A 72089-nucleotide genomic window follows, 5' to 3' on the forward strand; every position below is an offset into this window, starting at 1 on the left:
AACATTATGGATTGCTATAATATTCTCATACATTGTTTTTTTTTTCTTTTTATGATTTTTTTTTTCAAAATGGTCTTTGTAGATTTTATTTTTTATATATTAAGTTAGTTCAGAATTTAGCTTTGTAGTTTTTTTTTTTTAAAAAATAATATGGATTGCCGTATAGTGTTTCTCCTACATAATTTTTGTTTTGCTGCAGTATTTCCCCACATATTTTTTAAAAAAATTATCTTTATCGAATTTATTTTTTTTCAATATTGAGTTGGCTGATAATCTAACTTTAACTTTCCTCACATGTTTTTTTTTTTTTTTTTTTTATTTGTTTTTTCTTTTTTTCCAAAATTGTCATTTTTTACATTTTTTTTTTGTTTTTTAGACTTATTTTTGTTGATTTTATTTTTTTACTATTGAGCTGGTTGAAAATTTAGTTTTTTGGTTTTTTTCTTTAAAACACTGTAGCTTTCCCAACGTGTTTTTTTTTCTTTGTTTCCTTTTTTTTTCATTTTTTTTACCCAAAATTGACTTTTTTTTATATATAAAAAATATAGTCTTTGTCAGTTTTTTTATATATTGAGTTGGTTGAGAACTTAGCTTTGTAGCTTTTTTCAAAAAATAAAAAAAAAACACTATGGATTGCTACAGTGTTTTCCTTACATAGTTTTTGTTTTGGCTGCAGTGTTTCCCTCACATGTTTTTTTTTAAATTATCTTTGTCGAATTTATTTTTTCAATATTAAGTTGGTTGGAGAATTTAGCCTTAACTTTGACTTTCCCCATGTTGTTTTTTTCATTTTTTTTAAATTTTTCTTGAAATTGTCTTTGTTTTTTTATATTTTCTCTTTTCTTTTCATAATTATTTTTGTTGATTTTATTTTTTTTACTATTGAGTTGATTGAGAATTTAGTTTTTTAATTTTTTTCTTTAAAACACTAGATTACTATAGTGTTTCTCTACATGGTTTTTTTATTAAATAATTTTTTTTTTTCAGATTTATCTTTGTCAATTTTATCTTTTTCAAATTAAGCTGATTGAGAATTTAGCTTTTTAGTTATTTAAAACACTTTAGATTGCTACAGTGTTTTCCCACATGATTTTTGTCTTGTTACAGTGTTTCTCCACATGTTTTTTTTTATCGATATTTTTTTTCCAAATTTATTTTTGTCAAATTTATTTTTTCCATACTGAGCCAGTTGACAATTTAGCTTTTTTTCCCTTAAAAACATCGTTGATTACTACAATGTTTTCCCATATGATTTTTTTTGTTATGTTTTTTTTTTAATTTTTCTTTATTGTTTTTATTGTTTTAAATATTGAGTTGGTTAAAAATTACAACTGTAGATTTTTCCATGAAACACTATAGATTGTTATAGTGTTTCCCTGCATGTTTTTTTTCCTTTCGTTTTTTTATATTTGTCAAAATTATCTTTGTTGTTTTTTTTTTTAATTTTGAGAATTATAATTGTATATTTCCTCACAAAACATTTTAGATTGCTACAGTGTTTTCTTAAACGATTTTAATATTGAGCTGGTTGAAAATTTAGCTTTAACTTTCCCCACATGTTTTTTTTTCCATTTTTTTATTATTTGCTTTTTGCTTTTTTTTTTCCTTCCAAAATTGTCTTCTTTTTTCATTTTTTTTTTGTTTTTTTTCATAATTGTTTTGTCAATTTTATTTTTTAATATTGAGCTGGTTGAGAATATAGCTTTGTAGTTTTTTCCTTTAAAATATTGTGGATGATAACAGTTTTTTTTATATGATTTTTTCACAAATCCATGATAATGCCCCAAGCTCGCGGCATCGCGCGTGCATGTCAGCTTTTACTAATATATTTAGTTATTAATATTATATTATATTATATTATATTATATAACTGTTTTTTTTTCTTTTTAATTTTTTAATGAATTTTTTTTGTTTGATTTAGTTTGTTAATGTTAATTTTTTTTTATTTAGTTATCAGATTTTCATGATACGAATCTCGGGTTTGATGAGTTAACCTGATTTAACGAGTTATTTTTTTCATTTAGTTTAGTTGTTAAAGTTAATTTTCTTTCTATTTAATTATTAGACTTTCATAATTTCATAACACGTATCTTGAGCTTGACGGGTTAACTTGGTTTAATGGGTTAACCCAGTTAATTCTGGGTAAACCCGTTATTTTTTTTTTCTATTTAGTTATTAAACTTTCATGACGTGAATCCCAGGTTTTACGGGATAACCTGATTTAAAGGGTTAACCCAATTAATTCAATTTTTTTTCTTTTTCTTCATTAGTTTTTCCTTCATGTTGATTTTTTTTCTTTGTTTTTTTAATTAATCTATTTAATTATCATACTTTTATGACATGACCTTATAGCTAGACCCACATCCAATATTCTTGGGTCCGGTGTTGCAGTTAGTCTCACTTAAACTTGGGTCATGCAAGTTTAATGTTATTATTAATATTATAAATATTACTTTTAGATCAGGCGTTGCAACCAAACTCAAGATTCTTGGGTATAGCTTTGCAGAAAAACCCAAGATTTTTAAATTTTTATTTTTTTAATATTTTTTATGCAAAAAAAAAAAAAATAACACACGGCATCGCGCGAGTCATGTATTTAGTAGAATATTCTAAAAGGCGCGGGGAAGGCATTGTAGCTGTCCCACGCCTTTTATGCATAAAGAGTTTCACTGTGCACAGGGAAACTCTTAACTGTTATTTTTTTTTTGTTTTTTAAATTTTTTTCGTGAGTAGTACAAAGGTTCCATTCATTATTATTATTATTATTATTATTATTATTATTATATTATTATTATAACATATCCTAAAAAGTACTATAGCTGTCTTTTTTTTAGTTTTTATTTTTTTTATTTTTCTTCTAATGATTTTTTTTTTTTAATTTAGTTTGTTAATGTTAAATTTTTTTATTTAGTTATCAAAGTTTCATGACATGGATCCCGAGTTTGATGAGTTAACCTGGTTTGACGAGTTAACCCGGAATTGTTTTTATTTTTAATTAATTTTTTTCGTTTAGTTTAGTTTGTTAATGTTAAATTTCTTTTTATTTAATTATCAGATTTTCATGACACGTATGCCGGACTTGACGTGTTAACTTGGTTTGACGAGTTTAACCTGTTAAATTTTTTTTCTATTTAGTTAACAAACTTTCATGAGGCAGATCCAAGGTTTGACGGGTTAACTTGGTTTGAAAGGTTAACTAAGTTAATTCAGATTTTTTTTCTTTTTTTTCATTAGTTTTTTTCTTTTTGTTGGTTTTTTTTAATTACTATATTTTTATGACACGATCTTATAGCCAAACCCACATCCAGTGCTCTTGGGTCCGGTGTTGCAACCAGACTCACTTAAACTTAAATCATGTAAGTTAATATTATTATTAATATTATAAATATTACTCTTGGGTCAAGTGTTGCAGCAAAACTCAAGACTCTTGGATATAACTTTGCAGAAAAAAACCTAACACTTTTAAATCTTATTTTTTTAAAATATTTTTATGTTTAAAAAAATTAACCTGCAACATCGCGCGGGTCATGTAACTAGGGGTGTTCACGGTCCGGTTCGGTCCGGTTTTAACATAAAAATTCAACCGAACCGGAAAATACCATTTCTTGTTAATATAAACCGAACCGAACCGAAAACCGATTCAAACCGAACCGGTTTTGTTCGGTTCGGGTCGGTTTTTTAGCCTTAGAAACCAGAAAAACCGAAACTAATTAAGTAAAAAAAAACTTGGCCGAATCATATTCAAAAAATCCTTGTTGAAAACTTTGAATCCAAGCTCTTCGGTTGAGATCAATTGAATCAAAATCACTGGATCTATCTTTAAGCCTTGTGCACAGAGGAGAGGAGAGAGGGAGGGGCAGGCCAGGCCACTGGAAAAGGGGAATGGGGGAAAGAGAGCGGGGAGGGAGGGATGGGGTTGCTGGAAAGGAAGGGGGAAGGGGGAAGGTGAGCAACTCGAAAGGTTTTGGGAGGGAGAGAGAGTGGGGAGGGAGGGGTTGCTGGAAGGGGGAAAAGGGAAGGGGGAGGGTGAGTGAGGTGGAAAGGTTTTGGGGAAAAGGGAAGGGGAGGGTGAGTGGGCTGGAAAAGTTACGGGGAAAAGGGAAGGAGAGGGTGAGTGGGGTGGGAAAAGTTTTGGGGAAAAGGGAAGGTTTTGGGAAAATTTATTTTTGTTTTAGATTTAATTAAACCGGTTCGGTTTGGTCCGGTTTAATCGGTTTAAGCTTTTTAAAACCGGAAACCGAACCGGACCGGGTGGTTTTTTTAAAATTTTTAATCGGTTTTATTCGGTTTTTTTTCTCGGTTCGGTTTTTTTCGGTTAATTTTTTCTCGGTTTTCTCGGTTTAATCGGTTGGTCGGTTTTTTTTGAACACCCCTACATGTAACTAGTTAAGTAATACTCTAAAAGGCGTGGAGAAAGCACTGTAGCTTTCCCCCACCTTTTAACTTTCTCCATTATTAATATATTATTATTATTATTATTATTATTATATTATATTATAACATATCCTGAAAAGTATTGTAGCTGTCTTTTTTGTTATATTTTTTTTCTTTTAATGAATTTTTTTTGTTTAATTTAGTTTGTTAATGTTAAATTTTTTTTTATTTAGTTATCAGTTTTTCATGACACAATTTTCGGGTTTGACGGATTAATCTAGTTTGACGAAGTTAACTCAGATTTTTTTTCTTTTTAATTTTGTTTTGTTTTTTTAGTTTGTTAATGTTAAATTTCTTTTCTATTTAATTATCAGACTTTCATGACACGTATTTCCAGGCTTGATGGGTTAACCCAGTTAATTCTGGGTAAACTCGTCAATTTTTTTTTTCTATTTAGTTATCAAAATTTCATGACACAGATCCCAAGTTTGACGGGTTAACCTGGTTTGAAGGGTTAACCCGGTTAATTCAGATTTTTTTTCTTCATTAGTTTTTTTCTTTATATTGGTTTTTTTCTTTGTTTTTTTTCTTTTTTAATTAATCTATTTAGTTATCACACTTTTATAACACGACTTTATAGCCAGATCCACATCCAATGCTCTTGGGTTCGGTATTGCAACCAGACTCACTTAAACTTAAATTATGTAAGTATAATATTATTATTAATATTATAAATATTACTCTTGGGTCAAGCGTTGCAGCTAGACCCAAGGCTTTTGGGTATATCTTTGTAGAAAGACCTAACACTTTTAGATCTTAGCTTTTTTGATATTTTTTATACACGAAAAAAAAATTAACCCGTGAATATGTTTTTGGTTTTTTTTCTTTTTTCTTTTTAAGCCTTTTACTGTAGACTGCACAGTTACAGTCCACAATGAAAAATCTTATGCCTTTAGTTTATTTTTTTTCTATAGTTTCTTAATATTAATTTTTTTCTTTATTAGTTTAGCCCAATTGATTCAGATTTTTTTTTCTTTTCTTCATTAGTTTTTGTCTTCCTATAGGTTTTTTTCTCGTTGCTTTTTTCCTTTTTAATTAATATATTTTTTTAAAAAATTAGTTCATTAATATTAAATCTTTTTTTCTATTTAGTTATCACACTTTCATGACACGGATCCCAGGTTTGACGGGTTAACCCAGTTGATTCAGATTTTTTTTTCCGCATTAGTTTTTTTCTTTTCGATTTCATCTTTTAAATATTGCATGCAGTCAACAGTAAAAAGGCTGATGCCTTGAGTTTTTTTTTTTTTTGATGCCTTTCACTGTGGACTGCACAGTGCAATCCACGACGAAAAGGTTGATGCCTTCTTTTTTTTCTTTTAATTAATTTTTTTTATTTAGTTTGTTGATATTAGATGTTTTTCTATTTAGTTATCAAACTTTCATGACATGGATTCTGGGTTTGACTGGTTAACCTGATTTGACGGGTTAATCCAATTAATTATGGGTAACCCATCAATTTTTTTTTTCTATTTAGTTATCAAACTTTTACGACGCAAATCAAAGGTTTGACGGATTAACCTGCTTTGAACCCAGTTCATTCAGATTTTTGTTCTTTTTCTTCATTAGTTTTTTAAAGAAAAACTTATGGATTACTACAATGTTTCTATACATGGCTTTTTTTATGATTTTTTTTCCCAAAATAGTCTTTGTCGATTTTGCTTCATAGTTTTTTTTTTTTTTTTTTTTTTTTTTTCCTGTAAAACACTGTGAATTGTTATAATATTTCCCCACATTGTTTTTGTTTTACTACAGTGTTTCCCCACATGTTTTTTTTAAAAAAATTATCTTTGTCGATTTTTTTTTAATATTGAGTTGGTTGAGAATTCAGCTATAATTTTCCCCACATGTTTTTTCCTATTTTTTTTCATTTTTTTTTATTGCTTTTTTTTTTTTTTCCAAAATTGTCGTCTTCTCTTTTTTTGGGTTTTTTTTATTTTATTTTTTAAATATCGAACTGGTTGAGAATTTAGCTTTGTAGTTTTTTTCTTTAAAATATTATAGATTGCTATAGTGTTTCTCCACATGTTTTTTTTTTCTCTTTTTTTTTTATGGTTTTTTTTTGTTTTTTTTTTCCAGAATAGTCTTTGTTGATTCTATTTTTTTTTTTTTCATATGGAGCTGGTTAAGAATTTAGCTTCGTGGTTTTTTTTCTTAAAAACACTATGGATTGCTATAGTGTCCCCCAACATGATTTTTTTTTTTTATGATTTTTTTTTCAAAATTGTCTTTATCGATTTTATTATTTTTAAATATTGAGTTGGTTGAGAATTATAATTGTAGATTTTCTCATGCAACACTATAGATCCCTGCATGTTTTTTCCCCTTTCAATTTTTTTATGATTTTTTTAAAATTTTCTTTGTTTAATTTTTTAAATATTAATCTGGTTGAGAATTTAGCCTTGTAGCTTTTTCCTTGAAAACATTGTGGATTGCAACAGTTTTTCCACATATAATTTTTCAAGACTATTGGGTCTGGTATTGCAGGTAAACCCACTTAAACTTAGGTCATGCAAGTTTAATGTTATTATTAATATTATAAATATTACTCTTAGATCATGCGTTACAGTCAAACCCAAGATTTTTAGGTATAACTTCGCAGAAAGACCTAATACTTTTAGATTTGAGCTTTTTTTTTAATATTTTTTATGCAAAACAAATTGACCAGCGACATCGTAGAGATCATGTAACTAGTATATTTCTATAATTGATGGTTTAGATAGGACAATCATGATAAGGCTAACAGTTTCTCTATACAATCTTTTATTGTGTATTATTTTTTACTTATTTTTGCCATAGATTCTTAATTTTATTTTATTTTTTTATCGATTTCTTCATCAATGCATTAGAAACTTCATGATAATAGCATGCGAGAAGTGTTATTTTGTTGTATGAAATAATATTTTTTATTTAAAAATATATTAATTTTTTTTTAAGTTTTTAAAATTTATTTTTGATATTAACATATTATAATAATCTAAAAAAATTGAAATAATTAATTTTTTTAAAAATAAATCTTTTTTAAAACATTTTTACTTCACAAATAAAACAAAACCATGGAGAAGCCAATTGGAATATGATATTGAAACAAAAAGTAGAATAAAGAGGACGAGTAACAGAAAGGAAGGAGACTGGTCGGCCAGCAAGATCGCCTCTTTTGTTCGAAAGCCGAAACAAGCCAAAACAAGACGGGTACATGTCAACAGACCGATCTTACGTGAGCCATGACGATTAAAGAAAAAAACAGAGATCCTTTTTTCTTATTTCTTTCCTGTATATCGATATTCATAGAAATTGAATTCGTATCATAATCATGAAATAATAGAATATTTAATTATTTTTCGTAATCGAAAATGATTGGTAGAAGTATTTATTGGTATTTCTACAAGAAGGACGACACAGGACTCTGTTCCATCCCATGCATGCCTAGCAACATCACAATTCCTCCCTCCTTTTCCTATCTTGCAACACTACTAATATATCCAAGTATTTGTTAGTGGAAGCTCTACAGGTTATATTTTGAATTTACTTTTATTTTAACCACGAAAAATTAATTTTAAAGTCTGTTAAATTAATCGAAATTCATATAAGTGGGCTAAATATTCATATTAATAATAATAAAATAAAGTATTTAACAACACTACAGCGTCACTCTCTCTCTGAAATTCTGGTTCCACTCCGTGTCCTAAACACTTAACACAGAGGGAGAGACCTCAAAAACTCTGAAATGGAACATTAATAAATCTTGGCTTGTAAAATTTGAGGTTTGGTGCAATTTTCAGGTTAGTCTTCTTATTCTTTTAAATGTTATCCAGGTGTGCCCTACTGCTGTTTGAATGAATGCAAACCTGAACTCTTTTATTTCTTATGAAACTCAAGATTGGCTGACAAGCTTGTTTTCTTTAATTTAATTATGATAATAAGGTTCGATTTTTTATAATATCTATAGCAAGATTTGCTTGTTAAATATTTTTGAGGATCTCACATCGTCTGTTGGTCATTAAGAAATACTATTTTGTCGTGTATTAAAGGTAGACCTTTTGTTTTGCCCAAAAAGAATAGGTAATGAACTGATGATGAAGTTTTTATCTTTTCGTAGGATTACTTCTCTACCTTTTGTTTCTCCTTTCTTGCTTTTTATTATCACATTTTCTTTAATCTTCTTTAGTTCTTTGTGAGTGATGGTACTTATCATTGTGGGTGTGTGTGAAAAATGCTTTCTTCTTCTTCATTAAAAAATCACTGATAATTGACAACAAGATATTGTTAAGTGGTTTTAAAGATTTGATTAATTGATGATTTTTCTTGTAACACGGAGCATTGTTTTCTTACATTGTATACCAAAGCAGGAGTTGAAAAGTAAGCAGGAAAGGAAAGATAATGGAAGACCTGTGGACGTTGTTTTGTGGGGAATCTGTCGATTCGGATACAAGTGGAAAGCCATCTGGTTCTAGCTTGGTATTTCAACCAACTTCATGTATCAATCACGCGCTGATCATTTGCTTCGATGTTTTGCTTCTAATCGTGCTCTTGTTCACTTTCATGCGAATATCTTCAGCATCTTCAAAAATATATAAAATAACACCTCGATTTAGAGGCTATTCGAGTCTGCAGATAGTTTCTGTTATACTCAATGGTGGTATCGGATTTGTGTACTTGTGCTTGGGCATATGGATTTTGGAAGAGAAGTTGAGGAAAAACCAGACTGCCTTGCCATTGAGAAGTTGTCTAGTGGTGCTGTTTCAGGGATTTACATGGCTTTTGGTGGGTTTGACCATAAGCCTTCGAGGGAAGCATCTTCAAAGAACGCCATTGCGGCTATTGTCCATTCTTGCTTCCTTGCTTGCTGGTATTGTCTGTGCTTTGTCCATATACAGCGCCATTTTAGGTGAAGGAATGTTGGTTAAGATAGCTTTGGATGTCATCTCCTTTCCAGGAGCAATATTGTTATTGTTATGTGTTTACAAGGTTATAAACACGAGGGGAATGAAAAAGGGACCTGTATGCTCCATTGAATGGTGAGGCGATGTGTAAGTAAAATCGATTCCGCTACCAAGTTACTCCATTTGCCAAAGCAGGATTCTTCAATAAAATGTCATTTTGTGGTTGAATCCACTGATGCGAAAGGGTAAGGAGAAAACTCTAGAGGATGAGGATATACCAAAGTTGCGAAGCAGAAACGAGCAGAAAGCTGTTATATGGAGTTTTGGAGCAACTGAACAAACAAAAAGAAGCTGAATCATCTCAGCCATCTCTCTCTGTGGACAATTGTATTTTGCCACTGGAAAGACATTTGTAATTTCAGGATTCTTTGCCATGCTAAAGATACTTACTTTGTCAGCTGGGCCTCTGCTTCTGAATGCCTTCATTTTGGTTGCTGAAGGAAAAGCAGGTTTTAAATATGAAGGTTATGTACTGGTTCTGACGCTCTTCTTTTCAAAGAGCTTAGAGTCCTTATCACAAAAGCAATGGTATTTTAGGAGCAGGCTTGTTGGTTTGAAAGTCAGGTCCTTGCTCACGGCTGCAATATATAAGAAGCAACAGAGGCTATCCAATGTTGGTAGGTTGATGCACTCGGGTGGTGAGGTCATGAACTATGTTACTGTGGATGCTTACAGGATAGGCGAGTTTCCCTTCTGGTTTCATCAGACATGGACAACAAGCTTTCAGCTTTGTCTCTCTCTTGTAATTCTTTTCCGTGCAGTGGGGCTAGCAACACTTGCTGCCTTAGTGGTTATAATAATTACTGTGGCTATGCAACACTCCACTTGCAAAGTTACAGCATAAGTTCAGTCTAAGCTTATGTGGCACAAGATGCGAGATTGAAGGCTTGTAATGAGGCTCTGGTTAACATGAAGGTACTGAAATTATATGCTTGGGAAAACGCATTTTAAGAATGCCATAGAAAATTTGAAAATGTAGAGTATAAATGGTTGTCAGCAGTGCAAACGCACAAAGCATATAATGGTTTTCTCTTTCTGGTCTTCTCCTGTTTTGGTCTCTGCTGCTACCTTTGGAGCATGCTATTTCCTGAAAATTCCTCTGCATGCTAATAATGTTTTTCACTTTTTTGGCGACTTTGGGTCTTGTTCAAGACCCAATTAGATCAATCCCTGATGTTATTGGAGTGGTTATTCAAGCACAGGTAGCTTTTTGCACGTATTGTGAAGTTTCTTGAAGCGTCAGAGTTTGCAGAATGGAAATGTTCTGCACAAGCGCAACATGGGAGTGTGGACAATGCTGTTTTAATCAAGTCAGCTAATTTTTCATGGGAAGAGAATTCTTCAAAGCCTACATTGAGAAATGTGAGTTTTGGAATTCGGCCTGGTGAAAAGGTGGCCATATGTGGAGAGGTTGGCTCTGGCAAGTCAACCCTTTAGCAGCAATTCTTGGAGAAGTTCCACATACACCAGGGGAACTGTGAGTGTATCCTTTTAGAACTTCCAGTTTAATCTTCTTGCCATGCTCTTCCAGTCCTTAACTTTTTGGAGTTTCTTAAGAACAAATGTGCCTTAATGCAAATTTTATTTCCTATTTCATAAGTGAGCCTTTTTTTGGTCTTTATGACCTGCAGATTCAGGTTTGTGGTAGGATTGCCTATGTTTCGCAAACAGCTTGGATCCAGACGGGATCGATAAAAGAGAACATTGTATTCGGTTCGGAAATGGATAGGCAACGATACCATGACAACACTTGAGCGATGCTCTTTGGTAAAGGACCCTTGAGTTGCTTCCTTATGGTGATCTTACTGAAATAGGTGAAAGAGGAGTCAATTTGAGTGTGGTCAAAAGCAGCGAATTCAACTTGCCGGGCTCTCTATCAGAATGCAGATATGTATCTCTTGATGATCCATTCAGCGCTGTGGATGCACACACAGCTACAAGTTTATTCATTGTAATCAAATTTTCCTGATAGAAACCTCTGTCTCCACTCTTAGTTGCTAGCCTTCCCTCAATTCTGACTTGATTCTTTACAGGAATATATCATGGGAGCACTTTCAAGGAAAACAGTCTTGCTTGTGACTCATCAAGTTGATTTCCTGCCAGCATTTGACTCTGTTATGGTTAGCATCCTTTGATTCAATCACTTTTAGGAAATACTTAGTTACTTGCTACAATTCTATGGCTGATTAAACTTCATTTTCACGTTAAAGCAATTTTTCCATAAAATTTGTTTGTTAAAGCTTTCACAAAAGAAGTACCTTGAGACAGCTTATCTTTGTAAACTGGTGATGTCAGATGGAGAAATCCTACAAGCCGCTCCTTATCATCAGTTATTGTCGTCAAGCCAAGAATTTCTGGACCTTGTCAATGCACACAAAGAAACAGCTGGTTCTGAAAGGCATACCGAGGCTGATGCTCCGCAGAGACAGGGATCATCTGTTAGGGAGATCCAGAAGAGTTATGTAGACGGTCAGATTAAAACCTCTCAAGGAGATCAACTGATTAAGCAAAGGAAGTGGGAGACACAGGGTTTAAGCCTTATGTGCAGTATCTAAATCAAAACAAAGGATACTTGTACTTCTCCATCGCTGCTTTCAGTCACCTGTTGTTTGTCATTGGTCAGATAACACAGAACTCTTGGATGGCAGCTAATGTTGATGATCCTCATGTTAGCACATTGCATTTAATTGCGGTCTATCTGTGTATTGAAGTTACCTCAACACTTTTCTTGCTATGTAGATCAATCTCTATAGTTGTTTTGGGTCTTCAATCATCCAAGTCATTATTTTCCCAGCTACTAAATTCTCTTTTTCGTGCACCCATGTCTTTCCATGACTCCACACCTCTTGGAAGAATACTGAGTCGGGTAAGCATCTCACCCAGAAAATGTTGTTTCCTTCATGAGGAATGATGTGTAACTGTTGATCTGGACCTGTGTTTATTTTATGTCTCATAGGTCACGTCAGATTTGAGCATTGTCGATCTTGATGTTCCTTTCGGTTTGATCTTCACCGTTGGTGCAACCACAAAATGCTTATATAACCTGGGAGTGCTGGCTGTTGTCACCTGCAAGTCCTGTTTGTCTCCATACCAATGATTTATTTGGCTATTCGCTTACAGGTAATTATGTTATCCTCTTACATGAGTGGTTTGGAATTGTGAGAAGCTTTGGCAATGGCCCAATCTAAATAATCAGGAAAGCAGACTTGGCTTCAAGGAATAATAAGAAAAAAAAGGCTAAAAACAATTCTTAATTTCTTTACAATGAGCTGTTCAATTCACCCAAACTGCCTGGGTTGTTCTTCTGGAAACCACAGGATAGCGTCTCCTCTACATTAAAAAAAAAAATTCCTTACAAATTGTGACCATGTAATAAGTTTAATGTAATGAAACTAACTAATCATTTTTTATAGAATAATTTTGATGTTAATGTCTTCCATTGCCACATGTAGGAATGTAGACCGTTAGGCTTAAAAAAAAAGGCTAAAAGTTTTCTTGCAGTGAGCTTCAAATTGACCAAACTGCCTGGAGTTTGTAATCTTCTGAAACTGGTTATCATCCCAACTTTTTTTAGAACAACTCCTTACTACTTTGAAGAAATCAATGCAATGGAACGCAAGTAATCATCGTACAATTTAACACATTGAACTTTCAATTGTGTAATGTTTATATATAGGTAACCAGTTTAACAAATCAAGCATGTTATAGTGTACAAATTCACGAGAAATCTAATGTTTTCAAAGCTGAGAACAAATCTAAACTTACAGTAGTATTGCATACTTCTACAAGAAGGAGCCTCCATTAGTCTAACAAAGTTAACTGCTCAAATATAATGCATAAATTGATTATATGGCTGGACAAGTGGCAGTATGCTGTTATGATCTCCCTTTTTTATGAGACCATACTACCATTGAAGATGATTTTACGTTATAAAGTGGATTAAGGATTATCTCATTCTTATCTGCAGGCAAATTACTTTGCCTCTGCTAAGAATTATTGCGGACAATGCACCACCAAGTCTTTAGTGTCAAATCATCTGGCTGAATCTGCTAGCAGGATCCATGGACAATAAGGCCTTTGAGAGGAAGAACGTTCTTCAAAAAAACCATCCCTTATTAACCTCATTGACATAAATTGCTAGTCCTTTTCTTCCACAGTTAACTTGCTGCAAATGAGTGGTTTCATCAACGCTTGAAATATTTAGTGCAACTGTTCTTGCCTCTGCAGCACTCTGCATGCGTTTACTTACCTCCTGTAACTTTTAACTCTGCGTGAGCATTATATGTTTACTTTCTTCAACTTTTTTGTAACAAACATAACTATTACGATAGCTTCCCAACCCCCCACTTCTCCCCCCTACTACTTGTAAATACTTCCCATGACTGTAGATTTTAAAATTGGAAATGCACTTCTTTAATGACTTTCATTAAATATGTCCTGTGTTTTCACGATTCAAAGCCAGTGCACATTAGCAAAATACTATATTCTGTTTGAAAGCTTAATCCAATACTATGCACATACCAATGAAACCCCTAAGTGAATTAAAGCATAACCCGACCTCCATCGAATGGCCGAAAAGGTAAAGTGTGATCATTAAAATTCATGTGTTTGCAGGTTAGTTCTTACTCGTATGATTTATATAAGTATTTAATGAGACAATTGGTGAAGGCTAGCAGACTGAAAAAAAAAGTTTAGTATCAAACAGATTAGATACAGGCCTGACGCACCACTATCCTTCTTCCGATGGAATCAGTTGCATTTGAAGAACACCAAAAGATTGCAATTGTTGGACGAACCGGCTGTGGAAGACTACACTTATAGTGCTCTATTTCGACTGGTGGAACCACTGAGAAAGATCATCGTAGATGGAATTACATCTCAAGATTGGACTGTCATATCTGGGTCACGACTCGAATTAATACCTCAGATCCTACTCTCTTTAACGGACTTGTGAGATACACCATTTGACCCCTTATCCCAGCACACTGACCAGGAGATATTGGAGGTAACTTTTCCAGTCATTAGACAATTTTATAATATCTAGTAATCATTTCTATAAACCAGGAACTGTTGTTTCTACCTGCTCATGCTTACATCTAAACTTGAAAGTTGTTCCATATTTTCAATTCTCGGAAAGTGTCAGCTTCAAGAGGCTGTAATCAGGAGAAAGAGCAGGTCTAGTATTCTTTAGTATGCTTTTCTTCCCCTACATGGAAAATAATGTGATGCTTTCGATTTAATAGTCAGAGAAATGATTAACAAACCTGCAACACAGTTGTGGAAGATGATCGAATTGGAGCATGGCAGAGACCAATTATTTTGTTGGGCCGTGCCCTTTGAGGAGATAGGAGTACTCTTGGTTCTTGATGAAGCAACCCCATTCAATTGATAATGCAACTGACTTGGTTTTGCAAAAGAACTATTCGGACTTAATATTTCAATTGCTACACTTTGTAATTCACAGTAGTCTCACAGGATACCAACAGTGATGGATTGCACAATGTACTTTCCATTACGCGATGGTAATTTCATTTCCTTTAATTCTTATCTAAAAAATGCACTTATCTGTATCCTTTTAGCCCACATCGTGACTTTGCGGATTTGCACTGATTTGTCGCCACTCCAAGATAATCTCATGTAGCTGATCATTCATCCATGCCATCCAACCATCTTAGCAGAGGCTTATTGTTCTGGAGTACCCCAAAAATACCAGAGCTACAAGGCGATCCACTGCCAAAACCTTGGTTTTCATTTGAAAAAGAGAGAGGAGACGAAAAATACACAGCCTAACACTGAGAACGAGAGACGACTGTAGCTGCAACTTCATGTAGATAAATCTCAGAAGAAATTCCAAGATGTATCACTGAAAAGCTGTTTTTTTCTATTTCAGGAAAAACTAGTTGAGCATCGACGAGCCGGAGAAGTTAATGAAAGGGAAGTTCACTTTTGGACAACTTGTGAAGGATACTGTCTCATTTACCCACGCTGCAAATCACATTGAAGCTGAATATTATTTATCGTGTATCCGAATCTTCTCATCTCACCCTAGCTTTAGCAGCAAAGAAAAGCATGCCAGACCAGTAGGAAGTATGATGTAAGATATTTGCCAACAAAACTATAGGTCTAGGGAGGAGAAATGAGAAAGGAATATCAGTTCCTATCCTTAGTTTTGCACCTGTATTCAAACATCAAGCTTGCTAATATCTACTGGGAAATTGAGTGCAGTCAGCCATTTTTCACAAGTGTCATGTGCTTAGTTTTTCTTAATCTTAGTTGGTGAAAATTGGGAAAATAATTATCAACAAATTTAATCCATCCTTTACGTCATCCTCAGGTTGTATTTCACCAGCAATCCGGTTTAAAACTGCTTTGATCTTTCTTAAATTTTTATTAATATAATCTCTTAAAAAAAAAACAATTAAAAGACATTTTAGATTAATCTTGTTCTATCAAGATTGAATATGCTCGACTTTACACCAGGATGATGTGCATGTAAATCAGTGGATGCAAATTATTTTAATAGTTATAACTTCTTTTTTTAGCAATCGCTCTTTTAAGCGATATGCTGCAGATATATGCACACTAACTCATCTTCTTTTTATTTATTCAATAGTAGCCGTATTTTTTATTAATTTTCGATTCAATTGAGACAAAATCCCTTCCAATAAATTTAAAATTACATTTGTATATTATTTTGATGTATTTAAAAATAAATTCATAAATTTTCATAGCTATTGCCTCAAAATTTTAAAATACTGAAAATTAAGAACATGGTTAATCTCCTTAACTATCATATCAACCTTTGCCCCATGGAATTATGAACTTAGCAACATATCATAATATAGTAGCAAGTTACTAGTTAATAATATAAACCAAATATAAGAAAATTGTAAAATGAGATGTGAATATTAAGCTGTACATAAAAAAAAAATGGCAAACCTCAAATATACCTATTAGGTAATATAATTTACGTTAAATTATTTTTTATAACAATTTTATTTTTGAAGTATTTTAATTTTCAATTAAAAACTTTTAGAGAGAATAAGAGAATCTTTATAAGCAAGAAAATATTAAATCAATTTTCTCAGTATGTTTTGTATATTATTGTTAAAGTATTTGCATGCAAAATGTTAAAATAAATTCCAAATTGTCCTAAAACATAACTTAAAAAGTAGAATAAATTATCCACTCATATGGATTGGTGAGGTAAAGGGAATTTTTTTTTACTGAAATTGTCGTTTAGGTCGTATAGTATTACAACAATACTGCAGTCTGGGGAGGAGAAATGTGGAGGGGAACTGGAGTTCCTAACATCAGTTCCGCAAATTCTTCTCGCAATTCAACGAAATTGGCCACTTTTGCAAGAGCATCAGGTTGCAGGCCTGCCCCACTCCACTTGATTTCCCTGTATCATATCCACACTCCTGCAGCTAAACTCATTAGTGGATAATACTGGGAAATCACACTGTCAAAATCATCAGGATAACTATCATCTGGAGTTGAATCCGGAGCTCTACGAAGAATACAAAAGTGGTGCTACTGAAAACTTAACTATAAGCTTTTTGCTTCCTTCCCTCCTCTTTTGCCGCTGCTTTTGTCCTGAAAAATGATGCAGAAGCTGTAGATTCTGATAGCGTAATAACATGTTCCTCTGTTTTCCAACGATGAATGGTGAAGCAAAAAGAGAGCAAGCTTGATCAAGACCAGAGACCAAAGACGGATGCATTTATCAATCATCAAAGCCCATTGAGAAGGAATTGGACAACTTAGGATACATCAAAAGAATTCTATTTTTATTTTTATTTTAAAAGGAGAGCGTATGCTCAGAATGAGGATATAGAATGAACACCATGCAAGTCCTATGAGATATTCCCATGAATAAACAGTGAGGACCATTCAAAAGATAAAATGATCACTTTCATTTCTTTATGGTCCTCCAAGAGTGCATTTCTATATCTTCTCTGCTCAATGCGTAACTGAATCTCCTCTCCACATCCTTTTCAAGATTCCCTGGTCCATTCTTCAAGTACCTGCATCAAAGATACAGTCTGTTTAGCCAAGCAATAAATCTAAAAGGATGAATAGTGTAACTGAGTATAAAGACTTATTTCCTCCCTTTACATCAAATTAGCATTTCAGAATCCATCTCCAATGGTAAAATCTAACTACCCTGGATAAACAATGGTATCTTAATTTGTGCAATTTGATAAATTGATCATTAGTCCTAGCAGGTTGAGAATTCAAAATTTGAATACAAGGAGAATAGGAAGAGAACTCTCAGGCAAGCTGCAAAACCAACTAAACCTTTTTTCCCACTTAAAGTTATCCAGCTTTCTCCACCATTCCTTTCCTTTATTGAATCCCAACCAAGATTCAATGAGCACAGTTCATCATTGCATTGGTCTACTCTTGAATAGTGCCATCACCTTGATATTTTAGAAGATTGATGGTAAGAAACTTCAATTGTACATAGTTCAAAGAAAGTCTGCACAAACCATTACAATAGTAAAAAAAATACATATATAAAATATGGAAGCTGCTGTTTAAAATGAGAAATCATCTTCTTAAAGAACAGAACATGGTATGAAAACCATAGCTTATGTCCCAAATTTCAGAAGGGCACTACTAGCCCAAACTGAATCAATCTTAACCAATTGATCTGCAGCTACTGCGCCTATGAGCTAGTCTCAAATTTCTTGCACCAATGACATTAGACCCATGATATTTGCTGGACAGGGCTAACCTTCTGTTCACTTTCCTATTGTCATTGATCACACGACCTCCAACTTCCCACATATTGGTACCAATTTCCTTTACGCAATCACTAATCCATCTTGACTTCTGATCATGCTTAAATCCTTTTATTTACATGATCTATTAGCATGAAACCGTTTTTCTATATGATCATGAAGAAGAAGCTTGTGATGGTCCATAAACTTCTCTGCATTGTGTAGGTATAGCCATGCAATCATCTATCTAACTCCATCTCCAGTAGCACTGTACCTTTCAATTCCCTCACACACTATTTATCCAAAGCAACACAAACTCATCACGTTTATGTATCCCTGTCATCAATTATTCCCTAGCTACTTCCACTGAAAAATGAATAGATACTCTTACAATTGCTAATTCTGAAACTATAATTTATACATAGCTGCAGCATTTCTGATCTTATCAAACCAACTACAATTTATTAATTCAAATCATCCATAAACTACTAATATTTTGATAATATTGCTCCACACCATATTATTCTTCTTCCCCAAATGCAAACCTCATATGAGCACAAACCTCTTGACACACTTGCTAGATTACTTCTCTAGTGCACAACATGACTAATTGAGGAAATATGGATGTGCTCTATTTTTAGATAAAATGGAAAGATATTAACACTGATTCTTCAGCCTTTTGCTGGTCTATTCATCGAACCTCACTAAATCCCTAGATTCAAACTAGTTGGGATCAGCTAGATCCTTTTTATCAATTCTTTCTGAGCAGCAGAGTCCCCATCACTAACAAGAATAATCTCACTTCCATCATTATACAAATATTTTCAATCGGGATTGTGTAGCCAAAGATTGACAAACAAACTTCGAGCAATAGCTATAACAAAGCACACTTGACTTGTCAGATTACAGCAAACACCATAATGGAAGCTATGATACATCTAACAGCAATATTATCTGTTGTTCACTAATTCAAATCACCAATTTTTCCTTGCCAGCTCAAGTTTCCTTCTTTTCTAAAAATTCCAAATTACATGTAGAAACCACTCAACCTAATAATAAAAATAAATCCAAATAATGAACATAATACAAAAACACAGTAATCATTCACAGTAAAAGATAACTCAAACAGACTACATCATGACCACACCAGTAGCAATTCACCAAACCACAATGATCGTATGCAAAGTTGAAAACTTGACAGCAATTACTCACATACACTAACAAACAAAACAACAAAAACCCAGATGCTAAAACACCAATAAAGAGCCAAACTTTACCTTATATAAAGATCAGTGACATCAAGTGATAACTGAGCATGCCAATCAGGTTTCTCAACAAACCAAATAGCACGGTTCTCCTTGCTATGGTAAAACCCCAAACCCTTCAACCAAGCTTCAATGCAAGGCAAACTATGAGAGTACAAAGGCTTTTTCTTGTCAGGGGAGTGTTTGTAGCCACTCATCTCCTGTTGATGATATCTCCTCTGCTTCTGATGATTTTAAAGAAACTATTCTTTTGGTTTTCTTGGAAAGTTACATAGAGGATAAGGACATGAAGGAGATTTAGAGAAAAGGGATCGATGCAACGAGGAAAAGTGAGAGACTTTGGAAGCATGAGTAGAAGTTGAAGGTGCGAGGAGAGGGGTGTTAGTAGTGGCAATAAGGAAGAAATGGTGGTCATGTTTTTGTTCTATTTGGGTCCTAATCTTATGGATTCATTTAATTTTTGTTGGGATGGATTGGAGAGGAAGGTTTTGGTGAAGCTTGGAGGGTGTTAGGGTGGAGAGATGCTTTGAATGCGCAAGGACACATTCATTATCTTCGTCTTTGGAGTCGAGGGAAGTGTGTATAGCAGCAGGTTTTGAAAGTGATTTTTATTTATAAATATATTAAAATAATTTATTTTTTATTTTTTAAAATTTATTTTTAATGTTAATATTTAAAATAATTCAAAAAATATAAAAAAAATTAGCCGCATAGTTTAAAAAAAAAGGTGAGGCATTTGAACCGGATTTATAATAAGGTTGTCAATTCTGTTTTGATAGGTTTTTTGTTTTTTTAATTGGAATGGAATGTTTTCAATTTTAAAGTGTTTCGGTATACCGTTTTCAAGATTATACTATATATATATATATATATATATATATTCAACAAATATAATTCAAATTCAAGATAAATTAATTATAAATTATGCAATACAAACATAATGCCAAATAAAGATATAATTTTAAAATTTAAAATATTTCTAAATACTTAAGATTAAATAGATCTTTAACTTAAAGTAATTCAACTTAAACAAAATATCAAAATATTATGAAAGTAAAATGTTTTAACACAAATATTTTAAATAAAAAGTTAGGTCAAGGTTATCAAGGCTAATGAAATCTAAAACATCTCTTGTTTTGCTCAAATTCCTACAAAGTATAAACATGAAAAAAAAATAACATGAATATAAACCATATATATTAGTGATAAATCTAATTTTAAAAATTAATATCATTATTAATGAAAATAGTAACAATAATTTTCAATATTATTATTAATATCATTGTTATTGAAAATAGTAATGAAAAAGAGTTTTTTATACTTGGGTGGTTTAATTAATCAAATTGAACAAGGTTCAATTTGATTCAATGGCTTTTCAAGAGCGAAACGAAACATGTGGAATGAAACCAAAACGTTTTAGCTGAAATTTAGCCGAAAAATCCGGAACGGACCGAGATTTAAAATGAGATGAAAATTGTTCCGTTTTGTTCTGTTTTTTGAATTGGTAATGAATATTTCGGTCATTCTGAACAAAACGAAACGAAATTGACAAGTTTGGTTTATAAAATTAGCCGCACAATACATGGCTCCACTATTCATGGATTTTTTCAATACAAGAAGCAGCTTTTTGCTACTTTTAAAGCATTACCAAACAATAATATTTATGACTGTAGGTGAACCTCACCCACAACCACAATACCAAACGGCACATTATTTGTTTGGCAATTTTTCTTTCTTTCACATTTTGCCTTTGAAAATGTCAGCAAATTAATATATCAAGGGATTTGCATTCATGGATCGAGTGGAAAAATTTAGACACCCCAGCTGAGTTTTGGAGACTCTAAGTCATTTGAACAACTCATAAAACATTGTCAACACCTTAGAAGGCATAAAGTTACTCCACAACCACAAGACTTTTGTTGAGCGTGATGAACAAGAAAAAAGAACAAAAAACACTATAAGGAATTCACTGGTAAATTGATTATATTTTCCTTGTCAGGGAACTGTAATTTCGTTTTATTTAGCTTGAAATTTAAGTAAACATAATATTCTGATTGCCGCATACACTCTTTAGATCAAACATGCTGTGGATATATATATATCAAATTTATTCAGGAATCAGGAGCACACAGCATGCGGAAGAGCAGGGCTGAAAAAAATCTAGACACTGCCCTTTATAGCTGCACTATACCCATTGTCATACTGCTTGCTCCAGAGCATAACGCCTCCATACTTTGGTGAACCCTTGATAGATGGAAGGACCTGAGAAATGAGCACATCAGAAGGGATGAATCCACCACTGGGGGCTGCCTCCGGAGCAGCAGGCAGTCCCAGGAATATTTGATTGGATTGAACTGTGGTCCATTGGTTCCATGCACTCAAGAGACCCGTAGCATCATTTACGTATTGACATGGAGGATTGTTATAGAATTGAACCCACACGTAATCAAACAGGCCAGTTTTGATTGCAGTGTCTAGATTAGCATCAGGGAAGATGCATTGTGGAGCTGCAGCCAAGTATACCTTCCTTTGTTGGCTAAAGCCATTAAGTGCCCTAGCAAGATCATCCCAGAACTGACCTGAACCAGCCTCGATGTCAAAATCAACCCCGTCTAGGATGGCATCGCCTAGCGGACGTGAGCTGGACTGACCACCTAGGAAGTTATTCCAGATATAGTTTGCAACTTGCGCTGCATCGTCGGCCGATGAAAGGGAGTAGCTGCCTGCACCACCTCCGATGGAAAGTAGCACTTTGATTCCTTGATTTTGACAAGATTTAATGTCATTGCTTTGGCCGGTGCAGGTACCGGCGCTGGGGTCACAATGGCCTGCTAGGTTCAGCACTGGAGTTTGGCCATTGCCGAAACTAGATAGGAAAGCTATGTTCACGAATTGATAGTTTCCTGAGTTACAAGTATCAGCTAAGCTGCCTTCATTGCCATTTTGACCCCAGTAGATGGCGGATGCCTGCACCATTTTGAGGTTTGAATAAGGAGACAGCTAAGATGGATAGAAGAAGGGTGATAGCTTTTGCTTGGCAAGCCATTTTGGATATCAAGCTTGTTCTGTGTATCAACAATGTGGAGACGGTACAAATTTATAGCTTCGGAGGACGATGCGTGTCTAGTTGTCCTAGTAGAAAAGTCTGATCACCGTGGTTTGTGGGCAAGAAATTGCTGCCGTTCTCATTGAAAGTATAGAAGAATTCTGCATAAAAAGTACCATGGTTATTAAAGACTATGCCGGTCCTCTCTATTTACAAATAGTAGGACGAGGACGGTTTTGACTTGGCTGTCTAGGCAGATACCATTTAAGTCCATCAGTGAGTTTCCTGGAATCCAAGGGGATTAGGGGCTGTTTTTTGGGCAGTCTGAAATCGGTTTCCACTTTGACGATTCCATCAAAAGCAGGCTATGAATTTCTTAGTTATTAAGTTGCTGTTTGTTTTTCCAATTGAAACCGTGTTTTATATTATTTTTTTATTTTGTTTTGTTTAAAATTATTTTTTTTGTATTTTTTATTGTTTTGAAATGTTGATATAACACTACAAGATTTCATAGTTTTACCAACCGAAATATTCCGTCGGTGTGTGATTAGCAGTTCGTCAGTAAATTATTTACCGATGGAAAACGTCCGTCGCCTTTCCTTTCGTTGGTGATATCCCATTCTGTCGCTATATCGGTCGGAAAAACAAAAAAACTATTTACCGACGGACTTTGTGCGTCAAAAAAAAAAGTTTCCCTCTGAAATATACCGACGGATTTTTATTTCATCGGTGATATGGTGATTTACCGACGGCTACTTTGCGTTGGTAAATTTGTCGATGAGTGATTGAAATACCGACCGAATATATCCGTCTGTAAATTCGTCGGTAATGGTGGCAAAATACCGACGGATTAAGTCCGTTGGAAATCTGTAGGTGAATAATACCGACCGAATGTATCCGTCTGTAAATTCGTCGGTGATTGTGGCAGCTATTGTCAAATGCCGACGGATTAATTCTGTCGGTAAAACCCTTTGTAATAGTTTTTTTTTTCAAAACTTGTTTTTTAAAAATTATTTAAAAATACATAATATAAAATTTATATAAATTAATGGTAATAAAAACTAATTATGCAAATAAAATTTATATTAAACATCAAAAACAAAAAATCAAAGTTAAATAATATTCATTACAAAATACATGTGTTTCAAAAAACATATTAAATGAAATTTTAAATGTAAAATAATGTTTATTACAAATTAATATAATGGTGGAGGAGGAGGAGGAAGAGGCTGGTGGTTATACAGCCAAAAACGATTAGGCGCACATGTTCCACTCTGTGATGCCATGCTTCTTGTCCAATCAATAATTTTGTCATACTCAGCCTCACTCAACCCGTGCTCTGACTTGATGGTGAACACATGTGCTATGACCGATAATTTACTGTGGTTTGTGCAGCCATCCCATAGATGTTCGTCAGAAATCTTTCAACAAATCAAAAAACCTAGCTGCATCTGCATTAGGTTCTTCTTCTACGATTGGACATTGACTAACATTACCTTCATTCATTCTCATTGCAACCATAACTATATTTCTGTAAGGATTAATGTTGTCATTTGCCGCTTCATGCACGTTGCTAGCACTAGAAGTTGACCCAACCACTGTTTCTCCCATTCTCCTCTTACTAACAAATACTTCTCCATGTACATACCAACACTGGTAATTCTCCATAAACCCTTTGTGTAAAAGATGCATCATTACAACATCTGGATGTATATACTTTTTATTTTGACACTTCCTGCATGGACACCTAATACCGCCTCTAGAAAAATTTCTGGGAATAGATGTTGCGAAATTAATAAAACCCTGAACCCCGTTACAATAATCCATCCTCCACAATCCTTGGGATGAATCTCAATACATCCATGAACAATCATCCATGACTTATATCGAACCTCTCTAAAATTATGATGACATCATGTATTAATTAACTAAGTTAGGTAAATAAACTTGCAAAAATATTACTTTACCTCGAGATTATCCAACAAACCAATCACAACTTCTCATAAATATTAAATATTCATTATCATTTATCAACGTCCATACAAATTAATATATATAAATTTACGGAAATTATCACTCTGCAATACCATCAATAAAACTTAAAACGAACCCATTAAGCAAGCTATTAATTATTTCAAATAGAACATGTAATTCGGTAATTCCACAAAGTTTTAACAATTTACAAACAAATACAATCTTACAAAAGCTAAAACAAACCATAAAAGGTATAAAATTATACATTCATATACTACAAGTTTGTTTGAGAAATAACAATAAAACATGTACATCTACTAACAAAATACATATACTAAAAAAACAATAAAATTGACATTTAAATGTTAAAATTTAAAAAGATAGAGTTACTTACACAAATTGATAAAATCCGTCAGTAAATTAGAACACGGATGTTGTGACCACAAAACTTCAAGAAATATAACTTGTTGTGCTGAGATGAGGGAGATTTTTGTTTGGGGGGGAGGGGGGGCTAGTTGTTTGCAAATGAGGAGAGTTAGGATTAGGAAGAAAAAGGAGAAATAAGGGAGGAGAGGATCGGCAGAGAGAGCATATATTAACTTTTTTCGACGGACTCACCGATGAAATAAGTCCGTCGGCTATTCTGACGAAAAATCAACATGTCACCGTACGAATCTACCATTTCGAATCCCTCGGTGATTCCATCGGCATTTTTAACGGTGAACCGGTCACGTCACCCGTACGAATCTGCCATTTCAAATCCCTCGATAATTCTATTGGTATCTTTGACGGTGAATCGGTTACATCACTGTACGGGTCTCCCGTTTTGAATCTGTCGGTGATTCTGTCGAAAAAAATCACTCGCCAAAACCTCCACATCAACGACCCGCCTTTTTTTTCTTAATTCTGAACTTTATGTTCGTAATTTAGTCGGTAACTACTGACGGATAGTATCCGTCGGTAGTTACCGACTGAATTACGGATGAAAAGAGTTCCATCGGTAATTTCGACCTCAGATTACCGATAGAAATATTCCGTCGGTGATTCCATTACTATTAAAGCGAATTTCTGGTAATGTAAAATATTTAAATATATATATATATATATATATAATATATATATATATTAGCAGAAAATACTTTAAAAAATAACTGTTACTTCACTTAGAAACACAATCTAAACTAGGTATGATAGTTTGATTCAAGTAATTTACTAACTTGAAATTTAAACTTAGAATAATTTTTTTTGAACTATTTTAGATAGTGATATAGTCAAATACGAGTAACTTGATTGTCAATTCATGATCTAGTTGACCTGACTAAACACGCCAAAAGACTTTAATTGAGTTTCTCTTTTAACTATTTCGAACATTGATATGGTTAAATTAGAGTGACTTGACATGTCAACTAGTAATCTAACTGACCCGATTAAAAACCGAATCAGACTCAGCTAGGTCAACTCTAAATTTTTTTTATATCCAAAATGATAATGTTTTATTATCAATACTATAGAAAAATGATTCTACTAACCCAATAACTTTGTGATTGGCGGCCAAAAACACCATTTTCTTAAAAATTGAATTTGTTTTGGTTTAAAATTAGTTTTTTAAATATTTTTTTAATTATTTTGATATGTTGTATCAAAAATAATTTTTTAAAAAAAATATTATTTTAATATTTTCTCGAATAAAAAAACATTTTAATCTTTATCACACTCCCATGTAATACCGTAATCCGGTCATATTTTGAACAAGGTGAGACAACTATAATTCACGCTAAAAAAAATTAACGAGGAAAAACCTCTCGCAGGCTAGCTCGCAAGAGCTGATAACGTTAAAACCTTGTCATACTATGATACACACAACAAGTGCTCCTCTCGACCAATGCCTTGGAGTTAATAATAATATATCCTCAAGAAACTCACTCTTTTTCCCCGCACTGTAGTTTAGCTAAGCAATCTTGTGTTAAAATCATAAAACTTTCCCCTGTTCTAGAATTTATTTTCTTTCAATAGTACATATACTAAACTAGTAATAATCAAATTTAAAAAAATCCAAATGAATCTAGATTAATTTCTCATCAGGAAATATAATTGTGTTTATTAGTGTGGGATCAAGTTCAAGCACCACAGTCATTTTTTTTTTATTGCCAACAAGTGAATGCTACACTCAGAATAACATAAGATGATAGCATGAAGAGCAAGGCTGCAAGACGTAGACACTGCCCTTTGTAGCTGCACTGTACTCATTGTCAAGTTACGAAGATGATCTGACTTTGATTTCATTGCCTCTGGCTGCTTCGGTGCCCAAACTCTCTGCAAATTTGGAACCCAGCTAGCAAAAGATGCAAATCTTCTTGCCCTCTGTCTCCTGGTTTGAGCATCAACGAATTTTCGAGCATGCTCCTCCCGATGCATCCCTTGGGGGCTTTGACACTCATTAATTTTCCACCTGTCTAAGGGACTCATCTTCTGCTGAAACTGAGTCAATGATTCTATTATCATCATCCATTTCATCTGTTCTATTTCTTCTCTCCGGGTTTGATTACTGTCCTCACTGTTGAGGACAGAATTAGGCAACTCATCTTCCTCGGAGAACAACAACGAGTCCTTTTTTTTGTAGGTTTTCTGAACAACACCGCCGAGACTCTGACGGTACCTGAAAACGTGTGCATTCAAACATATAATTTAGCTATGCTTATCCTTCTTCATCCATCAATGATGAAAAGCGCACATGCGAACTCAAAATAATATGTTTACATAGTATGGGGAGAGAATAGATTTCAAATGAATATTCATCTGCATTACTGTTTCAATGGCAACATAAAACAATACTCCATAGAGGGCTTCATGGGAAGGGAATTCCAGAACACAGAGCAGTTACGTTCACTAAATTGATATGCTATGAACCATATGAATAATTTGAAAGCAGATCCCAAATTCAATGTTCCCATATCAATAAAAGAAGCCCCTCCAACATTTGGGCTTTAGGAAATGGTACAGACACAGAATAATACACGATTTTTAGATTTTAGAATAGTTCTTAGTTTGATTAAAGCAAATAATTAATTTATTGCTAGATTTTAGTATCTAGTATTTTCTTAAGATATTAAATTGTGGGTTTAAAAGGAAATAACCCGCTGTTTAATTTAAATAGAACAGTAAGTTTTAATCTAAATAATTGATTATTACATTCCCATTTCTTGCTCATCCTCCATTAAAACGGGTTTATTTCTGTAAGCCTTAGTCTCGTTGATTCAAAATTCATTTGTTTTGACTACTTTCTTTCTTTCACATTTTGCCTTTGAAAATGTCAGCAAATTAATATATCTAGGGATTTGCATTCATGGATCGAGTGGAAAAATTTAGACACCCCAGTTGAGTTTTGAAGACTCTTAGAAGGCATAAAGTTACTCCACAACCACAAGACTTCTGTTGAGCTTCATGAAAAAGAAGAAAAAAAAACACTGAGGAATTCACTGGTAAATTGATTATATTTTCCTTGACAGGGAACTATAATTTCGTTTTATTTAGCTTGAAACATAATATTTTGATCGCCGCATACACTCTTTAGAACAAACATGCTGTGGCACGTATATATATATATATAAAACATTATTCAGGAATCAGGAGCATACAGCAGGGGGAAGAGCAGGGCTGAAAACAATCTAGACACTGCCCTTTATAGCTGCACTATACCCATTGTCATACTGCTTGCTCCAGAGCATAACGCCTCCATACTTTGGTGAACCCTTGATAGATGGAAGGACCTGAGAAATGAGCACATCAGCAGGGATGAATCCACCACTGGGGGCTGCCTCCGGAGCAGCAGGCAGTCCCAGGAATATTTGATTGGATTGAACTGTGGTCCATTGGTTCCATGCACTCAAGAGACCGGTAGCATCATTTACGTATTGACATGGAGGATTGTTATAGAATTGAACCCACACATAATCAAAGAGGCCAGTTTTGATTGCAGTGTCTAGATTAGCATCAGGGAAGATGCATTGTGGAGCTGCAGCCAAGTATACCTTCCTTTGTTGGCTAAAGCCATTAAGTGCCCTAGCAAGATCATCCCAGAACTGGCCTGAACCTGACTCGATGTCAAAATCAACCCCGTCTAAGATGGCATCGCCTAGCGGACGTGAGCTGGACTGGCCACCAAGGAAGTTATTCCAGATATAGTTTGCAACTTGCCCTGCATCGTCGGCCGATGAAAGGGAGTAGCTGCCTGCACCACCTCCAATGGAAAGTAGCACCTTGATTCCTTGATTTTGACAAGATCTAATGTCATTGCTTATGCCGGTGCAAGTACCGGCGTTGGGGTCACAATGGCCTGCTAGGTTCAGCACCGGAGATTGGCCATTGCCGAAACTAGATAGGAAAGCTACGTTCACAAATTGGTAGTTTCCTGAGTTACAAGTATCAGCTAAGCTGCCTTCATTGCCATTTTGACCCCAGTAGATGGCGATGCCTGCACCATTTGAGGGTTTGAATAAGGAGACAGCTAAGATGGATAGAAGAAGGGTGATAGCTTTTGCTTGGCAAGCCATGTTGGATCTCAAGCTTGTTCTGTGTATCAACAATGTGGAGACGGTACATATTTATAGCTTCTGAGGACCATGCGTGTCTAGTTGTCTTACTAGAAAAGTCTGATCGCCGTGGTTTGTGGGCAAGAAATTGCTGCCGTTCTCATTGAAAGTATAGAAGAATTCTGCATATAAAGTACCTTGGTTATTAAAGACTATGCCGGTCCTCTCTCTTTTACAAATAGGAGGACCAGACGGTTTTGACTTGGCTGTCTAGGCAGATACCATTTAAGTCCCTCAGTGAGTTTCCTGGAATCCAAGGGGATCAGGGACTGTTTTTTGGGCAGTCTGAAATCGGTTTCCACTTTGACGATTCCATTAAAATCTGGCTATGAAATAATTTCATAGCCAGGAAGTCTGATTTATTTTATTTTGAAGCCGTGTTTTTTAATTTTTTAAAAAAATTTATTCGAAATTTAATTTTTTAAATATTTTTTAGATTGTTTTGATACGTTAATATTAAAAATATTTTTTAATAAAAATAAAAAAAAATATTTTTTTCATGTATTTCTAAGTAAAAAACACTTTTAAAAAAAAATTACTACTAACACTTACAAATACAACCTAACTAGTTATCCAGGTAACTTGATAATTTGAAATTTAACTTAGAACAAGTTTTTTTTAACTGTTTTTGTAATATCCTCAAATTATAATGTTATAAAATCTCAAATATTTCTTTACTAATATCAAGTATTGAATAATATGTCTAAGATTATGGATTTTTTTTTGAAAATTTAGGCAAAGTTTTCTCTATTTGTTGTTGGTACTAAGTTATCGACCAAACTTCTATTATATGTCATTATAACTTCCATCTTGATCCAATCATCCTGGATCACATCTTATTTATTGTATTTTTAAAAGTTGCTCCATGGAAGCATGTGATTCAGTTTGGAATGAAAGACAAATTAGCACCTAGGTATATCAAGCCATATAAAATTATAGAAAAGAATCAGGACGGTTGCCTACCGATATTGCTGCATCACATTTTAGATAGGATAACAATATGTTTTCATGTTTCGATGCTGTGGAAAATAGACTTGGCTCTTGCACAAATTTTGCCACAAATTCCGATGTAAGTACAGGAAGATTTAACTATGGAGGTATAACCTGTGCAAATTATGGACCGAAGTATAAAGGAATTACAAAATAAAAAGGTGTCGTTAGTAAAAGTATTGTGAAGAAATTCTCAAATAGAAGAAGAAACCTAGGAGAGAGAGTCAGAAATGAAGAATAAATATCCAGGATTATTTTCTTACATAGATATGAATTTAAATTTCGAGGATGAAATTTTTTGATAACCTGATTGAGAGTTATAGATTTTTTTTTTGCCATAAAACTAGTTAATTTATGATTTTTCACCCAGAGAGGTTACAGTGTTAGACAATGACTAGATACTTGACCCACGCTTCTCCGCATGTTAGATATTATTTTTTCAGCAAAAAAATTTATATATAATTTTTTTTGACATGTTGTATTTTAAAAAATTCTAAGTGAAAATAAAAAATATTATACCATTTTACTTACCTCCCTGGCTCATCACTTCTCACTTCATAATTAAATTTTAATTTAGTCCTTTCCGAGTTCAAATAACCACATATCTAACTTTTCCCACTCATACAAAATAAAATCACGAAAGACTTATTGTATATAAATCAATTGTCAAGCAACTTGTAACTTGAAGAAATACGTGCAAGATGTAACACTCTTATACTATCCAATACACGCTTACATACCAATGAAATGTGTTTTTGTTTTTAATTGAAGTATTTTGTTGTTATTTTTTTTATTTTTAATTTTGAAAAATAATATATTTATTGTTTATAAGTTAATGATGAAAATTTCCAAAATATTAATGTATGATTTTTGAAATAAAAGTGTTTAGAAGGATAACAATAATTGTTTTTTAAAATATTTTTTATTTGAAAATGCATTAAAATAATGTCTTTTAATTTTTTTAAGATTTATTTGTTAAACCAGCACATAAAAACAATTTAAAAAAATTAATTTGAAGAAAAAAATCAAATTTTAATAATAATAAATAAATAAAAACAAGTTGAAACTCTATATCAAGTACCCCTAAATAGACCAATTAATTATTTTCTTAAAAGAATAGTGACTAACTTATAGTTTGACTTGTTACTTTATGAATTATTCTAGCTGTCATGCCCATGGAAAGATGCTAGCCAAGTGAAAAATGTTTAAAACTTCCATGAAGTTAATTAAGCAGCACTAATAAAAACAATAAAACAACTCCTTTCACATTTTACAGTGGTTATGCATTAAAACTCCTTTCTCTCTCTTTAAAATGAGCATTGCTTAGTACAAATTTAATATCAAGAGACTGTTTGTGCGCCTTTAAAAAGTTTTTTGAATTTTTTTTATTTTAAATTTATTTTATTTTTATAATTTTAATATGCTGGTATTAAAAATAAATTTTTTAAAAAATATTATTTTAATATTTTTATAAATAAAAAAAATATTTAAAAAAACAACAGTTATTACATTACCTCGTTATATGAACCCATCTTAGTAATGACTCGATCCAGGATTTAGTTTAAATCTAATTAACTTGAATAAATTTAAAATGACAATATTTTAAAGGTCTTTGTATTTTAACTAAAACATCTTACCTTAACTGAGTCAACACATCAAGTTAAGACGGGTTTAATAATAGTAGTTTCCTAAAGCTCCGTGCTCTCTTTTTCATTGACTTCAATTATGCTAGAAAATCATCTATTAACTTAGAAAATAAAAAAATAAAGCACGAGGCAGATAAGCAACTTAGCTGAGTCAAGGAGCATTTAGGTGTTAGCTGGATAAGATTGAAGTTCAAACGTCACTGAGTGTAAACGAGATGAATCGCTACTTAAAGAAAAGGCCAGAACATGAGTAGATATGTATGTTTAACAACTATAATGAAGTAACATTATTATTGAATTACTGGATGTTATTAATTTTAAAATTTGTAAGATTAGTTGAAATGTACACAAATTGATTTGAATACCCACATTAATCTTAAAAAAAAATAAAATTGTAACAAGAATTTGTGAGGAGAGCAGTGATTCCCTCTTTTTCAGCACTTTTTTTTTAATTTTTAATATTATATTTATTAGGGTTAATAATTTATTTTAATTTGTTTTTTATAAAGTTATCATAAAACTTATAATTCAAGTTAATAGTTTTGCAAGTTAACTTCGTTGCTTCTGTTTTTTTGTTGTTCTTTTTATAGTTGAATATTTTATTTTTAATTTCACCCTTCACTATTTGGGTTGATTAAGAATTAAACTTCATAATTTGTTTCAGTTTGCTTTCTATAATGTTATTTCAGTCTTATGATTTGAATTAAGAATTTGATGAGTTAAAACTGAGTTGATCCGTGTATTTTTTTTTTTGTCATTTTTTTTCAATTTTATCATTCAATTTTAGATTGATTGAGAATTGAGCTCCATAACTTATTTTGTTTTGTTTTTTATTAGATTATATTAGTCTCATGATCTATGTTTGACATGTTAACTTTGGTTGACTTGAGATTTTTTATTTTTTTAAAAAAAAAATTATCAACATTAAATTAATTGAGAATTGAGTTTCAAATATGTTTTTTTTATTTGCTTTCCCTGAAATTACCACAGTTTTATAATCCGAATCATGAATTTCACATGTTAACTTGAATAGACTTTGGTCAATTCAATATTATATTATCTCAATTTGTTATATATATATATATATATATATATTAAAAATTTAATTAAATTATGTGTTTTTTTCCGATTGTTAAGCTTTTCTCTTAACTTATACAGTTTACCCGTTCACTTCATTTGAGTTTTTATGTAATTTAGTTTTTACGAGATGACATGCTCGCGCGCTGCCGCGGGCTTATAAAACAAATACACTTGATAGTGTTATAACTGTGAACCAATGCTAGATAAGTAATAGAAATTAAAGGTATGATAGAGCAAATATTTCATGACGGGAAAAAAAGTTGTGTTGGTGATCAAAAACTCAGAGACTGAACAAAATGATTTGTAGATATCTATAGTGTTTTGTGAGGAAAGATACAGTGTTTTCACTACATGATTTAGCTTTTTAGTTAATAAAAAGAAAAAAAATTACAAAGTTAAATTCTCTATCAACTTAATATTAAAAAAAAACCAATAAAGATAATTTTGGAAGGAAAAAAACCCATGAGAAAAAATATTGCAGCAATTGACAATGTTTTGTAAGGAAAACTATAGCGTTTTTCCCAATAAAATAAAATAAAAAACCATTTAGAGAAATATTGTAGCAATCCACAGTGTTTTGTGAGAAAAACTACAATGCTTTCCTCATATGATTTAGCTTTATTGTAATTATAATTTTTAACCAACTCAATATTAAAAAAAAAATCGACAAAGATAATTTTGAAAAAAATAATAAAAAAATCACATGGAAAAACACTGCAACAATTCATAGTGTTTTAAAGAAAAAAAAAATATAAAGCTAAATTCTTAATCAGCTCAATATTAAAAAAAAATCGACAAAGACAATTTTAGAAAAAAAAACAAAACAAACACCAAAAAAAGAGAAAAATATCATGTTGGAAACACTGTAGCAATTCACAGTGTTTTGTGATGAAAGCTACAGTGCTTCCCCACATGATTTAGCCTTATTTGTAATGACTTATAATTGTAATTCATAAACAACTCAATATTAAAAAAAAAATGAAAAGGATAATTTGAAAAAAATTATAACAAAAAAAACCATGCGCAGAGACACTGTAGCAATCCATAATGTTTTATGAGCAAAGCTACAATGCTTTCCCCACATGATTAAGCTTTATTACAAAGTTAAATTCTTACCAACTCAATATTAGAAAAAATAAAATGGACGAAGATAATTTTGGAAAAAAAATATTACAAAAAAAAAACACAAAAGAAACTGGAAAAAAAAACCATATGAGAAAAATTATATTAATCCATAGTGTTTTATGAGGAAAAACTTGTAATTGCAATTCTTAACCAGCTTAATATTTAAAAAATAAAATTGACAAAGATAATTTTAGGAAAAAACATAACAAAAAACAAGAAAAAATCATGTGAGAAAAAAAACTGTAGCAATCAAACAATAATTTTTGAGGAAATTTACAGTACTTTCTTTCACATATATATAACTGTAATTTTTAACCAGCTCCATATTAAAAAATAAAATAAAAAAAGATAATTTCAGAGAAAAAAAAAAACATGCAGAGAAACATTGTAGAAATCAACAATGTTTTAAAGAAAAATATATTACAAAAATAAACTCTCAATCAACTCAATATTAAAAAAAAATCGACAAATATAATTTTGAAAAATAAAGAAATAAAAATAGAAAAATATATGAAAAAAACATCGCAAGCACTCCACAGTATTTTAAAGAAAAAAAAATTAGAAAGCAAACATTTTAACCAAGTCAATATTTAAAAGTTAAAATCAACAAAAATAATTTTGAAAAAAAATTAATAAAAAAAGAAAAAAAAAGAAAAAATAGGAAAGTTGAAAAAAAAAAGTAAATTTGAAAAAAAAAAGAAGAAGAAGAAAAGAAACGGAAAAAAAGAGGAAAAGTTAGAAAAAAGAAAAAAAAAAAAGGAGGAAAGCACCGTTAAAAAATGAAAAAAATAGGAAAGTTGAAAAAAGAAAAGTAAATTTGAAAAAAGAAGAAGAAAAGAAACGGAAAAAAAAAAAAGGAGGAAAAAGCATTGTGGATTACTGTTGTAATCCACAGTGCTTTGTGTGTGGGGGAACAGTGATTCCCCCACACCATTTAGATATTGTTAATCTTCTTAAAAACACACCAACTTAGATATTTTTTTTAATTTTTATTTTTTTAAGTTTATCTGGCTTTGTAAATTATCTAATAAAAAGTCAGCTTTATACGTCAGATTAGTTGGGCGGCTATAGCCTATATGTATGAATTCTTTGAACTAGTTAGGTACATTGAATATTTCAAACACAATCAAGAAAATAAACCTACCAAATTCCAATCAAATAGAAAACAAAAGTGAATGCTTTACAAATACACCTAACAAATTTAATTTTTTGGGAAAAAAATCTAAGTTAATCATTCAAAAAATCCCAATAATGCTATAAAACTATAGTTTCCTATGCACAGTCTCGAAGACCAACTCAGAGAAATATTAAATTTAATTCTTAAAAGCCAATCAATGAATAGTTATAATATAAGAAAATCAATGTAATAAGAAATCTTAAATAATTTTTTTTGTTGTTTGCTGTAGTAGATTTTTTTTTTTCTAAGTTTGTTTTTATTTTTTTCATATTCTTATATTTCATTTTGACTATTGACTTTATGGACTTTTCAAATATACTTTCGATGATTATCAAAAAAAAAAATATATGTATACAATTGACATAAGATAATAATTAGTTTCTAAAGTCTATTATTTACTTACTTATTATATGAGAAAAATAGGAGAATACATTCACGATCCATCCTTTTATCTCAAGAATATAAATTAAATTTGGATGAATATATGTCTTTTGTTTCAGACAATTCATTGTTAAAATTAAACCGTTTACCTATTTTTTATAACTAAATCTGAAAATATTAAAACTATTGTTGAAATTACTAAAGCTTTGGTAACTAATAAAATTTAATACATACATAATTTTTTTAAAAGCATATGAACTGCTATTTTTTCCCGTCAGAGGGGTTGTATAATCAAATTATTTATTTTTTAATTGGTTTCCTTATTTAATATATATCTATATAGTTTCTGTTCATAATAAAATTGTTTGGGTTGTAGCAAAAAACCTTATTTAGATTTTAGAGTAGCTCTTATTTTGATTAAAGCAAATGATTAATTTATTGCTCGAATTTAGTATCTAGTATTTTTGAGATATTAAATTGTGGGTTTAAATGAAAACAAATAATTGATTATTACATTTCTATTTCGTGTTCATCCTCCATTAAAACGGGTTTTATTTCTGTTTAACCTTAGTCTCATTGATTCAAAATTAAAACCTCATTAATTTGCCTATCTTATCATAGATTCGAATAGAAATAAAATAAAGTTTTTTTATCTTTATTTAAAGTAAACAAATCACATTTATGAATCAATGAAGTTTATGTTGGTTTTTGTAGTGGTACCGTGTTTTTTAAAAAATAAAATTTTTATTTTAAATTAATTTTTTTATATGTTTTTTTATTGTTTTGTTGGTGCATTTTATAAAAAAATAAAAAATTATTATTTTAATATATTTTTTAAATAAAAATATTTTAAAATATAATTGCTACCATAATGTTTAATACTTATAAAGTAATTTGTAAGTTGAATTAACTTCATAAGTTGTGATAGTTAATGTAACTTAATAATATGAGCATCTCATTGGATTATATATTGAATTATATGAGAAGTTTTGTGATAATGTTATTAAATTTGATATGATTTAGTTAGTTTAATATATTAACTTAGTTTATTGTTTTTGATTTGTATTTTAAATTAAATTAAGTTGGAGTTTATTTAATAAAAATTATCACTTAACTCAATAAAAATTCAATTTTTTTTAATTAAATCATATTATTTTATTTTTAAAAAAAATATTTGAAACAAGAATAACTTTAGAACTGGTTTCCTTATTTAATATATATTTATATACTTTCTTTTCATAATAAAATTGCTTGGGTTATAGCAAAAACCTTATTTAGATTTTAGAATAGTTCTTATTTTGATTAAAGCAAATGATTAATTTATTTGCTAGATTTTAGTATCTAGTATTTTTTTTAAGATATTAAATTGTGGGTTTAAAAGGAAATAATCCGCTGTTTAATTTAAATAAAATGGTGCATTAATTTTAACCTAAATAATTGATTATTACATTTCCATTTCTTGTTTATCCTCCATTAAAACGGGTTTTTTTCTGTTAACCTTAGTCTCATTGATTCAATATTCATTTGTTTGACAACTTATCTTTCTTTCACATTTTGCCTTTGAAAATGTCAGCAAATTAATATATCAAGGGATTTGCAGTCATGGATCGAGTGGAAAAATTTAGACACCCCAGTTGAGTTTTGAAGACTCTCGGTTATTTGAACAAGTCATAAAAAATTGTAACACCCTGGAAGGCATAAAGTTACTCCACAAGCACAAGACTTTTGTTGAGCTTGATGGAAAAAAAAAAAAAAAACTATAAGGAATTCACTGGTAAATTGATTATATTATTTCGTTTTATTTAGCTTGAAATTTAAGTAAACATAATATTTTGATGGCCGCATACACTGTTTAGAACAAACATATTGTGGCATGTATACATATCAAATTTATTCAGGAATCAGGAGCACACAGCATGGGGAACAGCAGGGCTGAAAAAAATTCAGACACTGCCCTTTATAGCTGCACTATACCCATTGTCATACTGCTTGCTCCAGAGCATAACGCCTCCATACTTTGGTGAACCCTTGATAGATGGAAGGACCTGAGAAATGAGCACATCAGCAGGGATGAATCCACCACTGGGGGCTGCCTCCGGAGCAGCAGGCAGTCCCAGGAATATTTGATTGGATTGAACTGTGGTCCATTGGTTCCATGCACTCAAGAGACCGGTAGCATCATTTACGTATTGACATGGAGGATTGTTATAGAATTGAACCCACACGTAATCAAACAGGCCAGTTTGGATTGCAGTGTCTAGATTAGCATCCGGGAAGATGCATTGTGGAGCTGCAGCCAAGTATACCTTCCTTTGTTGGCTAAAGCCATTAAGTGCCCTAGCAAGATCATCCCAGAACTGGCCTGAACCTGACTCGATGTCAAAATCAACCCCGTCTAAGATGGCATCGCCTAGCGGACGTGAGCTGGACTGGCCACCAAGGAAGTTATTCCAGATATAGTTTGCAACTTGCCCTGCATCGTCGGCCGATGAAAGGGAGTAGCCGCCTGCACCACCTCCAATGGAAAGTAGCACCTTGATTCCTTGATTTTGACAAGATCTAATGTCATTGCTTATGCCGGTGCAAGTACCGGCGTTGGGATCACAATGGCCTGCTAGGTTCAGCACCGGAGATTGGCCATTGCCGAAACTAGATAGGAAAGCTACGTTCACAAATTGATAGTTTCCTGAGTTACAAGTATCAGCTAAGCTGCCTTCATTGCCGTTTTGACCCCAGTAGATGGCGATGCCTGCACCATTTGAGGGTTTGAATAAGGAGACAGCTAAGATGGATAGAAGAAGGGTGATAGCTTTTGCTTGGCAAGCCATGTTGGATCTCAAGCTTGTTCCGTGTATCAACAATGTGGAGACGGTACATATTTATAGCTTCTGAGGACGATGCGTGTCTAGTTGTCTTAGTAGAAAAGTCTGATCACCGTGGTTTGTGGGCAAGAAATTGCTGCCGTTCTCATTGAAAGTATAGAAGAATTCTGCATAAAAATAATGCAGACAAGAATATAGTACCGTGGTTATTAAACACTATACCGGTCCTCTCTATTTACAAATAGTAGGACCAGGACGGTTTTGACTTGGCTGTCTAGGACCTCTAGGCAGATACCATTTAAGTCCCTCAGTGAGTTTCCTGGAATCTAAGGGGATTAGGGACTGTTTTTCGGGCAGTCTGAAATCGGATTCCACTTTGACGATTCCATCAAAAGCGGGCTATGAATTATTAATTGTTATTAAGGGTTTTTTTTTTTTCTCTCGTTTCTTGAATTTTTAGGTTTTTGTTTAAAATTATTGTTTTTTTAGTGTGTTTTGATGTTCATATGTTAAAAATATTTTTTTAAAAAATTAAAATATATATTATTTTCATATATTTCCAAGCAAAAAAACACTTTGAAAAGCAACCACTATTATATTTTTCAAACACAACCTAAAACAACTCTAAAAAATTTGTTAAAATCGAATGACTTGAATAATCAACCTATAATTTAATAGATCTAATCAAAAACCAAGTGAGATTCAGCCGAGTCAACTCCAAAAAACTTCTAAATTTTTTTTATTCAAAATGATAATGTTTATTTAAAAAAAAAACTTCAAAAATTTATCAAATAACCCAATAATTTTAAGCGTTAGACAGTACAATCAAAAAACCATTTGCCTAAAATTTGAATTTCTTTGGCTTAAAATTAGGTTTTTTAAAGTATTTTTAAAAATTTATGTTCAAAATAAATTTTAAAAAATAATAAAATATTATTTTAATTATAATTTTATTCTTCTTTCTTTTACTACTTCCTGTGATAGCACACTTATCAGATGGCAAGTGCCCATATTGAGAACCAATAAGTCCATGGGTGCGGCTCAAATTGATTTTTGGTTTGCAATCCTTATTTTCTGTCTTCTTAAAAACTTACCCTAACTGACACCATCAAATTTACCTGTGAAAATTCATCTCCCACGATAAGAGGAGAGCTGAAAGAATCCATAAAAGATATAACTGAGTTATTAAAAAATTATATAAATTATATTTATTAAAGCAGTTTAAATTTTTAAGTTGATATGATTGTTTGATAATGTATTAAAACCTTATTGATTAAACAGTTACGAGTTCAAATCTCATTATTTTTATTTTATTTTATAAAAATTAAACACAAGTTAATATAATTATATACAAGTTTCAAGTTCAAAGAATTTTTTCTTAAAAAAATATATTAAAAAACTATAAAAATCATCTTAACTAATAATTTAAATTTTTAAATGAGATATTTCTTCAACACGAGTTGCCATCACCCTTTCAAAAGAGAAATCAAAGACCCACAACCTTCTTTAAACAGAAAACTCAAGAGATGTTGCCAAATAGGTGTGGATTTTCTGAAGACAAACACACCCATTTCAATCTCAATCATGTCAAGAACCATATCTTCAGACAACTCACTGCAATTTTCTTTTTGGTCTTTCTCAACTTCCCTTGAAAGCTCACGTACGTTCATAAAAGAATTGGACTGCCTTAATGTTAGAATCAAGTATATTTAATTAAGAACTTTACAGAAGCATGCATGCACTATCATACGCAGATGCAGAAGAAAACTCTATTTTATTCCATAGCAACTAAGGCTATTAAATAGCCTTTCATCACGATTCAAGAGAAATAAGAGCCCATGATTTTACAGTCCTACAATCGTGGTATATAACAGAAAGATAATAGATAGAGAATCACTTGTCCCTTAAGACTAAGAATTCCCTTAAGACTAGGAATTATTATGCATGACTTCAAATCACTTATATCCTAAAAACAATGAAACCTGAAACATATTAAGATAGATGATTAACTTTAACAACCTCCCTTAAACCGAATGTTTTAATATTCAGTTTATTTATGGATTTTTGCAAACACCCATAAGACCACACATCTTTACAAACGTCTCAAGCTTTAGTGGCTTTGTCAGAATGTCCGCCATTTGTTCCTGAGTAGAACACTGCACTAATTCAACAACTTCATCTTTGATGAGATTTTGAAGAAAGTGAAAATGCATATCAATATGTTTGCTACGACCATGCATGACTGGATTCTTTGACAATTTAATAGCTGAAATGTTATCACAGTGAATCACAGTTGATTTGTGTTGACAATGATTAAGCTTCTCCAAGATCCTCCTCAGCCATACTGCTTGGCAGGTGCTAGATGCAGCAGCAATAAACTCTGCTTCCGTAGTTGAGAGAGTAACTACTAGTTGTTTTTTTGATGACCAAGAAATTGTACCATCGTTCAGAACAAAAACATAACCAGAGGTGCTTTTTCTATCATTCTAATCTCCAGCGTAGTCACTATCTATGTACCCAACCAGCTCCTTAGTTCCTCCCTTCTTGTAGAACAATCCAAAGTTAACAGTACCCTTTACATATCTTAACACTCTTTTTGCTGCTTGTAAATGAGTCTCAGTAGGTCATTCCATATACTTGCTAATCAAACTTACCACAAACATCAGATCAGGACGAGTGGCAGTTAGGTACATAAAGCTTCCTATGATCTGTTTATAGTGTGTCCCATCGATCCTTACTCCATTTTCATCTTTAGTCAGTTTAAATCCAGGGACAATTGGATTGTGCACTGGATTGCATTGTTTCATATTGAATCTCTCTAATACCTCCTGAGCATACTTTCGCCGACTGATGAATATACCATCCACACTTTGCAAAACTTCAATTCCCAGGAAATATCTCATCTTACCAAGATCGGTCATATCAAATTCAACCATCATGGACTTCTTAAAGTGCATAAACATAATCTCATCGTTACCAGTGAATATAAGATCATCAATATAAAGACACACAATCAGGAATTTACCTCCCTCTATTGTTTTGATGAACAATGTGTGTTCATAGGGACACCTTGCAAAGCCTTGTTGATCCACAAAATAGGTCTTTATTCGACTATACCATGCACGGGGAGCTTGTTTAAGCCAATAGAGAGCCTTCTTCAATCGATAGACCTTAGATTCCTGTCCTTTATGTTCATAGCCTGGAGGTTGATCCACAAAGACTTCTTCATCCAGCTCTCCATGCAGAAATGCAGATTTGATGTCGAGTTGATAAATCATCCAGCTATTAAGAGCAGAAAATGAGATGACTACACGAATAATATCTAAACTAGCCACTAGTGCAAACACTTCAGCATAGTCCACTCCATATTGTTGGCTATACCCTTTTGCAATGAGTCGAGCCTTGTATTTGTCCACTTCCCCATGTTCATTGAGCTTCATTTTGAAAATCCATTTAACGTCAATGATCTTTACTCCAGATGGCAATTCAGTGAGTTCCCAAGTATCATTCTTCACCATAGCATTGATTTCAGCTTTCATGGCTTGACTCCATTTGCTGTTTTGCACTGCTTCTGCATATGTCAAAGGATCATGATCAAAGAATGAGGCCAGATGAGCCATATTCATATTTTCTTCATCAGAGAGACCCTGGTCACTAACATAGTCCTCCATCCATGTTGGTGGTCTTCGAATTCATCCTTTGCCATCGCTGGAAAATGCTCCCCTATTGGGTGTGTTAGTAGGAACAAATTCAAGTTCACTTATAGGATTAAGTGCAGGAGTGATAGTAGATGCATCTGAAGTGTTATTGGTATAAGATTCCTCTTCAAGACTGGTAAGGATAGCATTTGAATGCTCATTATTATCATCCTTCCATTCCAAATCGGCTGAGATAGTTTCAATGTGACTATCATCCCAGTTCCATTTTTGGTCTTCTTGAAAAATCACATCACGACTGACAATTATTTTCTAAGAAATAGGATCAAATAATCTGTATGCTTTGGATTCTTCAGTAACCCCAAGTAAGATGCATTTTATACTTTTGTCATCCAGCTTTACTTTCTTGTTATCAGGTACATGAACATGAGAAATGCATCCAAAAATCCGAAAGTGACTTACTGATGGTTTGAATCCACTCCAGACCTCTTCTGGTGTCTTGTTTCTCATGGCAAGTGTTGGGCTTTTATTTAAGATGTGCACTGTCCAGTTCACTACTTCAGGCCAAAACTTCTTTGGAATTTGCTTCTCTGATAGCATGCTACGCATCATATTCATAATAGTACGATGTTTCCGCTCCACAACCCCATTCTGTTGAGGTGTATATGCAGCTGTTAATTGTCGTTGGATGCCATGCTTATCGCAAAAGTTTGTGAACTCTTGGGATGTAAACTCTCCCCCTCGATCAGTTCGAAAACTCTTTATAAATGCACCAGTTTCTTTCTCAACTCTAGCTTTGTAAGATTCAAAGGTAGCAAATGCTTCTGATTTTTCAACCAAAAAATATGCCCAAGTTTTCATGCTAAAGTCGTCAATAAAAGTGATGAGATACCTTTTTTTTTTTGTTTGAGACTGGATTTATTGGGCCACATATGTCTGCATGGATGAGTTGAAGAATTCCAGATGCCCTCTATGAGATTTCCTTTGGAAAAGGATCACAATGTTGTTTTCATATTAAGCAGTCTTCACAGATCTTTGATGGAGCTTGTAACTGAGGCAGTCTTTTCACCAGATTCTTTTGTTGGATCACCTTGAGTCCATTCCAGTTGAGATGACCATAACGATAATGCCAAAGAAGAGTTTGATCTGTGGTAACAGAGGAGAAACAAGCTTCTTTTTTTGATGGACAACGTCCATGCACAACAAACATTCTGTTACATGTCATATTGGTTCCATGATTAAGCCTTTTTTAGAATGATAAATCTTGCATCTTCTGTGTTGTATGATCACTGTAAAACCCTTTTCTTGCATTTGACCAATGCTTAGTAAATTATTCTTCAAATCTGGCACAAAGAAAACATCAGTAATCACCTGTATGATTCCATTTATCTCCATTCAAAAATTGCCTTTTCCTTATACATTGAGACTTGTATTATTACCCAGCTTCACTTGTTCTCTGAAATTGTTATCAAACTATGAAAATAACTCTCTTTTCCCACACATGTGGTTACTACACCCGAAATCAAGAAACCACAAATGATCTCTTTCAGTCTCATTATCATCCACATATGCCATTAAAAGCATATCTTCACTAGTCTCAACAAAGTTGACCCTTGAATCTCTTGTTCTTTTTGGACATTCCCATTGAAAGTGACCCAATTCGTGACAATTGTAACACTCCAAGGTAGTTTTATCAAATCAAAACCTGCCCCTGCCTTGATAAGAACCTCTGTCACCACCTCTACCTCTTAATTGAGGTTCATGAATGACCTGGAGAGCTTGTTTATCGATAATGTGACGACTGATCCTTTGTTCATGCACCAACAGACTGCTCTGAAGCTCATCAATGGATAAAGTATCCAAATCATTTGATTCCTCGATTGAACATACCACATAATCATACTTTGGAGTCATTGATCTCAAGATCTTCTCGATGATAACCACATCCTCCATTCTTTCACCATGAATTCTCATCTTATTGGCAATGATAAGAATTCTTGCAAAGTAGTCATTTATCGATTCCCCAGCTTTCATGTGCAATACCTCAAACTCGTTGCGAAGTGCCTGAAGTTGAGCACGTTTGACTTGTGCTATCCCTTGATACTTCTGCTTCAAGGAATCCTAGATATCTTTTGATGTGTCCCTTTTCAAAATCGTTTCCAAAATGGATCGATCAATGGCTTGAAACAAATAATTTTTAACCTTCAAGTCCTTCAGCTTTTGATCCTCAATCATTTTTCTTTGTCCTTCAGTGAGATATGTCCCTTCCACTGCTGCAGAGATCCTAATTTCCACCAAACTCCAATATTCCTTGGAACAAAGAAAATTTTCCATAAACATACTTCAATGATCATAATGTCCATCAAACCGTGGAATAGCAGGCTGCACAAAGTTGCTCTCGCTTGTCATTTGATCCTTTCACTCTAATGTCTTTGTGGTGTTGATCAAATCTCGTGAGGAGATGTGATACCAAATGTTAGAATCAAGTATATTTGATCAAGAACTTTACAGAAACATGCATGCACTATCATACGTAGATGTAGAAGAAAACTCTGTTTTGTTCCATAGCAACTAAGGCTATTAAATAGCCTTCCATCAAGACACAAGAAAAATAACAACCCATGATTTTACAGTCCTACAATCGTGGTATATAACAGAAAGATAATAGATAGAGAATCACTTGTCCCTTAAGACTAGGAATTCTCTTAAGACTAGGGATTATTATGCATGACTTCAAATCACTTATATCCTAAAAACAATGAAACCTGAAACATATTAAGATAGATGATTAACTTTAACACTTAACATGTAATTTCGCAATTCCACCACCAAAATCTTCCAAAACCATTTTCCTTTGTTCACAACTACCTGTCTTTGAATTCATGAATTTCTAACTAAATCTAGAAAACATGTCCAAGTTAACTAATTCAAGATCACAACACTTACTTTCCAGAGGCTTTTTACTCTCATCTAGGCCCCGTTTGTTTGCAGGAAAGTGAATTCCTTTTGGAAAATGAATTCCGGGGAAAGTGAATTCCTAGAAAGTGAATTCCGGGAAAGTATTTTCCGATGTTTGGTAGTGTTATGGAAAACACTTTCCAGTGTTTGGTTGTGTTATGGAAAATGAATTGGAAAATAATTTATTAATAAATTAATTTTTTTTTAAATTTATCTAATATATATATATATATAATATTTAATCACTTACAATAAAAAAAATAAAATCTAAAATGTATAATGATGATTTTTTTTTATTATATTCTATATTCATACATAGCTTATTTTATAAAATATAACTATATATATCATATCATATCATATTATAAAGAAATAAGCTTATGAAATATTTTTTACTATTCTATGAAACCATTTATAATTTCATTACGTATGAAATACATCCGACAAAAACTATAGTTTTAATAATATTTTTAGCATGTAATAAAATTGGATAAAATATTAAGGTATAAAATTCACTATAAACTATTTTTTTTTAATGTTAAAAAAAAAAAAAAAAGTCCCCGCAGGCAAGCGAACAGTGCACTAAAACTGCACTGTTCACTATTTTTTAGTGAACAGTGTATACAATACACTGTTCATGTTAATTGCACTATTCAATGAACAGTGCAATTAACATGAACAGTTATATAAAAACATGACAACGCAGCATTGTCCCACGCCAGGAAAGTGTTTTCCGAGAATTAAAAACGGAAAACACTTTCCTTATGTTAAACTTAACATTTTCCTTTGACTGGAATTACATTTCCTTTGACTCACTTTCCATGTATTGCCAAACATGGGAAAGTGAGGAAAATGGTTTTCAGGAAAGTGAATTCCTGGAAACAAACAAGGCCCTAATGTCTCAAGACTTAATTGGGAAGAAACTTTCTTACAACAAACATTAAAATCAAAAACTTTTGGCGAAACATTAATCCTATGATAAATCAAACCAAAAGGAACAAGAGCACAACCTAAAACAACAGAATCACCAAAACAGAATCCCAAGTCTAAAACCTTAATCCCCCTCTCAAAAAGCTCAAAACGCACTTCAGACTCATCAAAATTAACACACCTAACTTCACATTTCAAATCAACCTAACTAAAGTGAATATATTTACTAACAAACCCTTCATCAACACTCTTAAAATCTCTATTAAACTTCTCAGTAAACAAATTCCCATATGCTAAACACCAACCATTCAATTCCATGTTAAGAATCTTCGAAATCCACTTAAAAGATCTCATATGTAGTCGGTGAAAACATAATAACCAAATTAGAGTTAACAACAAAAGGGTCAGAATTTTGAGACACGCCTATTAAAGATTCACAAGAATCAGACTCCCAGGCATACTCGTGCAGTATCTCCTACAACATAGTAGCCACATGGACCACCCTCAGAGAAAAAGAAGACTGCTCAATTTTAGGCAAGAGAGAAGAGAGACTAGTTGAGAGAGAGTGAAGAGTGTGTAAAGTGGCTATTTGATAATAAAATTCCTTGTTGTTTTAAATTAGCGAATTATGAGGAATTTAAATAGAGTTCATCTGAACTCATTCTATTACAAGGATTTGATTTTTAAAAATAAATACATGCCTAGCTAACAGATAGGATAAGTACATGCCTAACTTACAGATAAGATAAGTTTTACAAAATGGTTATTCTTTTGAAACAGGATTTGAACATGTGCTGGTGACGTGTTCTTCTACAAAGGGTATTGTTGGGGTGGTCAAAGGAGAGGGAAATGGGAGAGAAGAGGAAAGAAGAGGGGAAAAGAAGGAGAAGAAGAGTTTGGAACAGAAGAGAGAAGTGGAGAGGGGAGGGAAAGAGAGGAGGGGCTTTGATGGAGGAGAGAAGGGAAGTGATGTAAGGTTTTGGGAGTGGTGGAGGAGTAGAGTTAGGTCCATGAGAAGAAGGATGTGTTGGGTTTTTGTGTAGTTTGTTATTGGGTCTGCCATTATTGGAGATTTGCGAGCGGATGAGGAGGAGGAGGGAGGAAAAGGAGGGTGGAACGATGGGTTGGATGAGAAAGGGCGAATTTTGAGGTTTTTTGGCGGGATTTTTTTGTTGATCAAATATTTTAAATCTGTTTTCGTTTTTTTTTTTTAAATTTCAATTTAAAGTTATTGTTGTTTTAAATATTTTAAAAAAAATGATTTTAATTAAAAAATTGAATTTTTATTGAGTTAAGTGATAATTTTTTATTAAATAAACTCCAACTTAATTTAATTTAAAAATAAAAATCAAAACAATAAACTAAGTTAATATATTAACTAACTAAATCATATCAAATTTAATAATATTATCAAAAAATTTCTAATATCTAACTAAATATCTACAGTTAGCGTGTTTTTAAGAAAAAAAAAATAAAAACTCAATCAGATTTTTTTTTATTTAACTAAATTTTTTTTAATATAATATGTATTTTAAAATATATATTAAGATAACATAATATTAAATTGAGCCGAATCAACTCAAGTTAATACGTGAAATTCAATATTTGAATGATAAAACTATGGTAATCTCATGAAAAATATATTGAAACTTAAATCTCAACCAATCTAATATTGAAGAATACAATTAAAAAATATATAAAAAAAATATAAAAACTCAAGTCAACCAGAATTAACATGTCAAAAATAGATCATGAGACTAATATAACTTAATAAAAAGCAAAACAAAACAAGTTATGAAACTTAATTCTCAATCAGTCTAATATTGAAGGATAAAATTTAAAAAAAATAACAAAAAAAATACATGAGTCAACTCAATTTAACCTGTCAAATTTTTTATTCAAATCATGAAATTGTGATACCGTCATAAAAAACAAATCAAAGCAAAATTGATCTAATATTGAAGAATAAAATTAAAAAAAATAATAAAAAAAATACATGAATCAGCTCAATTTAATCTGTCAAATTTTTTATTCAAATTATGAAACTGAGATAACATTATAAAAAACAAATCAAAATAAATTATTAAGTTTAATTCTTAATCAATCCAAACAATGAACGATAAATTAAAAACAAAAATTTTATTTACAAAAAAAACTTGAAACAATTGAATTAATCCACAAAATTAGTAACTCAAGTCATAAGATTAGGATAATCTCATAAAAAATAAACCAAAATAAATCATTAACCTTAATAAATCTAAAATTAAAAAAATAAAATTAAAACAAAGTGCTGAAAAGGAGGGATCACTGTTTCCCTCCTCACAAATTCCTGTTACAATTAGTTCTTGTAAATTATTGTTGTGTAAGTTAGAAGAGAAAGTGTTCAATTCATTGTTTAGAAGAGAAAGTGTTCAATTCATTGTCGTTGTTAAACATGCATGTCTACTCAAATTCTGGCCTTTTCTTCTTGTAAGTGATTCATCTCGTCGACAACAGTGACGTTTGAACTTCAATCTTATCCAGCTAACACCTAAATGCTCCTTGACTTGACTCAGCTAAGTTGCCTATCTGCCTCTTGCTTTATTTTTTATTTTCTAAGTTAATATATGATTTTCTAGCATAATTGAAGTCCTATATTGTTTTTTTATTTCAATGGAAAAAATAGCACTGCGCTTTAGGAAACCACTATTATTAAACCGTCTTAACCTGGTGTGTTGATTCAATAATTGGTTTTAGTTTAAAAAATATCTTAAAATAATATTATTTTAATTAAAGTTAATATGATAAATTTATAAATTTGTATCAAGTCATTACTGAGATGGGTTTATATAACGAGAAATTATAGTAATGATTATTTTTTATTTAAAAAAATATCAAAATAATATTTTTAATATCAGGATATTAAAACTATCAAAATCATAAAAATAAAATTAATTTAAAGTAAAAAAATTCAAAAATCTTTCGAAAACATTTTTAAACACAAAAATAATGTGTACAAAACAATTTTGATTTTGAAGAGAAAAGATTATATGCATAACCACTGTACATTAATTTTCATGGAAGTTTGAGCATTTTTCACTTGGGTAGCATCCGTCCCTGTGCATGGGAGCTAGAGTAATTAATAAAGTAACAAGTCAAATTATAAGTTAGTCATTATTTTTTAAGAAAATAATAATTTGGTCTGTTTAGGGGTGTTTTATATTGAAATTCAACTTTTTTTTTCTTCAAAAATAAATGTTTTTTAGTGTTTTAAATTGTTTTGATATGCTGATATTAAAAATAAATTTTAATAAAAAAAATATTATTTTGATTTATTTCTGAATGAAAAACACTTTAAAAAAATAACCGCTACTATATTTTCAAATATTCTTATTTTAAAAATCACACATTAATCTCTTAACAATCTTTCATCGTCAGCTTATAAGCAACAAATATATTATTTTTCAATTAAAAATAAAAAAAATGACAACAAAATACTTCAATTATATATATATATACTTGGAAGAGTGTTGGCATCTTGCATGTATTTCTTTAAAGTTGTTTGATAATTATTTGAAAGTGTGCTTGTGGTTATTTTTTAAAATGTTTTTTACTTGAAAATACATTAAAATATTTTTTAAAAAAAAATTATTTTTGATATCAGCACATTAAAATGATCTGAAAATATATAAAAAATAATTTAAAGCAAAGATAAAAAATAAAAAAAATTAAATGTTTTTTTTAAACTAAAATATAAAAACAAACAGGTGAAGTGAGAAAAGTTAGATGTGGTTATTTAAATTTGGAGAAAACTAAATTAAAATTTAATTATGAAGTGAGAAGCGATGACACAGGGAGGTAAGTCAAAAGCCTTCAGCAGCATTATTAGTCTTTCGAGATTTTATTTTTATTTTATTTTGTATGTGTGGGAAAAGTTATATATGTGGTTATTTGAACCTGGAGAAGACTAAATTAAATTTTAATTATGAAGTGAGAAGAGATGAGACAGGGAGGCAAGTCAAAAGCCTTCAGCAGCATTAATATTAGAGTTTGATAAAAATATTATAGATATTATTTTTTTAAAATATTTTTTTATTTAAAAATATATTAAAATAATATTTGAATATTATTATTTTAAATTTATTTTTAATATTAGAACAACAAAACAATAAAAAAAAGTTAAGAAAATAATAATTTAAAACTAATTGTTTTTTTAAAAAAAACACGCTTGGACAACAACACTAAACAGAGCCTTAGTAAATATTTGTTTTCGTGGTTGAATTTGCTTTCCAAACTACTTTTTATCTAAAATATTATTAAATTAAATTTTTTAAAATTTTTTTGATGATTTTAATATACTATTATAAAAAAATAAAATAAAATCTAATATATATATATATATATATATATATATCATTTTAATATATTTTCAATTAAAAAATATTTTTAAAAATTACCTTGCCCTCACTTTACCAAATACACATTTACAACCGGTTTGGATACGCGTTAACATTCGCATTTATTTAAAAACGCACTAATTAGCTGTTTGGTTACAAATTGTTAAAAAATAAAAAACGTGGATCCCACCATTTAAATGGTGTAGGACCATAGTTTTTTTGAAAGCAGTAAAATACTGTCTTTTGCATTATTTATGCTAATTCCACTATTCAATAAACAGTGCAATTAGCATGAATAATATATATTGATATACTATTCATGTAAACAGTGCCAAAGAATTGCACTGTTCACTTAAAAATAATGAACAGTGCAATTCACTTGCAATATTCACAAGTGAATTGCGCTGTTCACGTGAACAGTTTTAGTTTTTCTTTTCTTTTAGTGTGTTAATTTTTGAACATTTTTTTTTTAAAAAAAAAAAACTAGTTTAGAGTGAATTAAATTAACTTGCACTGTGATTTGAATAATTTTTTTTCCTCGAAAAACTAGTATAAATTCACTCGCACTGTAATATTAATTTTATACCTGATAATATTTTATCTAATTTTATTAGACGCTCAAAAAATTATGAAAACTGTAGTTCTTGTCGAATGTATTTTGTATGTAATGGAATTGTAAATGGTTTCATGGAATAATAAAAAATATTTTATATAAAGTATTATTTATTTCACGATGTAATAGCAATAGTTAAATCTACAATATTAAAATTAAAAACCATCAATATTAATATATATTTTTTAAAATTATTTTATAACCTCAATTTCAAAAGTATTCTTAATAAAACACATTAAATTATTTTTTTGTTCAACCTTATTTTCAACCACATTTTTAATCAAACACCTATTTTTTCAACATAACCTCAACTAAAAGTACTTTTTATAAATTAATTTTTTTAAAACCACAACCACAATAACAACCGCAATATCAAATTAACCCTTAATATTGGATGCACAATTGAGCTTAACATTCCTTTCTTGTAAAAAAAAATAAAAATACTATTCATTCTAATCTCTTTGACGAGGAGGCGTGCAAAATCATTTCTTTAAAACTTTAAAGTGAAAATATTTGGATTCTAGAGAATAAAATCTCCTTATTTGAAGTCAACCAACTCGGCTTGGAGACCTCTCACCGATTAATTGTATGCATACAGTGAGCAAAGTAGATGTTGCTTTCGTAGGGTCAAATTTTCCTAGTGGAGGCCCTCTAGGGTTCTTATATAATTGGCAACCCTTCGCCATTAGAGGCACAAAAAACAATCCAAACCTTTTGGGTAGTTGGCAAATATGGCCAAATATTCTCAAGCCACCCTACTTCTCCTTCCTCTCCTGGTCCTTTTGCTAACTAAATCCTCTCATGCTGCTGGTGGGATTTCAATATACTGGGGTCAAAATGGCAATGAAGGAACCCTAGCACAGATATGCTTATGTTAACATAGCTTTTCTCAACAAGTTTGGCAATGGTCAAACCCCAGAAATGAACCTTGCTGGACATTGCAACCCGGAAAACGGTGGCTGTACAATTGTCAGCGGTGGCATCAAGAGTTGTCAGCAGCAAGGGATCAAGGTGCTGCTTTCTCTCGGTGGTGGCGTTTGAAACTATACTCTAGCCTCTAAAGATGATGCCAGAAACGTTGCAGATTACTTGTGGAACAATTTCTTAGGTGGACAATCATCTTCTCGTCCTCTAGGTGATGCTGTTCTGGATGGCATTGATTTTGACATCGAGCAAGGATCAACTCTATATTGGGAGGATCTTGCTCGTTTCTTATCTAAACATGGAAGAAAAGTGTATTTAGCAGCAGCTCCTCAGTGTCGATTCCCAGACAGTAATTTAGGGACTGCCCTTAATACTGGTCTTTTTTACTATGTCTGAGTCCAATTCTATAACAACCTATTTGGCAAGATCTCTTGAGTTTTATGTATAAAGAAGGTTGTGGGTGTTAGAAACAGATATTCAAGAACACTGATGAATACTGAATTGTATCTCCTGCTTTGAAGAAACAATCGTCTGGCTTTATATAGCCTTTACAATGCTGCATGGTGGCTAATAACTGCTGCACCGTGATTCAAGGAATCAGTTTGTTAACTAACAATTAAACACTAAGAAACTTATCTGACTTAACTAACTACCAGCTGGATAACTAACTAACAGATTTATTCAACAATATTGCTAATAGTTATTGAATACTTTCCAACATTCTTTCCTCTAACTAATTTATGTGTTGTTATTAGTTTACTCCAGACATCACACAGACTCCCATTTGTTCTTGAAGATTTTTAAATGTCTGCAGTTTAACTGGTTTCGTTAGCAAGTCAGCCACTTGATCTTGTGAGCCACAATGCACAAGTTCAATGACCCTGTCTCGAGTTAAATCACATAAGAAATGGAATCCACTTGATCTATTGAGCCACAATACACAAGTTCAATGACCCTGTCTCGAGTTAAATCACATAAGAAATGGAATCTCACATCAATGTGTTTACTACGTCCATGCATAATGGGATTTCTTAAGAGCTTGATGGTTGAACTGTTATCACACATTAAGATGGTGCACCCTTCTTGTTCAACATTTAACTTCACCAGAATCCTTCTCATCCATATTGCCTGGAAAGCACAGGCAGCTACTGCCACGAATTATGTTTCAGTTGTTGATAGAGTGACTATAAGTTGCTTCTTTGATGACCATGAAACTGCTCCTCTACTCAGCATGAAGACATAATTGGATGTACTCTTTCTGTCTGTAATGTCTCCTGCATAGTCACTATCAGTGTATGCAATCAGCTGTTTGTTCTCATTCTTCTTGTAGAATATTCCATAATTAATGGTACCCTTCAAGTATCTTAATATTCTTTTAGCAGCCTGTAGATGCACTTCTGTTGGATTGGCCATAAACCTGCTAATAAAGCTCACCCCAATCATGATATCTGGCCTTGTAGCAGTGATATACATAAGACTTTCTATTATTTGTTTATAGTAAGTCTCATCGATTTTGCTTCCTTCTCCAATTTTATTAGTCTTAAAGCCAGGGACTATAGGATTCATTATGCATTACTTTCTTCCATTCCAAACCATTTCAGAACCTCTAGTGTATATTTTCATTGACAGATATAGATTCCATTGATCTGTTGTAGTACTTTTATGCCTAAGAAGAACCTCATTCTTCCTAGATCAGTCATGTCAAATACCCTCATCATTGATTGCTTGAATTCTAACATCATTTGCTCATCATCTCCAGTGAAGATCAAGTCATCCACATAAACACTCACAATTAAAATTCTGCCTCCACTGGTTTGTTTAGCAAACAAAGTTTGTTCATTGATGCACTTCTAAAATCCTTCATGGATGAAGTAAGCTTCAATGCGACTAAACCAAGCTCGAGGGGCTTGTTTTAGTCCATACAAAGCTTTGTGTAATTTGTAGACCTTGTGCTCATTTCCTTTCTGCTCATATCCTTTTAGTTGTTCTATAAATAAATCCTCACTTAATTTCCCATGCAAAAAAGCCGACTTAACATCTAGTTGATAGATGAGCCAACTTCTTTGAGCAACTAGTGCAATGATCATTCGAACAATGTCCATTATTGCCATATGAGCAAATACCTCTATGTAATCCACACCATGTTATTAAGCATAGCCCTTTGCAACCAACCAGGCTTTAAACTTATCCACTTTACCAGACTCATTTAGCTTGGTCTTGTATATCCATTTCACCCCAATCTTCTTAGTTCTAGCTGGTAATTCAGTTAAACTCCATGTCTCATTCTTTTGAATTGATTCTATTTTAGCATCCATGACTTCCCTCTACTGATAACTTTTTACTGCCTCTTCATAGCTCACGGGGTCATCAGAAGTTACAATTGCCATTTTCAGTTCAGTTTCTTCTTCTGACAATCCTTCACTAGAGACATGGTCTCTCATCCAACTAGGAATAATTCCTTCTTGTATGCAGATTGACACCTTCTTCATGTATTGTGTTGGCAGGAGCATTGTTGGATTCTTCAATGGCATCATAATTTGACTCTACACCTGAGTCTGCAATATTATGCTCAATTGTCTCTGCATCTCTACTATTGTTTGCTTCATCTCCATCAGTTTCACCTTCTTCTCCCCATTCTAAGTTCATTTGTAACTCCTCTTTGTAACTGATATCCCAATCCCAGTGTTTCTCTTCTTCAAAGATTATGCCCCTACTAGTTACAATTTTCTTTGTCGCAGGGTCATACAATATATAACCCTTTGATTCTTCACTTACTCCCAACAGTACACAACACACACTCTTGTTTTCCAGTTTGGTTCGTCTTGTATTTGGTATATACACATGAGCTACACATCCAACCACTCTAAAGTGTTCAACTGAGGGCTTCACTCCAGTCCACACTTCTTCTGATGTCATGTCTTTTACAGCATTAGTAGGACATTTGTTCAAGACATATATGATCCAGTTTACTGCCTCAGCCTAGAAGGTTTTGGGAATCTTCTTTTCTGAAAGCATGGATCTTACCAAGTTCATCACTGTCTTATTCTTCCTCCCAGCCACTCTATGCTGCTGAGGGGTGTAGGCTGTAGTTAGCTATCTTTTGATACCATTCTGCTTACAGAACTCATTGAATTCCAGCGAGTTGAATTCACCACCTCTACCTGTTCTTATACACTTGATGTATTGTCCAATTTCTTTTTCAACAAGCTTCTTAAAGTACTGGAAATGTTGGAGAGCTTCTAATTTTTCTGCTAGAAAATAAACCGAAGCCTTCCTGCTATAGTCATCAATAAGGCATAAGAAATACCTTTTCCTATTGTTTAAGGTTGGTGTGATTGGACCATATATGTCTGCATGGATGAGCTGTAACCTTTGTGATGCATGCCATTGACTATTCTTTGGAAAGGATTCTCTATGCTGCTTGCCAATTATACAAGCAGTGCATTCTATAGTTGATGTAAGGAGCTGTGGCAGTCCTCAAATCATCTTCTTATATTACAAGGTTCTTAGTCCTTTGTGGCTGAGATGGTCATATCTGCAATACCATAAATGTGATAGATCTTGTGCATATGTATGAAAACAAGAAGCATCTTTAACTTGAGCCTTTGCTATTAGCACAAACATCCTATTGATTTTCATCCTGGTTTGAATGATCAGGCCTCTCACATGATGATAAATTTTGCGTGTTCCTGATTTGATAAGGATTGTCAAACTCTTTTCTTGTAGCTGGCCTATGCTTAGAAGGTTATTCTTCAGTTCAAGTACACAGAATACATCAGTAACCATGTGTTGCATGCCATCCAAAAACAGCTTGACTTTTCCTTTCCCAAGAACTGTCATTCTTGTATTATTCCCAAGATTTACTAGTTGTCTAAATTCTTCATTCATTTCACAGAACATAGCCTTGTCTCCACACATATGGTTTGAGCAACCAAAGTCCAAGAACCATGCATCCTCTCAATTATTGTCATATAATTCCACATGAAACATCAATAGTATTTCTTCTTCATTGTTCAGTTCTATATAATTTGCCTCTTTGTTCATTGTGGGACATTCATACTGAAAATGGCCAAGTTTGTGACATTTATAACACTCCACAATGGTTTTGTTAAAGGTATATCGTCCTCTACCTCTTCCTCCTCCTCTAAGAGCTCGTCTACCTTGACCTCTGCTATATAACCTATCTTCAGATGTCACCTTCAAAGCTTGTTCTCCCATGTTGTGTTTCTGAAATTTTTGTTCATGCACAATCAATGAGCTTTGTAACTCATCAATTAAGAGAACATCAATGTCCCTAAATTCTTTAATTGAACATACTATGTAATTGAATTTGTCAGTCAAGGATTGAAAATCTTCTCCACAATCATTACATCTTGCATTTGTTCCCTATATATTCTTATTTTGTTGGCTACAGTCATAACCTTTGTAAAATAGTCAATGATATTCTCACCTATTTTCATCTCCGGTGTTTCAAACTCCTTCCTTAGTGTTTGATACCAATGGAGGCTCTGATACCAATTTGTTAGATACAGATATTCAAGAACAGTGATGAATATTGAATTGTATCGCCTACTTTGAAGAAACAATCGTTTGGCTTTATATAGCCTTTACAATGCTGCTTGGTGGCTAATAACTGTTGCATCGTGATTCAAGGAATCAGTTTGTTAACTAACAATTGAACACTAACAAACTTACTTGACTTAACTAACCGCTAGCTTGATAACTAACAAACAGATTTAACAAATTTACTCAACAATATTACTAACAGTTATTGAATACTTCTCAACAGTGGAGCTTTGGTTTCTCTTTTGGAAGGGTGATGGCAACTCGTGTTATAGAAATATCTCACTTGAAAATTTAAATTGTTAGTTAAGATCTCAAGATATTATTTATATAATTTTTTAATACATTTTTTAAAGTGAAAGCTTTTTGAATTTAAAACTTGCACATAATTATATTATCTTGTGTTTAATTTTTATCAAATAGAATATGAGTGATAAGATTTAAACTCATGACTAATTGATCAACAAGACTCTAATACCTTGTCAACAATCATCTCAACTTAAAAATTTAAATTATTATTTAAAACTCATAAATATGATTTATATAATTTTCTAATAATTTAATTACAGGATTGTCTTCATCAGCTCTCCTCTTTACAAGTTAATTTGATGATGTGACTTTGAGTAATTTTTTAAGAAGATAGAAAATGAGGGTAAGAAACAAAATATCAATTTGAGCCACTCCGATGGACTTACTGGTTCTCAATCTGGGTACTTGTCATTTGATAAGTGTGTTGTAACACAAGGTAGTCAAAGAAAGAAGAACAAAAGAAGTTTAAGAATGCTTCAAGCACTTACCATTAACATAATATTTTTTATTTTTTAAAATTTTATTTTTTACATCAAAGCAATCTAAAATTAATTAAAAAAAAACTAATTTTAAGCCAAAGAAATTCAAATTTTAGGCAAATGAAGTTTTGGGTTGCACTGTCAAACACTTAAAGTTATTGGATTATTTGATCAATTTTTTTAGTTTTTTTAAATAAAACATCATCATTTTGGATAAAAAAGTTACAAGTTTTTTGGAGTTGACCCAGTTAAGTGTCACTCGGTTTTTTATCAGGTCAATTAAATCATAGTTTAATTAGTCAAGTCACTCAGATTTAACTAGTTTTTTTGTATTGTTTTAGGTTGTGTTTAAAAGTATGATAGTGGTTGTTTTTCAAAGTTTGTTTTACTCGGAAATGCATGAAAATAATATTTTTTTTTATTTTTAAAAAATTATTTTTGACATCCATACATCAAAACAATACAAAAAAAAATACTAAAATACAATAATTTTAAACAAAAACTTAAAAATTCATGAAACCAGAAGAAGAAGAAGAAGAAGAAGAAGAAGAAAAGCCTTAGCAACAATGAAATTCATAGCCTGCTTTTGATGGAATCGTCAAAGTGGATACTGTTTTCAGACTACCCAAAAAACAATCCCTAATCCCCTTTGATTCCAAAAAACTCACTGAGGGACTTAAATGTCAATTATATACATAGCTTAGTATGTTTTTTTTATTATTATTTTCTTATATTATAACTATCCATTGATTAGCATTTAAGAAATAAATTTAATATTAAGTCCATGGACTGTGTATAGAGTATAAACCACTTGTCCAGTGTTAGAGAATAATATAAATCATATTTTTAGGATCTCACATAAAAGCTTAAGCTTTTAGGTTGAGATGGTTCTTTGACATGGTATCAGAGTCTTACTGATCAAGTGGTCACGAGTTCAAATCTCATCATCTTTATTTATTTGATAAAAATTAAACACATAGTAAAATGAATATTTGCAAGTTTCAAGCGCAAAGAACTTCCCCTTAAAGGGATGTGTTAGAGAATAATATAAATCATATCCTAGGACCTCACCTAAAAGCTTAAACTTTTAGGTTGAGATGGTTCTTTGACACTCAGAAAACTCTATTAAAGACCTAAACCCAACTGAAAACATTTTCCACTTTCCATTATTCCCATCTAGAGCATGGAAGGCAAAGGCAGTAAAACGTATAATTAGTAATTTAAGAAAAACAAAGTGTTCCATTTGTTTTCTGAATAATTATAAGATTTTTCTCAAAACCCTACATTTTTCACACTACACAGCCAACAACTAAAAGAAATATTTGATTTGCTTTCAATATTTTTTTCTGGTTACTTCTTCACCATAATTCCGACTATATGATTGCAGCCCATGCAGCTTGAGATAGAAAGTTTACTTGATGCAGAAGCTCAACTTCAACTATGAAAAGGGGATGGATGCAACGAGGGGAAGTGAGTATTTGGACCACACTCCCATACAAGAGCTTGAAAAAAAGGTTTAAGGTGCGGGTATTGGGACCGGATTTACAATCAAATTATATAAAATAATTGATTCAATGAAGCTTAATTAAAACCTCATTAATCTGCCTGATCTCATCATCGATTGAAGTAAAACTTGATTAGAAATAAATAAAATAAATATTATTTTTTATCCTTATTTAAAAATGTAAAAAATCAAATTTATGAACAAATAAAAGGCTATGTATATTTTTGCAGTGGTATTGTTTTTAAAAAAAAATATTTTTTTACTTTAAATTAATTTTCTTGATATTTTTTGTTTGTTTTGGTGTGTTATTAAAAAAATTATTATTTTAATATATTTTCAAGTAAAAAATATTTTAAAAAGAAACCGTTATCATAATTGTCAAATACTCCCAGAGTGATTTGTAAGTGGAAGTAACTTTATAAGTTGTGAGTTAATGTAACTTAGTAATATGAGCATCTAATTGGATTATATATTGAATTATATCATAAATATTTTGATAATGTTATTAAGTCAGACATGATTTACTTAGTTTATGTCAACTGAGCTTGTTTGGTAGTATGGTTTTGGTTGCTTTTCAAATAACTTTTCATACAAAAATGCATGTCAATGATATTTTTTCATTTTTAAAAAATTATTTTTGACATCAGCACATCAAAATGATTTGAAAACACTAAAAACATATTAATTTGAAGTTAATAAAAAAAAATTCATTTTTTTTCAAAAATACTTTTAAAATACAGAAACAAACATACTTTCGAGTTGTTTTTAAAACAGCGAGGAATTCTAATATAAAACGAGATGACGTGCCCGCACGTTGCCGCGGGCTTATAAAATAAATGCACTTGATGGTGTTATAATTGTGAACCAACGCTACATAAGTAATAGAAACTAAAGGTATGATGGACCAAATATTTCATCACGGAAAAAAAAAAAAAAAAAAAAAGAGGTTGTGTTAGTGATAAAAAAAAACTTAGAGACTGAACAAAATGATTTGTAGCAATCCACATTGTTTTGTGAAGAAAGATACAGTGCTTTCGCCACATGATTTAGCTTTTCTGTTAATAAAAAGCAAAAAAAAAATTACAAAGCTAAATTCTCTATCAACTTAATATTAAAAAAAAAACCAACAAAGATAATTTTGGAAAGAAAAAAACCCATGAGGAAAAACGTTGCAGCAATTGACAATGTTTTATTAAGAAAACTACAGCGCTTTCCCTAATAAAATAAAATAAAATACCATTTAGAGAAATACTGTAGCAATCCACAGTGTTTTGTGAGAAAAACTACAATGCTTTCCCAATATGATTTAGCCTTATTGTAATTATAATTCTTAACCAACTCAATATTAAAAAAAGAATGACAAAGATAATTTTGAAAAAAATCATAAAAAATTCATATAGGAAAACACTACAACAATCCATAGTGTTTTAAAGAAAAAAAATTACAAATCTAAATTCTTAATTAACTCAATATTAAAAAAAAATTAATAGAGACAATTTTAGAAAAAAAAACACAAAAAAAGAGAAAAAAAAAATCATGTTAGAAACACTGTAGCAATTCACAATGTTTTGTGATGAAAGCTACAGTACTTCCCCACATGATTTAGCTTTATTTGTAATAACTTGTAATTGTAATTCTCAAACAGCTCAATATTAAAAAAAAAATTGACAAAGATAATTTTGAAAAAATTATAAGAAAAAAAAAACCATGTGGAGAGACACTGTAGCAATCTATAATGATTTGTAAGGAAAGTTTCATTGCTTTCCCCACATGATTAAGCTTTATTATAAAGTTAAATTCTAACTAACTCAATATTAAAAAAAAAATCGATGAAGATAATTTTTTAAAAAAAATATTACAAAAAATGAAAACACAAAAGAAACTGGAAAAAAAACCATATGAGGAAAAATTGTATCAATCCATAGTGTTTTGATAGGAAAAACTTGTAATTGTAATTTTTAACTAGCTTAATATTTAAAAAAAATAAAATTGATAAAAATAATTTTAGAAAAAAAAAAACATAACAAAACAGAAAAAATCCATGTGAGAAAAAACAATGTAGCAATCCACAGTAATTTGCAAAAAAAGTTACAGTGCTTTCGTTATATATTGTAACTGTAATTTTTAACTAGCTCAATATTAAAAAAATAAAATAAAATAAATAATTTTAGAGAAAATCATGAAAACAAACATTAAAAAAAAAACATGTGGAGAAATACTATAGCAATCAACAATGTTTTAAAGGAAAAAATTACGAAACTAAAATATTAAAAAAAAATTGACAAATATAATTTTGAAAAATAAAAAATAAAAAATAAAAAAATAAAAACTATGTGAGAAAACACCGCAGAAATCCATAGTATTTTAAAAGAAAAAAATTTCAAAGTAAAATTTTTTAACCAGCTCAATATTTAAAAAGTAAAATCAATAAAAATAATTTTAGAAAAAAAAAAAACAAAGGAAAGTTGATAAAAAAAAAAAAGGAAAGTTGACAAAAAAAAGGAAAGTGATTTTGAAAAAAAAAAAAAGGGAAAGTTGGGGAAAAATAAAAAAGAGAAATGGAATGTGAATTATTATTTTCACAGTACTTTTGGGTGCGGGGTACCAATAATTCTCATTTAGAGTATTGTATAATAGCTATTTTCTACATGGTATGAGAGTACCATTAAAGACGTTTCATTTTTTTTTTTTTCTAATTGCCTCTTCCACCACAGCAACTCCTTCTCCTCTTCCATCCCTAACCAGTTTTCCTTTCACAATTACTGTAAAATTTGACCTAGATCATATTTCTGTGTGGCCAATCTATTTTTGGGTATTTTGATAGCACTATTTAGCCCCATCCTCGGGAAATCGATGGCCCTCATCCCCCTCCTGGTACTACTACTAAAATACCAAATCCGCAATATGCCTGGTGGCTAGTCCTTTCCACTGTAAATGCTTTTTTTAATGAAGTTACTCTTTAATTTTGTATTTTAAAAATATTTTTAAAAAAAATTAATTTTTTTTATTTTTTTATTTGATATAATATTTTTTTTAATATTTTAAATTATTTTGATAGGTTAATATCAAAAAATAATTTCTAAAAAGTAAAAAATATTATTTAAATATATTTTTAAATAAAATATAGTTTAAAAAAATAACATCAACCACACTTATAAATCTTGAACGGCTGGAAGTTGATGTATGGCATGGTCTTGAACACATTTTTTCATCCATTTCCTGTGTTAAATCTATTCAACTTCGCCCTCAGCTTTCCACTGCTTGTAAAAGTATTATGTCCTCGATGGTCACCCTTTTACATCTGATGATATTCTCACTTATGTTCTTGCAGGTCAAGAGTTTGATTCATTGGTCTCCACAATTATTTCTTGTTCAGAATAGGTCTCCTTGGATGAACATTTTTGTTGCTTCTCGTTGCTAAGTCACAGATCAATCAACATCATGGCATCATTGAAGTTGATGCCTCCGTGAATATGGCCACCAAATTACCCCCTCATACACAGTCTCGCCCAATTCAACACTGTCCACCATCCATGATTAGCCATCATCTTCTTCTTTTATTTGTCAGGCATGCCTCAAACCAGGTCATAACACCCTTAAATGCTATCATTGTGTTGATATCTCAAGTACCAGGATCAATCCCACAATCCCCAACCTCAAGCCTTTCTTGCTGCCACACATCAGCATGCTGATGCTAAGTGGCATCCCGACATAGGAGCCATTCATTATTTAACCAATGATCCCAAGTCCCAACAACATTCATATTTGAAATGAGGACTGTACTAGCCAAGATCATATTCAATTAGCAAATGGTGCAGGTTTGAAAATTGCCCATACTGGCACTTCTACTCTATCCTCCCACCAAATATTACTTAATCCATACTGGCATGCCGACATTTGCTTGCTTTTAGAGACCATTCAATGCCATCTGAAGGGAGGCTTCTTTGATGATTGGAGCCTCGATGCATACGTGGGAAAGATCATAAAAGGCAGGCATTCATATCTCTGCACAAACATCACAGTTTTTATTCCTGAAACAATCAACTTTTGAGCACCTTTCGAGAATTTCTGAAGTGTACTGTTGTTTATAGTTTGGTGCTGTGCAAAATGGGAATTCCTGGTGCCTGCTATTTCTTCTTTCTTTTATCGTGTATTAATCTGTGTCTGTACCATTTCCTAAAGCCCAAATGTTGGAGGGGCTTCTTTCATTGATATGGGAACATCGATTTTGGGATCTGCTTTCAAATTATTCATATGGTTCATAGCATGTCAATTTAGTGAACGTAACTGCTCTGTGTTCTGGAATTCCCTTCCCATGAAGCCCTCTATGGAGTATTGTTTTATGTTGTCATTGAAACAGTAATGCAGATGAATATTCATTTGAAATCTATTTTCTCCCCATACTATGCATACATGTTATTTTCAGTTCGCATGTGCGCTTTTCATCATTGATGGAGAAAGAAGATAAGCATAGCTAAATTATATGTTTGAATGCACACGTTTTCAGGCACCGTCAGAGTCTCGGTGGTGCTGTTCACAAAATCTACAAAAAATGGACTTTATTGTTGCTCTCCGAGGAAGATGAATGGCCTAATTCTGTCCTCAACAGTGAGGACAGTAATCAAACCCGGAGAGAAGAAATAGAACGAGATGAAATGGATGATGATAATAGAATCAATGACTCAGTTTCAGCAGAAGATGAGTCCCTTAGACAGGTGGAAAATGAGTGTCAAAGCTCCCAAGGGATGAATCGGGAGGAGCATGCTCGAAAATTCATTGATGCTCAAACTAGGAGACAGAGGGCAAGAAAATTTGCATCTTTCGCTAGCTGGGTTCCAAATTTGCAGAGAGTTTGGGCACCGAAGCAGCCAAAGGCAATGAAACCAAAGTCAGATCCTCTTCGTAATTTGACAATGGGTACAGTGCACTGTGCAGCTATAAAGTACCGTGCCTGTTTGTTTTTGTATTTTAAAAATATTTTTTAAAAAATTTAAATTTTTTTTATTAATTTTAAAGTAATATATTTTTAATGCTTTCAAATTATTTTGATGTGCTGATATTAAAAATAATTTTTAAAAAATAAAAAAAATCATTGATATATATTTTAACACAAAAAATTATTTAAAAAAACAACCATAACTACATTATCAAACAAGAGTATTGCAGCCTACTCTTCATGCTATCATCTTATGTTATTCTGGGTTAGCATTCACCTGTTAGCAATAAAACATATGACTGTATACTTGAACTTGATCCTACACTAAATAAAACAAAATTATATTTTTTGATGATCTAGATTAATTTAGGTTTTTTTTTAATTTGATTATTACTAGTTTAGTATATGCATTGTTGAAAGAAAATAAATTCTAGAACAGGGGAAAATTTTATGATTTTAACACAAGATTGAAAATACAATACGGAAAAAAGTGTGTATATTGAGGATATATTATTATTAACTCCAAGGCAGTGGTCGAGAGGAGCACTAGTCTGGATAGAATGACAAGGTTTTCACGTGAATTACTGATGTCTTCCCTTCTTCAAAGTATGACCGGGAAGGGCCGTAAAATTTTAAAATATTTTTTATTTAAGAATATATTAAAATAATATTATTTTAATTTTTAAAATTAATATTTAATATTATCACATAAAAACAATTAAAAAACTAATTTTAAGCTAAAATAAATTTAAATTTTTAAGCAAATGGTGTGTTTGACTGCCAATCACATAAAGTTATTAGGTTGGTAAATCAAATTCTATAGGTTTTTTAATAAAATATTATCATTTTAGATAAAAAAAAAAAAATTAAAACTGACTCGGTTGAGTCTTACTTGGTTTTTTATTGGATCAATTAGATCATAGGATGACATATCAAGTCACTCAAATTATCAATGTCCAAAACAGTTAAAAGAGAAACTTAGTTCAAGTCATAGGCGGGTATAGCTAGGTTAACTAGATCATGAGTTGATGGTTAAGTCACTCATATTTGCCAATATTACTTTCTAAAAAAAGTTTCAAAAAAAAAAGTTATTCTAAGTTAAATTTCAAGTTAGTAAGTTACTTGGTCAACTATTGTACCGGGTTTAGCTTATGTTTTTTAAAGTGTTTTTCGCTCGGAAATACATGAAAATAATATTTTTTTTATTTTAAAAAAATTATTTTTGATATCATCACTTCAAAACAATCCAAAAATACTAAAAAAATAATTTCAAACAAAAAATTAAAAAATCATAAAACACGATTTCAATTGGAAAAACAAATAGTACCTTAATAACTATCATTAACCATAATTAAAAGGAATCAATGTTTTACTGTAGTGGGAGTTACTGTAGATTATGAGTGTTTGCATTGTGGATTGTATTGTTTTGGCACTGTAAAGATAATTATTGTAGATTGTGAGTGTTTTCATTGTTTGAGTTTGCTCTTTGCTAAACACAAAGTTGGTTGGGGAGACATAATGGCAGGGCTGCCAATACCATAGAGAGTTGTAAATACTGTTGAGGGGTGGAGTTATTTTTTTTAATGAGGAGAAAATGATCATTTAGGATTTTGATGAGGTTGCATGGCCCTAGAAGCAGACACCTAGTGTTTGGCTTCAAGCAAGAACACTAGGGCCAGCCAATTACGAGGGGGGGTTTGCAGTTGGGGGTATTGCATCCTTTACCAAAAACTATTAGGTCTGGCTTGACAGTCATGCCCAACAAACAGGACCCAATAATATTTATCAGACCCAAAACACTTCAAAAAAAGACTAGTCATACCCTTGGGTCAAGCTGGGTAGCTGGACCCAATATCCTTGGGTCTTATTGTGCAACCATGCCCAGGGATATTATTATTTGTATTATAAATTTTATTATTATTAATATTATAAATAATATTATTTGTATTATAAATATTGATTTTTTTATTATAATTAAATGCATTAATATAAAAAATAGTATTATTTGTGTTATAAATATTATTATTTTTATTATAATACAAGATATTAATAGAAAAAAATATTATTATTTGTGATATACATATCATTATTTTTATTATAATTCTCTTGATGTGCTGAACCAATTAGCCTTGGGTCCTCTATCAGGATCCAATTCTATTGAGTCCTCCATCATGACCCATTTAGCTTGAGTCCTGGTGGAGGACCCAAAAGCATTAGGTCATCACAGAGGACTCAAGAGCATTGGGTCTTAAAGCAAGACTCGAAGTGCTTGGGTTTTGGATTTTAGATTTTTAAATATAATTATTTGTGTTATCAATATTATTATGTTTATTATAATTAAAAATATTTAATTTTAAAATAATATTATTTGTCTTATAAGTATTATTATTTTATTATAATTGAAAATATTAATATTAAAAATAATATTATTTGTGTTATAAATATTATTATTTTTATTATAATTAATAGTATTAATATTAAAAATATTATCATTTGTATTATGAATATTATTATTTTTATTATAATTAATAATATTATAATTAAAATAATAATAATAATAATAATAATTATAATTATTATTATTATTATCATTATCATTAATAAAATTAAAAAAATATTGTTATTACTATTGAAGAAAAACCATTATTTTTTTAAAGATTAAAAACTATAATTCAAAGTATTCATATAAAAATATAATTATTTGTGTGATAAATAATATTATATTTTTTTTAATAAAAAGTATTCATATAAAAAATATTATTATTTGTGTTATAAATATTCTTGGAATTCTTCATATAATTATTTGTGTTATAAATATTATTATTTTTATTATAATTCTAAATATTTATCTAAAAATATAATTAGTTGTGTTAGAAATATTTTTGGGTTTCTAAATATAATTATTTGTGCCATAAATTTTATTATTTTTATTATAATTCTAAATATTCATCTAAAAAATATTATTATTTGTGTTAGAAATATTCTTGAATTTCTAAATATAATTATTTGTGTTATTAATATTTTTTTTTATTATAATTCTCTTGGATGCTAAAACAATTAGCCTTGGGTTGGGTCTTGCCTCAGGACCCATGTCTCTTGGAGGACCAAGAGACATGGGTCCTGAGGGAGGACTATTGTTTTTTAGTTTTGAATTTCTAAATATAATTTTTTGTGTTGTCAATATTATTATGTTTATTATAATTAAAATTATTTATTTTAAAAATAATATTATTTATCTTAGAAATATTATTATATTTATTATAATTAATATTATTAATAAATTTGAAAATAAATATTATTAAAAAAAATCATAGATTTAATTTGAAGTGTAAAATTAAAAATTATTATTATTATTAAATTTATAAAATATTATTATTATCGAAGAAAATCCATAATTGTTTTTGAAAGATTAAAAAACATAAAAATTTTAACAAATAAATAAAATATTATAAAATATTATTGTTTAATTTGGTATAGTAACCAAACTTAATGTTCTTGGATTCAACGTTGTAGTGAGACTCAAATCTTTTAGATTTAAAAATTTTAAGATATTTTAAAAGTAAGTCCGCGCATACCACAACACTTAACTAATAACTAGTTACATGACCCGCGCGATACCGCGGGTCATTTGTTTTTGTATACAAAATATAAAAAAATAAAAATTTAAAAATCTTGAGTTTTTCTGCAAAGTTATACCCAAGAATCTTGGGTGCGGCTGCAACGCCTAACCTAAAAATAATATTTATAATATTAATAATAACATTAAACTTGCATGATCCAAGTTTAAGTGAGCCTAACTGCAACACCAGATCCAAGAATATTGGATATGGGCCTTGCTACAAGGTCGTGTCATAAAAGTGTGATAATTAAATAGATTAATTAAAAAAAAACAAAGGAAAAAAAATCAACATGAAAAAAAAAAATTAATGAAGAAAAAGAATAAAAAATTGAATTAATTGGGTTAACCCTTTAAACCATGTTATCTCGTAAAACCTGGGATTCAAATAATGAAAGTTTGATAATTAAATAGAAAAAAAAATAGGTTTACCCAGAATTAACTGGGTTAACCCATTAAATCAAGTTAACCCGTCAAGTCCAAGATACATGTCATGAAAGTCTGATAATTAAATAGAAAAAAAATTAACTTTAACAAACTAAACTAAATGAAAAAAATAATTAAAAAAAAAATCCAGGTTAACTTGTCAAATCAGGTTAACCCATCAAACCTGAGATCCGTATCATGAAAATCTGATAATTAAATAAAAAAAATTAACATTAATAAACTAAATAAAAAAAATTCATTAAAAAAAATTTTTTAAAAAAAAGAAGAAGAAAAACACAGTTATATAATTATAATTATAATTATAATATATTAATAAGTAAATATATGGAAAAGCTGCCCTAGTTTTCCCATACCTTTTAAAAGTATTACTTAATAAATAAGAAATTCATAGCCTGCTTTTGATGGATTTGATGGAATCGTCAAAGTGGAAACCAATTTCAGACTGTCCAAAAAACAGTTCCTTATCCCCTTTGATTCCAGGAAACTCACTGAGGGACTTAAATGGTATCTTCCTCGACAGCCAAGTCAAAACCGTCATGGTCCTCCTATTATAAACAGAGAAGACCAGTATGATCTTTAATAACCATATGCCTCTACACAAGGAGAGGAGACTTTTTTTTTTCTTTTTTTGAAGAAGGTAATTCATCTAATTAGATTTTTAGTTTTTTTTTTAATATTATTAGTTTGAATTTATTAGTTTTTATACCATTAATTAAAAACTTATATAATTATTAACTTAAAATTTAAAAAATTAATTGAGATACATATAAATCTAACATTTAAATTATTCTTAGAAAAAAAAGGCTTTATTCTTGTCTATATTATTTTTATGCAGAATTCTTCTATACTTTCAATGAGAGCGGCAACAATTTCTTGCCTACAAACCACGGTGATCAGAAGCTATGAATTTCTTTTCTTGCCCACCAACCACGGTTATCAGATTTTTCTAGAAAGACCTGTTTGTTTTTATATATTTTAAAAGTGTTTTTAAAAAAATTTAAATTTTTTTATTTTTTATTAATTTTAAATTAATATATTTTTAGTGTTTTTAAATTATTTTAATGTACTTATATCAAAAATAATTTTAAAAAAATAAAAAAATATTATTAACATATATTTTAACATAAAAAATCATTTAAAAAACAACTACACCCATACCAATAGAAGCTCAACTAGACACGCATGGTCCTCGGAAGCTATGAATTTCTTGCCCACAAACCACGGTGATCAGACTTTTCTACTAGGATTTGTTTGTTTTTATATTTTAAAAGTATTTTTAAAAAAAATTAAATTTTTTTTTTATTTTTTTATAAACTTCAAATTAATATATTTTTAGTATTTTTAAATTATTTTGATGTGCTGATATCAAAATAATTTTTAAAAAATAAAAAAAAATATTATTAATATTTATTTTAACATAAAAATTATTTAAAAAAGAACCACAATATAAAACTTAACTAGACACGCATAGTCCTCGGAAGCTATAAATTTCTTGCCCGCAAACCACGGTGATCAGACTTTTCTACTAGACACGCATGGTCCAGCTCGGAAGCTATAAATTTGTACAGTCTCCACATTGTTGATACACAGAACAAGCTCTTGAGATCCAAAATGGTTTTCCAGGCAAAAACTATTACTCTTCTTCTATCCATCTTTGCTGTCTCCTTATGCAAACCCTCAAATGGTGCAGGCATCGCCATCTATTGGGGCCAAGGCCAAGATGGCAATGAAGGCAGCTTAGCTGATACTTGTAACTCAGGAAACTATCAATTTGTGAACGTAGCTTTCCTATCTAGATTCGGCAATGACCAACCTCCAGAGCTGAACCTAGCAGCCCATTGTGACCCCAGCGCCGGTACCTGCACCGGCATAAGCAATGACATTAGATCTTGTCAAAATCAAGGAATCAAGGTGCTACTTTCCATTGGAGGTGCTAAAGGCAGCTACTCCCTTTCATCGGCCGACGATGCAGGGCAAGTTGCAAACTATATCTGGAATAACTTCCTTGGTGGTCAGTCCAGCTCACGTCCGCTAGGCGATGCCATCCTAGATGGGGTTGATTTTGACATCGAGTCAGTCTCAGGCCAGTTCTGGGATGATCTTGCTAGGGCACTTAATGGCTTTAGCCAACAAACGAAGGTATACTTAGCTGCAGCTCCACAATGCATCTTCCCTGATGCTAGTCTAGACACTGCAATCCAAACTGGCCTATTTGATTACGTGTGGGTTCAATTCTATAACAATCCTTCATGTCAATACGTAAATGATGCTACCGGTCTCTTGAATGCATGGAACCAATGGACCGCAGTTCAATCCAGTCAAATATTCCTGGGACTACCTGCTGCTCCCGAGGCAGCCCCTAGTGGTGGATTCATCCCTCCCGATGTGCTCATTTCTCAGGTCCTTCCATCTATCAAGGGTTCACCAAAGTATGGAGGCGTTATGCTCTGGAGCAAGCAGTATGACAATGGGTATAGCGCAGCTATAAAGGGCAGTGTCTAGATTTTTTTCAGCCCTGCTCTTCCGCATGCTGTGTGCTCCTGATTCCTGAATAAATTTGATATATATATATATATATATATATATATATATATATATCCACAGCATGTTTGATCTAAAGAGTGTATGCGGCAATCAGAATATTATGTTTACTTAAATTTCAAGCTAAATAAAACGAAATTACAGTTCCCTGACAAGGAAAATATAATCAATTTACCAGTGAATTCCTTATAGTGTTTTTTGTTCTTTTTTCTTGTTCATCACGCTCAACAAAAGTCTTGTGGTTGTGGAGTAACTTTATGCCTTCTAAGGTGTTGACAATGTTTTATGAGTTGTTCAAATGACTTAGAGTCTCCAAAACTCAGCTGGGGTGTCTAAATTTTTCCACTCGATCCATGAATGCAAATCCCTTGATATATTAATTTGCTGACATTTTCAAAGGCAAAATGTGAAAGAAAGAAAAGTAGTCAAACAAATGAATATTGAATCAACGAGACTAAGGTTAACACGAATAAAGGAATTTTTAGGATTATGGTAGCGATCATGGTTCAAAGTATTTTTTATTTAAAAATACATTAAAATAATATTTTTTTTATTTATAAAAATTAATTTTGAGATCAACACATCAAAATAATCTGAAAATATAAAAAAAATTAAACAAAAAATTAAATAAAATTCGAGGGAATACGGTTTCAACCGCGTTCCCAAACGGAGCTAAAAACCCATTTTACTGGAGAATGAACAAGAAATAGGAATTTAATAATCAATTATTTAGATTAAAACTTACGGTTTTATTGAAATTAAACCATGGGTTATTTCCTTTTAAATCCATAATTTAATATCCCAAAAATACTACATACTAAAATCTAGCAATAAATTAATCATTTGCTTTAGTCAAAATAAGAGCTACTCTAAAATCTAAATAAGGTTTTTGCAATAACCAAAACAATTTTATTATGAACAGGAACTATGTAGATATATATTAAATAAGGAAACCAATTAAAAAATAAATAATTTGATTATAACAACCACTCGTCATGCTTGACGGGAAAAAAATAGTAGTTCATATGCTTTAAAAAAATTATATATGTATTAAATTTTATTAGTTACCAAAGCTTTATTCATTTCAACAATAGTTTTAATATTGTCAAATTTAGTTATAAAAATAGGTAAATGGTTAATTTAAACAGTGAATTGTTTAAAACAAAAGACATATTTCCTATTTTTCTCATATAAGTAATAAGTAAATAACAAACTTTAAAAAATAATTATTATCTTATGTCAATTTCTTACATAGCATAGTATTTTTTTTTCTTATATTATAACTATCCATTGATTAGCTTTTAAGAAATAAATTTAATATTTCTCTAAGTTGGTCTTCGAGACTGTGCATAGGAAATTATAGTTTTATAGCATTATTGAGATTTTTTGAAAAATTAACTTCGAGTTTTCTTCCAAAAAAATAAATTTGTTAGGTGTATTTGTAAGGCTTTCACTTTTGTTTTCTATTTGATTGAAATTTGGTAGGTTTATTTTGTTGAATGTGTTTGAAATATTCAATGCCCAGCTAGTACAAAAAAATCTTAGAACTTCTAGAAGTTAGAAAAAAAACGAAAAAAAAAAAAAGAGGAGAGAGAATTCAAACACATAGCCGCCCAACTAATCTGACTTATAAAGCTGGCTTGTTATTAGATAATTTACAAAGCCAGATAAACTTTTTTTAAAAAAAAAGGTTTAAGAAAATATCTCCAGTTAGCGTGTTTCTTTGGAAAAAAAAAACATATAAAAACTTGAAGTTAAAAATAATCTAAATAATTGAGAGAGAGAACAAATTATTTAACTAAAGAAATTTCAATATAGCATATTTAAAAAATTATATTAAAATAACATAATATTATTAAATTAAATTAAATCAAATCAAATCAAGTTAATATGTTAAATTTATTATTCGAATAATAAAAATGTGGTAATCTCATGGAAGTAAATAAAAAAATATATTAAAAATTAATTTTTAATTAATTTAATATTAAAAAATAAAATTAAAAAAATAAAATAAAAATAAAAAAACTTAACTCAAT

At 31.2% G+C, this 72089-nt stretch overlaps 3 protein-coding genes, 1 long non-coding RNA gene and 3 pseudogenes across 4 annotated transcripts; 3 read left to right on the forward strand and 4 right to left on the reverse strand.

Moving 5' to 3' along the window:
• The first annotated feature begins 8056 nt into the window (after positions 1–8056).
• LOC118046149 (ABC transporter C family member 10-like) lies at positions 8057–14568 on the forward strand (annotated as a pseudogene).
• Positions 14569–17074: 2506 nt separating this feature from the next.
• Positions 17075–19730, reverse strand: LOC118046141 (uncharacterized). Its single transcript, XR_012168104.1, has 2 exons — positions 19384–19730; positions 17075–17407 (listed from the first exon to the last, which is right to left on the reverse strand). It is a non-coding gene; the product is annotated as an uncharacterized lncRNA (long non-coding RNA).
• A 1606-nt stretch (positions 19731–21336) lies between these two features.
• Positions 21337–22432, reverse strand: LOC118046147 (acidic endochitinase-like; annotated as a pseudogene).
• Positions 22433–27957: 5525 nt separating this feature from the next.
• On the reverse strand, positions 27958–28970 carry LOC118046145 (acidic endochitinase). Its single transcript, XM_035054942.2, has one exon. The coding sequence runs from the start codon at positions 28939–28941 to the stop codon at positions 28057–28059; it is 885 nt and encodes a 294-aa protein (XP_034910833.1). The 5' UTR covers positions 28942–28970; the 3' UTR covers positions 27958–28056.
• Positions 28971–37192: 8222 nt separating this feature from the next.
• Positions 37193–38222, reverse strand: LOC118046146 (acidic endochitinase SE2). The gene has a single exon (XM_035054943.2). It carries the CDS (start codon positions 38205–38207, stop codon positions 37323–37325), a length of 885 nt encoding a protein of 294 aa, XP_034910834.1. The 5' UTR covers positions 38208–38222; the 3' UTR covers positions 37193–37322.
• A 13222-nt stretch (positions 38223–51444) lies between these two features.
• On the forward strand, positions 51445–52067 carry LOC118046142 (hevamine-A-like; annotated as a pseudogene).
• Positions 52068–69108: 17041 nt separating this feature from the next.
• Positions 69109–70235, forward strand: LOC118046144 (acidic endochitinase). The gene has a single exon (XM_035054941.2). The coding sequence runs from the start codon at positions 69124–69126 to the stop codon at positions 70012–70014; it is 891 nt and encodes a 296-aa protein (XP_034910832.1). The 5' UTR covers positions 69109–69123; the 3' UTR covers positions 70015–70235.
• Positions 70236–72089: the final 1854 nt, after the last annotated feature.

This window comes from Populus alba, chromosome 15 (assembly GCF_005239225.2).
Source record: "Populus alba chromosome 15, ASM523922v2, whole genome shotgun sequence".
Lineage (NCBI taxonomy): Eukaryota > Viridiplantae > Streptophyta > Magnoliopsida > Malpighiales > Salicaceae > Populus > Populus alba.

Coding starts and splice junctions, on each gene's coding strand:
- LOC118046145 (XM_035054942.2), bottom strand. CDS start 28,941: ATGGCTTGCCAAGCAAAAGCTATCACCCTTCTTCTATCCATCTTAGCT.
- LOC118046146 (XM_035054943.2), bottom strand. CDS start 38,207: ATGGCTTGCCAAGCAAAAGCTATCACCCTTCTTCTATCCATCTTAGCT.
- LOC118046144 (XM_035054941.2), top strand. CDS start 69,124: ATGGTTTTCCAGGCAAAAACTATTACTCTTCTTCTATCCATCTTTGCT.